At 41.2% G+C, this 72,089-nt stretch overlaps 2 protein-coding genes across 2 annotated transcripts; one reads left to right on the forward strand and one right to left on the reverse strand.

Annotated features, from left to right (window-relative positions):
• Positions 1 to 3,630: 3,630 nt before the first annotated feature.
• Positions 3,631 to 32,428, reverse strand: tti1 (TELO2 interacting protein 1). Its single transcript, XM_059979910.1, has 8 exons — positions 32,370 to 32,428; positions 23,688 to 26,042; positions 19,889 to 20,053; positions 11,207 to 11,358; positions 6,844 to 6,984; positions 6,420 to 6,624; positions 4,913 to 5,000; positions 3,631 to 4,070 (listed from the first exon to the last, which is right to left on the reverse strand). Exons 2-8 carry the CDS (start codon positions 25,993 to 25,995, stop codon positions 3,890 to 3,892), a joined length of 3,240 nt encoding a protein of 1,079 aa, XP_059835893.1. The 5' UTR covers positions 25,996 to 26,042; positions 32,370 to 32,428; the 3' UTR covers positions 3,631 to 3,889.
• Positions 32,429 to 32,517: 89 nt separating this feature from the next.
• Positions 32,518 to 57,115, forward strand: rprd1b (regulation of nuclear pre-mRNA domain containing 1B). Its single transcript, XM_059979911.1, has 7 exons — positions 32,518 to 32,880; positions 34,741 to 34,870; positions 35,693 to 35,826; positions 49,433 to 49,542; positions 52,553 to 52,679; positions 53,267 to 53,442; positions 54,302 to 57,115. The coding sequence occupies exons 1-7, from the start codon at positions 32,730 to 32,732 to the stop codon at positions 54,449 to 54,451; spliced, it is 978 nt and encodes a 325-aa protein (XP_059835894.1). The 5' UTR covers positions 32,518 to 32,729; the 3' UTR covers positions 54,452 to 57,115.
• Positions 57,116 to 72,089: the final 14,974 nt, after the last annotated feature.

Here is a 72,089-nt window from a genome sequence, read left to right on the forward strand (position 1 = left end):
AGCTTGACGCATTTTCCAGCATGTCTGAAATAAATAAAACTGGTACTTTACTGTGTCTGGTAACACTTGCCATTGGGAAGTCACCGTATAATGTTTCATCAATTAATATGACTGGAACTGTAACAAATATGTTAGCCAAGTGTTTCCTTGTCTTGACACTTCTTTTAGGGATACAAAAGATCCTGCAGTGGCGTGAAATCTTGAGCACACACACACACACACACACACACACACACACACACACACACACACACACACACAAAATGCTAGAGGAACTCAGCAGGTCAGGCAGCATCAATAAAGGGAAATAAATGTTTGGGATGAGACCCTTCAATCTGGCCTGACTTTCTCCAGCATTTTGTGTGTACTGTACTTTAAGGCACCTTTTTATGATTACAAAAAACGTACACATTACCAATTGACTAAAATTTAAAGAATGCAAATTTTACTTTCTTTAATTATAAAACATCATTTCAATATACAACCAGAATTGGGGAAGAAATATATATACAATTTTAATAATCAACTGTTTCTTAATATGCATTTATTTTTATGCTGCCAAAATATGATTCACAAACCCTATTCAGAATGTCACGTAAGAAAATTTTTTTTAAATGGATGGCAATGAGAGAAAGGTTAGATTAATCTTGGGGTAGATTATGAGGTCAGAAGATCCTGTACTGTGATGTAATGTTCTACACAATAGTTTTGAAATTAAACAAATTGCAACTTATGACTTCTTATAGGCAGGAGACGGCATTTTATTTTGTAGGGGTTACATCAAAAAGGGATCTGCTTTCAGCTTGAGTATCTCCTCAGCAGACGGATCCAGTGTGAAATCTGTACTAAGCTGTTAAACATACAGTACCTACAAATGCATTAAGCAAAATAAATAACTTGAGAAATAAACTAGTACTCATAAAGAAACAAACTGTCACTTAGAAGGCTTTAGTGATATGGAGAATTAAGTATTGAATGATCATAGCTTTAAACTAGTTCTAAAAACTTTGAGATGTGCACTTTACTATTAAAGGCAGAGTTTATTGACCAACCCTGAATGCTCCTGCATAAAAGGCATTTAAGGAACAACTACATAGAAAGGTCTAACGTCATATACAGTAGCTCCCCATGTTAGAGGGTTCTGTTCCCAAGATCTGTTAATCACCCAAAATGCTCATGAATCGGAAATGAACAACATAGCTGTAGCAGGAAAGTGAGCAGCTGCCAGCCAGCTTCACTGACTCAGTGTGGGTCTTCTCATTACTCCCAGCTCTGCTTGGCTCAATCAAGCCCCACTGTTGTGACTTAGGAGATGAGGAAAAGGGCTAAGGGATATCCAGCTGATATCTGCAGCTCGGTAGCAGTAGCAAATCCATTGCCATCCAACCTACTAGTCCACCAAATGCTTGTTTGCACATAGAAGGTTGGTCTTCATCACTGGGAAGGAGCAGTATGGCTTGACTGGGTATAATCACAAGCTTACTCTCATGTTGCAAGTTCTTTTTCTCTTAACTTAAAATCCAGTGCATTAGTCTCTGTTCATTGTTTTAAGCATGCTATAACAATATCAGTGCATGGTAATCTGTCTATAAACCCACTCCGTTATATTTCACTTGCCACCATGCAAGGGGATGAACCTACAGAGATTTATTGTGTTTTGAAAGCAAATGCAAGGGTTGAGAGGATGCAACATCACAAGGATCAGTCATTTTGAACACAGACCATCCATTTTCTCTGAGAGGCTTGCTGGCCTGTCAGAAGCTTCAACATAACTAATTATGAGATTTTTGTTAAGCATCAAAATTTATTAGAGCTTAGGGGTCTTGATGGAACATGATAGAGACGCTTTTATGGGAAAAATAATTGAGATGGTCTACTGAAGGTCAAAAAACTATTGCGATAGATAACGCTTGATCCAACCTGCTTCATGTACCCAGTCTGATGTTACTTACATTGACATACTTTTTACAGTGCCACATGGTCCAAACATCCTCCGGACTAAGCTGCTATAGTTCTGTTCCATGATGCAAGGTCAGGTGAATTGCAATGAGGGACCAGGCAACAGAACCTACACACCTTCATGGATTGTACTATTAAAACCCTGTACATGAGTTCTAAAAGCCTCAGTTAAAGGCTCAATTTTTTAAAAAAATAATTTTGTTCCAATACACACAAACTTAAGTAGTGGAACTTAAGTAAAGTTAAGAGGAAAGTATAGGGGATGTCAGATTTTTTTTTTACAGAGTGGCAAGTGTGTGGAACATGCTGCCAGGGATAGTGCTAGTAGTAGAAATAAATACACTCAGAGGCCACTTGATTAGGTACCTCCACTGAGTGTATGTTGGTGGACTTCTGGTGCTGCATCCCAAGGTTTGGAATGCATGTTCAGAGATGTTCCTCTGCACACCACTGTTGTAACATGGGATTATTTGAGCTATTGTCACCTTCCTATCAGCTTGAACCAGTCTGGCCATTTTCCTCTGACCTGTCTCATTAACAAGACACATTTTCACAGAACTGTAGCTCATGGATGTTAATTTTGTTTTTTGCACCTCTTTGTAAATTCTGGAGATTGCTGTGCATGAAAATCCCAGAAGATCAGCAGTTTCTGAGATACCCATACCAGCCTGTCAGGCACCAACAATCATTCCACAGTCAAACTCACGTTCTTTCTCATTCTGATGTTTGGTCTCTATGTCACCAGAATGCCTCAAGCTGTAATAGCATCACGCTAACCGCTCCACTACCATGGCACCCACTATGATGGAATGGTGGAGCAGACTTGATAGGTAGATCAGCCGAATTCTGCTGTTTTCTGGTCTTGAAAGAAAAACAGCTATCTCCACCTGTCACTTTTTGAAGGAAAAGAGTGGGATTGAGCTTCAAGAATGTCTTTAACTCCTATTCTTTGTTGTTCCCCTACCATAGTGCATTTAACAATTTGTACGTTCTGAAAAAAGGCGATGTATACATGATACACATGAGGAATCTATTATGTTCCTGATTCAAGCAATTCTGTAAATAACTAGAAGGACATGTAGAATCCTGAAAATATGACATTCAGACTTATTAGTGGAGCAACCTTCATTGCTTGGACTTGCAACAGGTAAGACAGAAATTTGTTGCAATAACTCATGGCAGTTTGTACTTGATTCTCAACAGCTCAAATTTCAGCGACCTATCAGTAATGTACTTCCCTTCAGATTCTCTAAGGACCCCTTGGGAACTAGTCAAGAATCGATTAATATCAAACCACCAGCCTAAATGTGAAAAAAGCACATCTATGCTTCTGCGGTTTCTCCAAGGTCAGCAATAATGATTCGTTTCTGCAATAAACACCTCATTATTATCCACAGCACTTTGGTAAGAATCCTAAAATTGGTGAAGTAGTTTTGTGACTCAACTCTATTCAAATCTTAAGTATGCTCAAGACTTTGAGCGCAAATTCAAGGAATTTGACAGGGTTAATACAGCTGTAAATTTCCACCCAACTACTCACTAATCAATTAACTTCTTTGTGACAGCCTTGAGGTTCTCTAAAGTGCATGATTTATTTGTGGAGACAAGTGGAAGACAGCGTGTTCTAGCCTACCACAGGTCCATCCTCTGCAGTAACGTCTACAAACAAGATCACTATGACTATTGTTTAATGTGTGAAATCCTTCCATGAGTCATAGATCAAGAAGTCAAGTACTTACATCTTTGGTGGTGACATAAAATAAGCCGAGGAAGCAGGTGCTAAGTCCATCAGATAAAATTATGTACTGCAGCAACTAAGTTCCTGCACTCAATGCATTTCTTAAACCAAGATCAACATTCATGCAAAGCACCAAATGAGAGGATTTTTATGTTGAGATACCTAAAATGTTTACAGGTACCACAACTTGTGTCATAAGCTCTTCAAAAGCTGAATCACATTATCGGTGAATTCGTTCCTTGGTTTTCCCATTCCAGTGAGCTGAATTGGTGGAAGGCTGGTGTGTGGTGGATTGTAAGCATCTGGGCAATAAAGTTCATTCAAAATCAGCCAAATGGCATCAGGGTCAACTTCAGCCAGATGGGAAAACACACTGGTGAAACAAAAGAAGGCATTAAACATTCATAAGCACCTTTGATATCAAGTGAAATAATTTTATATTATAAGTGATTGTCATATACTGTATTTTCCATCAAATTTCTTACATTTGCTTTGATCTCAGCCAAAGACACTTTATTATTAGTCCTCTCCTCTCCAACCCCAGGCATTGAGAACATTTGCAGAATCACTCCATCTCATGAAAATCAGACAATTTACCACAGGCTAAGATGCTCCTTGTCCAATTGGCTCAGCTATTTAGTCTTAATTATTGCACCATTATTGGGTTCTTACTTTCAATTTTGATGCATGTGAGTGGGAATGTTAAACATACCTACAAAATACTTTGTGGGGAATGAATTTACATGTAGGCCAACCATGTAACACTCAACATTGTAACTTCATTCTTGGGGAGGTGAGTTGATTAGAAAGAACAATGGAATTTACAACACCATTAACCATGTTTAACATAAGGCCCAATAAATCTAAACTGGAATGCCTGAAATATACAGTATGCATTGATACTATCCAGACACTTAAAACCTATCCAATACTTAAAAAGGATATTAAAAATTAGAATTTATTTACATATTACATCCATTCCACAACGTGAGGGAGTAAAAATTCTTGTGTTATGATTCCATCGCAATGTACAGACATGTCAATTTTTAAAAAGTCGAATGGCTTGTAAAAATAAGCTGTCCTGGCTTTAATGCTGCAGTACCATTTGCCAGACGGAAGTAGCTGAAAGTTTATGGTTGGGGTGAATGCAATAAAATTAGTTACAGGCAACACAGTTTCCTTATAATTTATTTAAATCTATGACATACAAATTACCTGCAGGCTGCTTCCTGAAGTTTTATTGGCTGCCTGCTGCTCAGATATGATAAACAACTGCTAGCCACCATATCCAAGTCAACTTCACCTGCAATAAGAAAAATTGTACTTTTATCCCACATCAAGAAGATCAAACCAACTTTATGCCACTTTTATACCTCAAACTCAGTCAAGTTTATTATCAAAGTATGAATATTTCACCATATACTACCTTGATTCATTTTCTTGCAAACATTTACAAGAAAATTGTGAAATACAATAGAATTTATGAAAAAATGTACACAAACAAAAACAACTAATGTGCAAGACAGATTGTCCAAATCGAAAAGAAAATACTGGTAATATGACTTAAAGAATGAGTCCATAGGTTGTAGAATCAGTTCTGAGCCGAAGTACTAGATATTAATGAAACTGAACATTTTTGCAGCATCTACATCAAGCCCAGTTCAGATTTTAGAGCTGGCTGAAGACTGAAACCAGCCATCCAAATTCAATATGGTAATCCGCCATTTGTTACATCTGCCACTCTGTAATCACTGAGTGAGAGAGCTAATTCAAATTATTTGAAAGCAAAAAAAAAACAGATGTTGGAAGTGTTCAAGAGATCAGAAACTATCTTTGGTTTGAAACAGAGGTTAATGTTTCAGGTGACATAAAGGTCATCAATAAAAAAAAGTTAACTCAGGAGAGCGCAGCAGACAAGTTGCTTGTCTTTCTCATTATTGCTTTTATTTATTAGTCCCTATTTCAACTACACAGCTAATTCAGCATTTAAACAACAAATAAAATCATTTTTCTGATGGACCAAGATATATATTAGATACATAGTCCTCAATTACAAAGGATAACACAGTGAGCTTTTTTTATTCTTGAGATTGTAATAAAAATGAGAACTGGCATACAATTAGTGTTGCATTTACAACTACACAATCCTATACTATCACAGCCAGAACAACAAGTAGACACCTTACCAAAATGACATGGACTAGGTATTTCTAGTTTTACAGTTAATGAAGAAAAACCCCAAACTTCTCTTACTTCTGTATACTTTAAACTGAAAAGTACAAATTAATATGATCACTGATGAATTGGATTTAAATAGGTAGATATCACGGTTTCAAGTTGACCTCATTCAATCATAAACATGTATACAGCCAAATGAAACAACATTCCTCCAAACCAAGGTGCACAGCACAATACATAAAAGTCACACAACACAAAGTAATAATACTATAAATAAATTACCTACTAAAATATATTCCAGAAGATTGACATTTAGCATAAGGTGCATTTACGACACAAGTTAAACAGTAAAATGCTACTGTACATATATGAAGAAACACACTTCATCCACCTACTAGATGAATAGTTGCACAGTTTTAACCATTAATAGATTATTTTCAGTAACATCTCCTTACAAGATGCAATTTGAAATGCATAAATTAATCAAATTATAGCAACATTAATAGCAAGAGGCCAAGCATTAACTTCAGAAGTATATACTTACTAAGTTCCAGTTTCTCACATAATTTTCCAAGTCCTTGAAGCACAGCTAACTGAAGTTTATAGGCGAGTGTGTGGCTATAGATGGGCCCAGCCTTGACACTAACAAGGGCTTGACTTACTAAAGTTTTGGTCACCTTTGGCAAAATGTCTTTGGAAACTCGGCTCCTCAGGAAATCACCGCATATATCAGCCAGTGTGCACAGCACCTAAACAAGATGGAAACAATTCAATATCCTTCCCTACTCATACATAATCAGAGAAAAAAATCACCACAAATTTCTGATATCCAAAACATTATTTTTCATTCATAGGCATGCAAATGTATGGTAATGAAGTTAGCTGAAAGCATCTTGCTCTAGTTTAATCTAAATCATATGAGCTACATAAATTCACCAATAACAGCTGGTAAGAAATATAATTTTTACCTTGAATGCCCTGAGGACAATGAGGGCTTCATCATTGGTCAATCTCTGTACAAGGGGATTCCACGCACGGTGGACCATCGGAAGTAGCTCATTCAGATTATTCTGGAGAACAATTACACACAGCTCCAAAACATCTAAGATCTGTTTGAAAACAAAATTCCATAGAATTAGATGAGGCAGTTGAAAGAGTTACAGAAAAAGCAGAGGCTTATATATATTCATTGTAACTATCTTGAAACACTTGTTATTAAGAAATTTTACTGTGCTAAGACACTTTGATTAAAAAACATTTATTGTTACAATTATCTATTAGATCTGCAGGGCTTCTGGGTTCAATTGTTTTCAAATTTAAGTACTCACATAAATTACTCCTCAGTCACATAAGCAACTGGAGGAAGAGCAGACTGCAATTGAAAATGAAGATTTTAATAGCAATATCTCTATTATTGCAACTGTTGATTGGTGTGTAGAATTGATATTTTTCCTTGTAGTTTAACTTTGCTATGTTTGTTTGTGTTTTTATATAATCAATTATATACATGTAATTGTTCAGTGAATTTTCCAGTAACTATAGTACAACAGCGCTTGTATTTTTCTAGAAACTTCTGTTTTCTGCAGCAGGTGTCACGCTGCTTGAATCCGTAGGTTAATTGCTATCACTGGAATTTTGTTATATCTAGTCTGAGTATGAGATGACCATAACAACTTTTTCCTTTTTTCACATCTTTGTTCTCTCAGCTCCTCTTTGTTGACTGCTTCTATCAACGGATGCTGCCCGACCTGCTGAGTTCATCCAGCTTTTTTGTACCTTTTTCTTGTTTGTTTCCTGCTCTTATAATACTTAATGAAACTATTGAAAGCAACAAGTTTTATACTTCATTATTGACTTCTGAAGAACAAGTAACAGGATCAAACAAAACCAACTCATCCTTGTGAACACTAAAGTTGCAAGCTTGTTGGCTGAGTTATTCCCATGTTCTGGTGTTGGAGTCCACATAAAATCCACTGCAGCAGGAAGAACTTGTTACATTATACCAGAAGATTTGCTAGCTGAACCAGGCCCAGATTAGGGTCATACAGAAACAGACCTTTTGATCCACCGTGTCCATGCCAACCAACAAGTTTCCATCCATCCATGCTGCTTCCATCTTCCAGCAGTTGATTTGTAGCTTTTCACAGCTTGGCAGTTAAACTGCTTGCTCAGGTACTTAAATGATGTTCCTGTCTCCATCACCTACTTGCGTTACTGCATTCCAAATACCAACCACATTTTTCTTCAGGTCATCTCAGAATCTTTTACACCTTATTCTATATTTATGCCCTCTAATTTTAGACATCTATTCTCTGGAGGACAAGCTTCTACTATCTATACCCCTCATAATTTCGTATACCTCCAATAGGACCCAATTCAGCCTCCTCCTCCTTTGCAAGGAAACAAACCTGTTCAGCCTCTGTAAATACAACTAAAACATTCCATTTCAGGCAGCATGTGGGCAAATCCTCTCAAATGCAATCACATTTTTTCTGTACTGGGGTGACAAGAACTGTACATAATACTCCAGCAGAGGCTTAACTACAGCTTTATAATGTGTGTACTATGACCTCCTGGCTCTTATATTCTACTCCTTTGCTAATGAAGACTTATTCCTTGTGCACATTTCATCATCTTACCATCTGTGCTGTCACCTTTAAATACCAAGGTTTTTCTGTTCTTCAATACTCCCTGGAGCCTAACTGTTCAATGTGTGCCCTACTCTTATCAGACCTCCAAAAATGCATAATCTCACACTTATTGGAATTAAATTCCAGATGCCAATGCACTGCCTAACTCCACTGTTTATAAATATCATTCTGTAATTTAAGTCTACCATCCTCACTTGCAGATTCTCCATCACTGCTTGTGTCATCTGCATTTACTCATCATACGTCTTGTAAAATATTCATTAATAAGCAAAAGGAACAGTAAGGGTCTAATCACAGATTCCTGTAACACACCACTGCATACAGTCCTCCATTTGCAAAAGAAACCCTCCACCATTAATCTGATTCCTATAAACAAGCTATCTTTGGATCCAATTTGCCAGTTTAACTTGGATTCCTTGGCACGAAACAGCCTCACAGTTAATACATAATTTTAAAATTGAGCGTAAATGCATCACAGTTAATACACAATTTTAAAATTGAACGTAAATGCATCCTTAAACAATCAAACATTAATATTTTCATTACATTTTTCTTTGAAGTTTTGCAAATTTTACTTGCTTTCAATTTTCCAAATGTGAAGACTATTCAAAGTCTTTAACATTCTTTGCCACTGGCGAAGTTAGTGGACTTGCATCAGACCTCTCAATTGAAGGCAACATTTGGCTGCAAGATGACCATATAACATATAACCATATAACAATTACAGCAAGAAAACAGGCCAGCTCAGCCCTTCTAGTCCGTACCGAACGTTTACTCTCACCTAATCCCACCAACCTACACTCAGCCCAGGTGACAACTGAAGAATCCACAAAATGTCAGTAGTATAACAGCAGCAAGTGCTCACTGCTCACTACTACATCAAATTCGGGTCACTAAACCTACATCTCACCTACTATTGCTGACTGGTCTTATTTATACTTCAGCCTACATGAATTTCTTTTTGTAAATCAGCTCATGATTTCGCATCTTTTACAGACACAAATTAAAACTATGTCACCAAAACTATTAATTTTTTAGACTTACAAAATGTGTCTTGGATTTGGTTCACAAAGCATCCCAATTTTGTAATTATGCAGCCACTCTTCAATGAGAAAAAAATAAACACTTAAAAATAGAGAATTTCTCACAGACAGAGGATTTTTGATTAACACAATGACCTCAATGCATGCTGGCGACCAATTCCACAATTCGTATCAATGCATGTATGGTTGGCTGCATATTGAGAAAGGGGTTTCAACAACACATCTGCATGACTTAAGATACCACCCTTGCTTTTCATTCTGCTGATTTTGTCTAACCCACCGCCTCTGAAACACTGAACTCAACCTCCCCTTCCTCTCCTTCTAACCACTAACACCCTCCAACCTGTCTGCTGATCCATCACAGTTCAAATACTAAAAATGTCTTACAGCCATTGAACAATTTCCAGGCTGTCTTTACAATTGTCTAAAGCAATTCTTCAGGAAAAGGAAACTGAAATCCATAGGCAACACGAGTGAATCTGCAGATGCTGGAAATAAATAAAAAACACAAAATGCTGGCAGAACTCAGCAGGCCAGACAGCATCTATGGTAGGAGGTAGTAACGACGTTTCAGGCCGAAACCCTTCATCAGGGCTGATGAACCCTCCTGATGAAGGGTTTCAGCCCGAAACGTCGTTATTACCTCCTCCCATAGATGCTGACTGGCCTGCTGAGTTCTGCCAGCATTTTGTGTTTTTTACTGAAATCCATAACCACTTTTAATATTGAAAAGGTAAATAAGGATAAATGCATCATTCTGAAATGACAGGGAAGAAAAGTTTTACATAATTTGAGGTTTCAAATAAATGCTTCAGCTAGATTTGTTCACCCTGAAGTTCGATGCATTTTATTTTAAACAGAATATCAGATGACATTCACTCTTACAGAACAGTTTTTCAAGGTGTGGCATGGTAGCACAGTGGTTTGAAAAACACAATTACAGTGCCAGCAACCCGGGTTCAATCCCTGCTGCTGCCTGGAAGGAATTTGTACGTTCACTGCACGGGTGTCCTCTGGATGCTCCGGTTTCCTCCCATATTCCAAAGGTCTCTATTCATTGGAACGTAGAAGGTTGAGGGGGGATTTGATCGAGATATTTAAAATTTTGAGAGGGATAGATAGAGTTGATGTGAATAGGCTGTTTCCATTGAGAGTAGGGGAGATTCAAACAAGAGGACATGATTTGAGAGTTAGGGGGCAGGTTTAAGGGAAACACGAGGGGGTATTTCTTTACTCAGAGAGTGATAGCTGTGTGGAATGAGCTTCCTGTAGAAGTAGTAGAGGCCAGTTCAGTTGTGTCATTTAAGGTAAAATTGGATAGGTATATGGACAGGAAAGGAGTGGAGGGTTATGGGCTGAGTGCAGGTAGGTGGGACGAGGTGAGATTAAGAGTTCGGCACGGTCTAGGAGGGCCAAGATGGCCTGTTTCCGTGCTGTGACTGTTACATGGTTATATGGCAAATGGGATAGTAGATTAATTTGTCACATGGGTAGAATTAGGCTCTGCGGGCTCATTGGGTTGCAGGGCCTGTTAACCTGCTGCATTTCTAAATAAATAAAAGATGCAACTCAAAAGATACCCAGCAAATGTTTAAAACATTTATATTCTATCTTCCAGACATAGAAGGATACAAGACCTTCAGTCGCAATTTAATGCTTTCGTCTGATAAGAGGTGAATACATCTTTCCATCACGTCCTTGGTAATTTGGATATGAGCTGGCAGTTCTTTCTTCACATCAGGATGGTCGTAGTTCACATTAGGTTCAGCTTGACTGGGAATTTCACATTCTAAAACAGAGCACATACAGACAAACCTGAAGGCTGTTAGAAATCCCAACTTTCATCAGCACACAAAGGATACTGCAGATGCTGCAAATCCAGAGTAACACTCACAAAATGCTGGAGGAACTCAGCCAGTCGGGCTGCGTCTATCCGAACCTTCAACAGGCACTGCTATACAAAGACTAGCAAATAAACAAAGCCCAGGGTTGAATAGCAGACATGATAAATCAGATGGTCATAAGTATAAGATTATTGGTTCTTTCACATAAAGCTATAGACACAAAGTTCAAAAGCAGAAAACACCAGAATTCTGATGAAGGAATAATTGATTTGAAGTACTGACTCCATGTCTCTCCACAGGAGCTGCTTGACCTGCATAGCAGCTAGCATAACGCTTCAGCGCTAGCTATCGGAAATCAACACTCACCACTATTTGGAAGGAGTTTGTATGTTCTCTCTCTCTCTCTCTGTGAGCTCCCTCTGGGAATATCAGTTTCCTCCCACATTCCAAAGACATATGGTTAAGGTTAGCAAGTCATGGCCATGCTATGTTGGCACCATAAGCCTGCCAACACTTGGTGGCTACCTCCAGCTCACCCTCAGACTGTGTTTATGTAAACAACCTATTTCACTTTATGTTGCATTGTATGTAACCATATAACCATATAACAATTACAGCATGGAAACAGGCCATCTCGGCCCTTCTAGTCTGCACCAAATGCTTACTCTCACCTAGTCCCTCCGACCTGCACTCAGCCCATAACCCTCCATTCCTTTCCTGTCCATATACCTATCCAATTTTACTATAAATGACAATATCGAACCTGCCTCTACCACTTCTACTGGAAGCTCATACCACACAGCTACCACTCTCTGAATAAAGAAGTTCCCCTTCGTGTTACCCCTAAACTTTTGCCCCCTAACTCTCAACTCAGGTCCTCTTGTTTGAATCTCCCCTGCTCTCAATGGAAAAAGCCTATCCACGTCAACTCTATCTATCCCCCTCATAATTTTAACTACCTCCATCAAGTCCCCCTCAACCTTCTACGCTCCAAAGAATAAAGACCTAACTTGTTCAATCTTTCCCTGTAACTTAGGTGCTGAAACCCAGGTAACATTCTAGTAAATCTTCTCTGTACTCTCTCTACTTTGTTGACATTTTTCCTATAATTTGGTGACCAGAACTGTACACGATACTCCAAATTCAGCCTTACCAATGCCTTGTACAATTTTAACATTATATCCCAACTCTTATACTCAATGCTCTGATTTATAAAGGTCAACATACCAAAAGCTTTCTTCACCCCCTATCCACATGAGATTCCACCTTCAAGGAATTATGCACCATTATTCCTAGATCACTCTGTTCGACTGCATTCTTCAATGCCCTACTACTTACCATGTATATCCTATTTTGATTAGTCCTACCAAAATGTAGCACCTCACACTTAACAGCATTAAACTCCATCTGCCATCTTTCAGCCCACTCTTCTAACTGGCCTAAATCTCTCTGCAAGCTTTGAAAACCTACTTCATTATCCACAATGCCACCCATCTTAGTATCATATGCATACTTACTAATCCAATTTACCACCCCATCATCCAGATCATTAATGTATATGACAAACAACATTGACCCAGTACAGATCCGAGGCACACCACTAGTCACCAGCCTCTAACCTGGCAAACAGTTATCCACCACTACTCTCTGGCATCTCCCATCCAGCCATTGTTGAATCCATTTCACTACTTCAATATTAATACCTAATGATTGAACCTTCCTAACTGACCTTCCATGTGGAACCTTGTCAAAGGCCTTACTAAAGTCCATTTAGGCAACATCCACTGCTTTACCCTCGTCAACTTTCCTAGTAACCTCTTCAAAAAATTCAATAAGATTTGACAAACTTGACCTTCCATGCATAAATCCATGTTGACTGTTCCTAATCAGACCCTGTCTATCCAGATAATTATATATACCATCTCTAAGAATACTTTCCATTAATTTACCCACCACTGATGTCAAACTTACAGGCCTATAATTGCGAGGTTTACTCTTAGAACCCTTTTTAAACAATGGAACAACATCAGCAATATGCCAATCCTCTGGCACCATCCCTGTTTCTAAAGACATTTGAAATATTTCTGTCAGAGCCCCTGCTATTTCTACGCTAACTTCCCTCAATGTCCTAGGGAATATCCTGTCAGGACCTGGAGACTTATCCACTTTTATATTCCTTAAAAGCACCAGGACTTCCTCTTCTTTAATCATCCTAGTTTCCATAACTTCCCTACTTGTTTCCCTTACCTTACATAATTCAATATCCTTCTCCTTAGTGAATACGGAAGAAAAGAAATTGTTCAAAATCTCCCTCATCTCTTTTGGCTCCACACATAGCTATCCACTCTGATTCTCTAAGGGACCAATTTTATCCCTCACTATCTTTTTGCTATTAATATAACTGTAGAAACCCTTTGGATTTATTTTCACCTTACTTGCCAAAGCAACCTCGTATCTTCTTTTAGCTTTTCTAATTTCTTTCTTAAGATTCTTTTTACATTCTTTATACTCCTCGAGCACCTCATTTACTCCATGCTGCCTATATTTATTGTAGATATCTCTCTTTTTCCTAACCAAGTTTCCAATATCCCTTGAAAACCATGGCTCTCTCAAACTTTTAACATTTCCTTTCAACCTAACAGGAACATAAAGATTTTGTACCCTCAAAATTTTACCTTTAAATGACCTCCATTTCTCTATTACATCCTTCCCATAAAACAAATTGTCCCAATCCACTCCTTCTAAATCCTTTCGCATCTCCTCAAAGTTAGCCGTTCTCCAATCAAAAATCGCAACCCTGGGTCCAGTCCTATCCTTCTCCATAATTATATTGAAACTAATGGTATTGTGATCACTGGACCCGAAGTGCTCCCCAACACATACTTCCGTCACCTGATCTATCTCATTCCCTAACAGGAGATCCAACACTGCCCCTTCTCTAGTTGATACCTTTAAGTATTACTGCAAAAAACTATCCTGCACACATTTTACAAACTCCAAACCATCCAGCCCTTTTACAGTATGGGCTTCCCAGTCTATGTGTGGAAAATTAAAATCTCCCACAATCACAACCCTGTGCTTACTACAAATATCTGCTATCTCCTTACAAATTTGCTCCTCCAATTCTTGCTCCCCATTAGGTGGTCTGTAATACACCCCTACAGGTGTTACTACACCTTTTTCATTCCTCACTTCCACCCAAGTAGCCTCCCTAGGCGAGCCCTCTAATTTATCCTGCCAGAGCACCGCTGTAATATTTTCTGACAAGCAATGCAACACCTCCCCCTCTTGTCGCTCCAATTCTATCACACCTGAAGCAACAAAATCCAGGAATATTTAGTTGCCAATAACATCCCTCCTGCAACCATGTTTCACTAATAGCTACAATATCATAATTCCAGGTATCAGTCCATGCTCTAAGCTCATCCACCTTTCTTACAATGCTCCTAGCATTAAAATAAATGCATTTAAGAAATTCTCCACCTCTTACTCTCTGTTTATCACTAACGGTGCAAACAACTTTACTATCTTCTTTTTCTTCCTTCTCCCATACATCTGTTCCTACACTCTGGTTCCCCTCCCCCCTTGTATCTAGTTTAAATCCACTGGAGCCTCTCTAGCAAACCTACCTGCAAGAATATTTGTTCCCCTCCAGTTCAGATGTAAATCGTCCCTCCAGAACAGGTCCCACCTTCCCTGGAAAACTGCCCAATTATCTATAAATCTGAAGCCTTACCTCCTGCACCATGTCTTCAGCCACGTGTTGATCTGAGCTATCTTGCTATTTCTAAACCCGCCTGCACATGGCACTGGTAGCAATCTGGAGACTGCTATCCTGGAGGTCCTGTCCTTTAACTTGGCACCTAACTTCTTAAGCTCACCTTTCAGGACTTCCTCACTCTTTCTACCCATGTCATTGGTCCCTACATGGACCACGACATCTGGCTGCTCACCCTCCCTCTTGAGAATACTGAGAACTCGATCCGAGATATTGCGGACCCTGGCTGGCACCAGGGAGGCAACAGACCATCCGGGATTCTCTATTTCTTTCACAGAACCTCTCATCTGCCTGCTAACTATCAAATCCCCTATCACTACTGCTCTCCTCTTTTCCCTCCTTCTCTTCTGAGCTGAGGGTCCAGTCTCACTGCCAGAGACGCAACCACTGCAACTTGTCCCTGGTAGGTCGCCCCCATCAACAGTATCCAAAATGATATACTTATCATTGGTGGGAATGGCCATAGGGGTGCTCTGCTGATTCTGTCAATTCTCCTTCCCTCTCCTGACAGTCACCCAGCTACCTGTCTCCTGACTCTTAGGGGTGACTATCTCCCTGTAAATCCTGTTTATTTCTGCCTCTGCCTCCCGAATGATCCGAAGTTCATCCAGCTCCAGCTCCAGCTCCAGTTCCCTAACTCGGTTTGTCAGGAGCTGCAGCTGGATTCACCTTTTGCAGGTGTAGTCATCAGGGACAATTGTGCTCGCCCTGACTTCCCACATACTGCAAATGGAGCAACTGACTGCCCTCACTGCTGCCTCCATTACCTACTCCTAAATTAATTAGAGTTATTAAAGCAGCTTTACCTTACCTGACTGGGAGCAAGCTCATCCTCAGCCTCTTCTCACCAAAGCCTCTCGAGCCAAAGCCTTCCTACTCTGTCCCCCTCTACTCCATCGCCCACTACTACGTCATTCGCTCCGTTAATCTGCTCGTTTTTTAAATTCTCCCGCTGCCTCACGCGCTTGCACAGTCATGCCCCGTTCAAACTGCCGAAGAAATGATCGCCCCTTCTCAATCTGCTCGCTTTTTAAATTCTCCCGCTGCTTCATGGGCTGACTTTCACGCGCTTGCATAGTCGTGCCCCATTCAAACTGCTGAAGAAATGACCATAAAGCTAATTCTAAATCTTTGATAGTTTATAAACTCAATAGATTTTGTATATGCTGGAAACGTACACAAAATGTTGGTGGAACCTAGCAGCATCTGTGGAAACAAATAAAGAGCTGACATTTCAGTCTGAGACCCTTCATTGGGACTGTAAAAAAGAGGAAAGAAGCCAGAATAAGAAGGTTGAGGTTGGGAAAGTGTACAAGCTGGTAGGTTCAAAGTAAGTTTCTTATCAAACTATAAGTATGTTACCATATACAGCACCAAGATTCATTTTCTTGCGGACCTACTCAATAACCATCCAGTAACTATAATCGAGCTGGTGGCATAGTGGCATCAGTGCTGGGCTTCGGGGCGACAGATCCCGAGTTCAAATCCAGCCGGCTCCTTTGCACACTCTCCATCTGTGCCTGGGTTGAGTGTTGAGCTAGCAACTCGACCTCGTTAAAAAAAAACTCCTGGAGAGGAATGGGCTCTGCCAGGTTTCAGATGCCCAAGACATGCTGTACGATGAGCAATCACAAAAATAAAATCGGTGCAAAAAGCTTGTCATGACGGCGTCCTGACGAAGCCACCAGGAGTTAAGAGCATGCACGCACACCCACACCACACCAACAGGGCAGACAACCAGTGTGCAAAAGATAACAAACTGTGCAAATACAGAAAAAATAATAATGATTATAAATAAATAAACAATAAATAGAGAATATGAGATGAAGAGTCCTTGAAAGTGAGTCCAAAGGTTGTGGGAATAGTTCAGTGTTGGAAGTTATCCCCTCTGGTTCAAGAACCTGATGATTGAGGGTTGATAACTGTTCCTGAACTTGGAGGTGCAAGTCCTGAAGCTCCTGTACCTTCTTTCTGATGGCAGCAGTGAGAAGAAAGCATGACCTGAGTGGTGGGGTCCCTGATGATGGATGCTGCTTTCCTGTGACACCACTCAGTATGGATGTGCTCAATAGTGGGGAGGGCTTTACTCGTGATCAACAGGGCATATTCATTACTTTTTGTAGGATTTTCCGTTCAAGGATATTGGTGTTTCCATACCAGGCTGTGATACAGCCAGTCAATGTACTCTCCATCACACATCTATAGATGTTTGACAAAGTTTCGTAAATCATTCTGAGTTTTCGCAAACTTCTAAGGAAGAAGAGGCACTACCATGCTTTCTTCGTAATTGCACCTGCATGTTGGGTCCACAACAGATCCTCTGAAATTATAACACAGGAATTTAAAGCTGCTGACCCTCCCCATCTCTGGTCCCTCAATGAGGACTGGCTCAAAGACCTCCAGTTTCCTCCTCCTGAGTTAATAATCAGTTCCTTGGTCTTGCTGACATTGAAGAGGAGGTTGTTGGTCAGCCAGATTTTCAATCTTCCTCCTGTATGCTCACCTTTGTGAGGCGAGGGGGAAGGGAGAATAAAGTGAGAAATATGGAGATGGAAGGTGGAAAAGGTAAAGATTTGAAGGCTTTGTCTGACCTAGAGTCAATCTAGGTTAGTGAAAAATAAATGGGATATGGGACAAGTGAAAGCTAGGGCAGAGTCTTAAATGAGCTCAGGTTTATGAAGGTGGGATCTGGCCAAGAAACATAAAACCTATAGTAAACAAAGAATATACATGAAGTATATATAAGTTGAGACAACAGCGGAGAAGTAATTGGCTACAGGGGTGGAAAATGGTGGATTAGTGACAGATAAAATAGAAGCTAGAAGCTCAGTCCACAGTCAAAACAGCTTTGCTTTGGCATCTGGGAGAAGTATTGAAAATAGAACAAATTTCTGACAGGTTTCAAAGCCAACACAACACCTGATACTCACAATTTTAAAAAAAAAATTTTTAAACTTTTTTTATGCATGGGCTAGTACCATTAAAGAAGGGGCCCATTGGGAACCCCTGATTTAGAGAAACAGCATAATAACAGGTTCTTCTAGCCCGATGAGCCCAATTATACCTGTGTGACCAATTAACCTTCTAATCTGTATGTCTTGGGAATGTGGGAGGAAGCTGGAGGAAACTCACATGGTTATAGGGAGAATGTACAAACTCTTTACAGCTGGTGATGGAATTGAACCTGGATCTCTAATGCTATAACAGCATTATGCTAATCACTATGCTGTCATGTCACCTTTAACTGCTGCAAAAAATTTCAACAAATGAAACTGCTTTCTATTTTGTTAGTTGGCTTTGCAGCTATAACTGTCCTCCATAAAGGTTAAACAAACACCAATTCAGCACAACTGTTTCAAAGCTACAAAGTCAAAGGAGTATGTAATTATACAGAACTTACTATTCAGCATATAAAAGGACTATATAAACTTAGTACTCATTTTATTACGTATACTTGCTCGTTAATATAAATATCTAATCAGACAATCATGTGGCAGCAACTCAATGCATAAAAGCATGCAGTCATGGTCAAGGAGTTTGGTTGTTGTTCAGACCAAGCATCAGAATAGGGAAGAAATGTGATCTAAGTGACTATGACTGTGGAATGATTGTTGGTGCCAGACAGGGTGGTCAGAGTATTTCAGAAACTGACCTCCCAGGATGTCATGCACAACAAAATCCTGAGTTTACAGAGAATGGTGTGAAAAACAAAAACACAGCCAGTGAGCTGCTGTTCTGTAGGGGGATAAAACACATTGTTGATGACAGAGGTCAGAAGAGAAAGGCCAAACTAGTTCAAACCGACAGTAACTCAAATAACCACGCATTACAACAGTGGTGTACAGAAGAACATCTCTGAATGCACAACACTTGGAATCTTGAAGTGGATGGGCTACAGCAGCAGAACACCAAGAACATACACTCAGTGGCCATTTTATCAGGGACAGGAGGTAGCTAATAAAGTCACCACTGAGTGTACATGTTACTCAGGATGATTCTATTACAGAGTTTTGTATTCTTTCTCAGCAATCTACATGGACCTAATGGAAAATTACTTGTCTGAAATTAGACTGAACATGAAGGTTGGCTGATCTGGGAAAAGAAGAACAAAGTAAGCTGATTAGAAGACTGTCCCATTCTGATATGGAGAATTCTCACATATCACCTTCAACAAATCATATGACATTCAAGAATTAATGAATAAAAGGAGCTTAAACAAATGTGAAAGATAGAAACAAAAAAAAAAGGAAAAGGCAGATTATGAGGAGGCACATTGAAGCAAATGATGATTATAGAAATGCCGCAGAGCAGATGAGAAAGGCTCAAATAATTCACTCAAAGTTGGGGCTATTCAGTCATTGCATTCAATAACCAATAGGTTAAATCGCAGGAAAAGCTGACACATTTCAAAAGAGCTGCCTGTTCAAGCAACATGATTGAATTTTCAAGTACTTCCAAAATACATAAAATGGAAGTTAAAAACATTCAATTCAGTGAAATATAATAGTGTCAAGCTAAAGCTTGTACAACGCAATCTTTAGAGCATTAGTCTGCTACACAAACATGAATGGATCACAGGCTCCTAAGTGATAGCTGATGTTTTTCTACTGTATATGCCTTGAGGATTATGTTTCCTATTGTAACTAGGATAAAATAATTTCACTATGTGGGAGAGAAATCTTTATCCAGAACAGTACCTGTTTGGTCCAGATCGATCCCTTCAATATCTCCTTCTGCTAAACGTTTTAGGTTCTGATATTCCTGGAAAAAGCACTGGATCTCTTTTGCCGTGGTACCAGACCTGCAGGCTTCATGAAATTGCCCCACTTTCTGAACGGAATCCGTGAGTGGAAACCAGCAAGCTGTTGGGTGATTAACAATTAATAGGTTATTTTAATCTGTCTTTCAGTAATATCTGACAAATTGATTTTGTGATTTCTCAATTTACGTAAGTCTTCAGGAGCCAAAGAGTTAAACAGAGAAAAATATCAGGGGAACATTCATCTTTGTCTCTATTAAATTTGGCAGTGATCATTTGTGATGGCAGAAGAATTTAATTATAAATCAAATAGGTCATTGTTCTATTTTAAATGAACATTGGCAATTATCAATGCTAGAAATACCTGTTTAGTTATCCCTAACATCAACATTTATAAAGGAACTAAATCACATTTACTGCAATGTGAAGCAGATATTCAGGTTAGATCTGTCAGATAAGTGCAACAGCTGAAAAAATAAAACTCATGCTGGGTGTTGGAATCAGCAAAACACACAGGTACAGTTGAAAGAAAAAAAAGAATATCAGGCAGCAGCAAGCGGTATAAATGATGAGGAAACCTCACCCACAATCTAAAACAAAAAAACAAGCCTATAGATAGTGATATTCATGTAGGAATCCCAAAGGAAGTCAGAACACAATTAATACTGGATATAATGCCTGGCTATTATGCTGCAGCTGATGAGGATAAAGAACAAAGTGGTAATGAACTGAATTCTGAGTTTCAGTCTAACAGAATTTAAAAACTAACCAGACTTTAAATGATGATTGATATAGATCACTGAGAAACTCTAAAGACCAGGATATATCTAGCTATGCAACACACACAAAATGCTGGTGGAACGCAGCAGGCCAGGCAGCATCTATAGGGAGAAACACTGTCGACGTCTCAGCCCGAAACGTCGATATTCCTCGTGTATATCTAGCTATGTTTAATTGTCTAATTTTTTCACTAAGTTTAATAATCTTTGTGAAAGATGGTCTTTCTGGCTGTTTCGTAAATGTAGCTTCAAGATCACACACCTCACTGTAACAGATGATAGTATCACCTAATTTCACACAGGTTTATCATTCTCTTCCATGATGCAAAATTTGTTGTTTTGTGTTAGTGTTACAGCACACAATATAAAATTACTATAAATTGCAAACAAATAAACAGAGCAAAGAGGTTGTGTCTATGGTCGAGTATACAACCCTCCTCAGCATCTTGCAATCCTTTGCACCATGTCAACCAGAGAGAAGGCTCTCCACCATACATCTACTGCAAAGCTAACTGAATGGTCAGGGAATTAGGAACAGCAGTGTACCACAGGGTACACTGCAAACAATGGGACTAGAAAAACCAGGAAGTCGCACTGTGAAACCTTATAGAAGGACTGGCAACTCTAACTCCATCCTATCCTTTGGAGCTAACAAGCAGCACATGATATCTTTTCACAGCTGTCTGAACAAAGAGAAAATCATTCTGGATACATGATAGTCCCTTCATCAAATAATGCCTTGTATATGAGGGAACAGACAGGCTTTTAGTTTAATGTCTCATCTGAAAGATAGGGGAAGGTTTGGAAATTCATTTGGACAAATTAAGGAATCCTTTGTTTGAAAAAAGAGAGATAACCCAGAGTAGAATAAATATGTGCATACTTCCAATGTTTTACACTGAAATTGCCCTCATATTTATGTCCTTATGAGAATCAATGACCTCCTGACTGGAAGACCTGGCTGTAAACAGAGTCTCTATAGCACCTACATATAAAGAATACGCTTCCTATGGACACAGCATTTTACCAATAAGACCAGCCCCTCCCCCTGCCCCTCATCAGGTCACTGGGAGCATGTTCCATCAATCTCCCATTATTGTAGTATCCATTTATTTAGCAGTAAAACTCCCTTTTGGTTGTAAGTGTTGTTTGTATGTGGTATACACCTTTAAAAGCTGATCAAAATTATCTCTCACTATGCTGTTTGCTGAGAACAGTGAAGAAAGCTATGTTGAAAATTGCAGCTTGGCATTACGTAGGGAAACCTGACCTCAACTACAGTTCTCGTTCTTTCAATGGCTTTTATAGACAGAGTCTGGGGGCTTAAGCTTAATAATTTCTTGGCCTCACTTCCAACATTAATCTAAGGGGCTTCAGGGTGAGGCATAAGACCACAAGGCATAGGAGCAGAATTAGGCCATTCAGCCCATTGAGTCAGCTCCACCATTCTATCATCAACCCCAGTTTCTTGCCTTCTCCTGTTACCTTTTATATGAATGGTACAGTGTCTAAGATCCAGATAAACTTGATAGCTATGGAAGGAAAACATAATATAATAACCAAGCAACATACTTGGAGGACCAAAATGCCAGAATGCCCATAGAGAATCTGTCGTAATGGATAAAATATGACTTTTAACTGTTGCTTAAGTAGACTTGCATTACGTGAGTGGGCCATCTTATTCAGGAAGGCTCTGATGTGTAAGTTAATTTAGCACAAATGACATCAAACCACATATGTCGTTAATATATGCTGAGAAACATTGTGCTATTTCAAGCATAAACGATCTGCAATAATTATTCACAATAAATCTAACTGCATCATCAAACGAGTTTCCATTAAACTCCTTCACATTGTGCAGTTAAACACTGCATCACACAAAAGCATTTCAAGCCCATTTATTTTAAACTGTAAAATTTAAAAGAGAGCCTAAGAAACCAAACCTTTATTAGATTAACATAGAGTATCATCACCCTCTAGTGGTGAAACCACATATTACTATCTACATGAAATTTTATAGGTTATATTTGATTTAATGGAAATGCCTACTTGGTGACCTCTAAAGGTCTTATTTTCCTGAAACCATAATTGGACCAGTAAAATCTTCTCTAGAGCAGCATGCAATAGGTACAGGAGTCAGTCCCCAGAACTTTGAACCAACTTCACCATTCATTAAGATCCTACTGAGGTTTTATAATGCATTGGTCAGACTGCACTTAGAATATAGTGAGCAATTTTGGGTCCTTTATCTAAAAAAGGATATGATGGCATTGCAAAGGGTCCAATGGAGGTTCATGAGAATGAATCCAGGAATACAAGAGTTGATGTATGAGGAGCATTTGATGGCTCTGGGCCTGTATTAGCAAGAATGAGGAGGGGGATCTCATTGGACCCTACTGAATATTGAAAGGCCTAGAGTGGATGTTTCCAATAAGTGGGAAGTCTAGGACCCAGACTCAGAATACAAGGCATTCCTTTAGAAAAGAGATGAGGAGGAATTTCTTCAGCCAGAGTGATAAATCTGTGAAATTCATTGCCATGGACAATGGTGGAGGCCAAGTCATTGGGTATAATTAAAGCGAAGGTTGGTAGGTTAGTAATTAGTAAGGGTGTCAAAGGTTACAGGGAAAAGGCAGGAGAATGGGGTGGAGAGGGATAATAAATCAATCATGGTGGAATGCTAGAGCCAGCTGAATGACTTAATTCTGCTCCTATGTGTTATGCTCTATCTTCTATCTTAGCTCCATTTTCTAGCATCACCCCAAAGCCCTTGATTTCATCAATATCCATGCCATGTCCTAGGTTTTACCCTTGAAACAGTGATGTTATTTATAAAACGAGAGACCTAGTTAAATTTTGAATCTTTTTGCTATGGCACATTATTTGATATACATCAAAATTCACACACAAATTAGCTACATTCTGGTAGTATATTTTTCCTTGATGCAAACCACATACCAATGGCTGTTAACAGGGAGTGGAGGATAGTAAAAATTAGCTGAGCATTTTCATTATGGTAATGATCAAGAGAGAGGAGCACATCCTGAACCACGTCATCGACTAGAGGCAGAAAGGTTGCATCCGAATAGCTAAACATAACGTTGATAACACGGGTTGTGTGAGGGTGCTGAGCTAATCTTCTTAAATTCAGTGAAATGGTGTTCACTAAATAGTCCGAATTTTGATTTATCAATTCTTGAAATGAATTATAGCCACATGATTGGCATATGTCTACCAATGTACTTCTTGCCATTTGACTAACAAGCACAGTTTCAGCTCCAAATTTTTCTAACACCGGGTAAAGAGTAGTCATCAAAAGCAAACGGAACTCCTTCTTTAACACACGAGCAAAATACCCAATCCCTTCGAGCTGGATGCAAATTTGCCAGATGTTACTGTTCATAGAGTGAACTGTTAAAGTTGAGTATTGGAAACTGCTTTGGATTCCTTCAGTGAAAACCTGACGCTTTGCATGGTTTTTCTGGAGGCCAACTTCATATTCTGACTCCAGACTTGTTACCAAGTGCCAGTTGTCCATGCTTGTATATTCTTCAACAACAGATGTGATGGTTGCCTTCAAATCATTGGTGCTAATTGGAGTTCCTCTTTCATGCAGAACACATACATCTAATCCAGCACCTCCCAGCAATAGTTCATTAATCACCAGTGCAGCCTGTTTCCTGTACATTACAGACTCATGGTACAGTTCCATAAAGTGATCCACTAGTAGATAGAGGTTACCATAATAACCTAAAAGCCTGCAAACTTGTAGAAGCAATGTCAATATATGTCCTTCATTAAAATATTTGAAGTATTTTCTCTGTGTAGCAGGCTTGTCCCATGCTTGTAAATAATCTATGCTGGATGAGCAGTGTGTTGACTCCTGCAGATTTGTAGCTTCAGAAGTCAATTGTCTTTCTTCTACAATCCTCACATCTGTAACATCCAATTCTAGGATTTGCATCAGTGCTTTTGACAGACGCCTAAGATGAACAGTTGAATTTAGAACGATGTTGACTTTACTACCTAACAATCTTAAGTAACCAAGCAACAAATTTAATGACGCCACTTTATTCTGATCATCATGAGTCCTCATGAGTCTTGGGAGGGCTGTTGCAAATGCATGCAGGTTCTCTGAGAGTACATCCATGAAATCTTTGTTGTCACACAACACACACTGCACCGAGACATGCTTCAAAACTTCAGTGCATCTTGTCTGCACCTCTGGTCTTTCGTCTCCTACAAGCCTTATAAGAACTTCCAGAAGATGGCTGATGGATTCTTTGAGTGATTTGTTGCACTGTGACAGCAAATGGAGAAGCAGTTCAACCAATTCCAGTCGTACTTTCCAATGTGGATTACCAGCAGCACAACTACATAGCGTCTGCAGGAGCACATCCAGTTTGCTTGCTGTGCTTTTTACCCATTCAGGTTTTCTGCAGATCACAAGTTCAGCATGCTTACTTTCCTTTGTACAAGTTAATTTTTTGCCAAGCTCGACATTGGACAGTTGTTCATTGGCCATGACAATACACACCACCTTGTACCAAACCCTGATGGCATAAGTCGTTATTAAGTAACCCTGCTTGACGTCTCCAGAAATTATGCGTGTCATTCCTAAAGTGACCCCAGGCAAAAACGAGGCAAATGTGTCTCCAACACGAATCAGGTCACTGTTGTCAAAAGAACAGTGCGTATCTGAGCAATCACATTGCAAACTCAAGGTCAACAAACATTTCAGAGCATGAATTTGGAGCTGTCTTGATTTCTCATGTTCAGCAATGTTTAAGAGCATGGAAATAACATAACCAAGGACAGGAAGCATGTCTGGTTCATATAAACTTAGAACAATGTCACCATATGCTGAATGCAGTAGGGCATCAAGTCCTTGGACAGCAGACATTTTAAGCTCTTCAGAAGTCTTGGCTAGCTTTCCATGGTTGCCCGGAGAGGACAGGGAAAGGGAAAGTTCAGAGAAGAGTTCATGGAGAAGTTGCTGACTCCGTACACATGTTCGAGAAATAATAAAATTTATGCACTCCACAATGCTTTGGAGAAACCTGTCTTGCTTTGGACCGGGTGTCTTCAGTGAAAATCTGAGTGGAAACAGTACATATTCCTGCAGATCTTGTAATGCCACATCTCCAACTTTCTGCAGTTCTGACTGAAGGCACTGTATGTTAGTAATGGTCTGCTCCTTCGTTATCTTAACACAAATTGGACGCAGAACATTAAAAGCCTCCTTTGGCGTGTCAAGGATGGCCATATTGCAATCCTTTGTGCTTCCAACACTTCATCTGCTGCTCTACTATCCTGTAAAAAAAATAAAGAATGTCAGGTTCACTTCGCACTACAGAATCAGAAAGGTTACAAGAATAAATTTATTATTAAGCAGTTACATTGAATAGAGGACATTATTTAGAATGGTGCACAGAAATGAAAACCAAATAAGCAATAACCACAGTGAAACAAATTCACATATCAGTGAATGAGGATTTATGTACAGTCTGACAGGATGGTGTAGACATTACAGTTAGTTACTGATCAAAGCAGAGTCGAGTCTGTTCTCAAAATGCAGAAAAATAACATAACTGCAATTCACAGAGATCGTAACAGATCTGAAAACACCTATTAGCCTTATTTATCATGACCTCAAAAACCTCCAATGTCAATTCAGGATTATATTTCTTTTTTTCGCTCCCTCAACTTGAACTAATGTATTAATGTTTGTTTTAATTTATTTTGTTGTGCACGTTATATTCAATTAAGTTTATAAGACCATAGGACACAGGAGCAGAACTAAGCCATTCACCCCATTAAGTCTGTTTCCATCACCGCTGATTTATTATCCCTCTCAGCCTCATTCTCTAGCCATAACACATGAGCAAAACTTCCAATTCTAGGTAAGGCTATGCAAGTAGCAGTATCATATCATGGAAGTAACCATTCAGCCAATTTGTCCACATTGACTAGTGGGTACCCTTACCATACTAATCACCTCTTACAGCAGTTGGTCATTGCCTTCTGTGCACCAGTGATTTTAAGTGCTTATCCAGACACTCCTTAAATGTTGTCATTTATTTTTGACATATTTGTAATGTAATGTGCTGTTGCTACAAAAAGCTAATTTTCATGGCATTTTCACCCTGAGTATATACACCCATGACAATAAACTTGATCTTGAGATCTTCGTGACATTGCATTCCTGGTGTTGCATTAAAAGCATGGAAGTTTAACTGCAACCATGCAGCATCTATCATGGAGCATTCTCCACTGGAATTTACCAGAGAATGGTGCTCCACATTAAATATATACAGCCTCAAGCTTTGTAAACAAGTTGAATACCCCTTATCTGAAATGCTCGGGGCCAGAAGTATCTCAGATTTTTGAATATATAATGAGATAACTTGGGATTGGCATAATTTCTGAAAACCAATCAGCATTCTAGACTTTGTAAACACAAAGTACACTGCAGATGCTGGGGTCAAAGCAACATGTACAACACGCTGGAGGAACTCAGCTGGTCGGGCAGCATCCGTGGAAACGAGCAGTCAACGTTTTGGGCCCAGAGATGATGGGGGGGGGGGGGGTGGAGGGTGGGAAGGAGAAGGCTGGTAGGTGCCAGGTGAAAAGGAATGTGAAGCCGAGTTGAAGTGGGTGGCAACCGGGAGATTCCGTCTGTTGTGGCGGACGGAGTGGAGGTGCTCGATGAAGCAGTCCCCCAATCTGTGTTGGGTCTCACCAATGTAGAGGAGGCCACACCGGGAGCAGCGGATGCAACAGTTGACCCCAACAGACTCACAAGTGAAATGTTGCCTCACCTGGAAGGACCGTTTGGGGCCGGTTTGGGTGGTGAGAGAGGAGGTGTAGCACTTATGCTTGCAGGGATAAGTGCCAAGTGGGAGATTCCTGGGGAGGGATGTGTGGACCAGGGAGTCGCAGAGGGAACAATCCCTGCAGAAAGCGGACAGGGGTAGAGAGGGAAAGATGTGCTTAGTGGTGGGGTCGTGTTGAAGGTAGCGGAAGTTGCGGAGGATAATATACTGGATCCGGAGGCTGGTGGGATGGTAGGTGAGGACAAGGGGAACTCGGTCCCTGTTGACATGTTCTGATGTTTTTGATGATTTTCATCTGCAAAGATCTTTGCAAACTTATCAATGGAATTCTCTGCTGCTTTCCGATCAGAGGCTTCATCTTCAAAGTGTTTAAAATCTTAAACTTTTGGAAAAAGCCTGCTGAATATTCAATTTTCAGTTTGTTATGATAGATCTCTGTTTCATGACCAGCATACTGTTAAATGCATGTAGCATTCAGAATAAGGTGGACAAACTCGTGGCGCAATGAGAGATTGGTCTGTATGAAGTTGTGGGCATCGCTGAGTTGTGGCTCAAAGAAGTTGGGGATTTAAAATCAAAGGATATACTTTGTATCAAAAGGACAGGCAGTAAGGCATAGGTGGAAGGCTCTGTTCATAAGAGATGGAATTACATCTTTAGAAAGAGGTGATGTAGAGTTAGAGAATGTTGAATCTTTGTGGGTGGAGTTAAGGTTTGGGCTGAGATGTCGACTGTACTCTTTGCTTAGATGCTTGCCTGACTTACTGAGTTCCTCCAGCATTTTGTGTGTGTGTGGCAAGGGCAGCAGAATGGCTGACAGGCAGGAGGCAGTAAGTTGGAATAAAAGGGGCCTTTTCTAGTTGGCTGTTGATGACTAATGGTGTTCCTCAGGGGTCAGTATTGGGACTGCTACTTTCCACATTGTTTGTCAATTATTTGGATATTGGAATTGATGGCTTTGTGGCAAAATTTGCGGATGATACAGAGATAGGTGGAGGGGTAGATAGTGCTGAGGAAGCAATGCATTTGGAGCAGGAGTGATTGGAAAAGTGGGCAAGAAAATGGCAGATGGAATACAATGTTGGGAAGTGTATGGTAATGCATTTTGGTAAAAGGAACAGTGATGTGGACTAGATCTAAATGGGGAGAAGGTTCAAACATCAGAGGTTCAGAAGGACTTGGGAGTCCTTGGGCAGGACTCCCAGGAGGTTTACAGGTTGAGTCTATAGTAAAGAAGGCAATTGTTGGCATTTATTTCAAGGGAATAGATTATAAAAGCAAGGAGATAATGCTGAGCTTTTATAAGACACTAGTAAGGTGACTTTTGGAGTATTGTCAACAGTTTTGGGCCCCATATAATAGAAAGGATGTGTTGTCACTGGAGCTAGTGCAGAGGAGGTTCACGAGTGTGATTCTGGGAATGAAGGGGTTAACATATGAGGAACGTTCTGCTGTTTTGGACCTGCACTCACTGGAATTTAGAAGAATGTAAGTGGAATCTCATTGAAACCTACTGAATGTTGAATGGACAGGATAGGGTGGATGTGGAGAGAATGTTTTCTATGGTGGGAGCATCCAAAACTAGAGGGCACAGCCTCAAAATTGAGTGGCGACCCTTTTGAACAGAGGTAAGGAGGAAATCTTTTAGTGAGAGTGTACAGCAGGAGATAGGAAAGACGTGTCAGAAAGGCAATGTCATGGTGGTCATTGGGGATTTTAATATGAAACAATATTGAGAAAACCAGGCCAGCACTGGACCTCAAGAGAGAATTTGTGGGATGTCTAAGGGATGGCCTTTTAGAACAGCTTGTTGTTGAGCCCACTTGGGGATCGACTGTGCTGGATTGGGTGTTGTGCAATGATCCGGAGATGATAAGGTTAAGGAATCCTTAGGGAACAGTAATCACAATATGATCGAGTGCACTTTGAAATTTGAGAAGGAGTAACTAAATTCCAATGTGTCAGTATTTCAGTGGAATAAATGTTCAGTACAATAACATGAGAAGGGAACTCGCCAAGGTTGACTGGAAAGGAACAGTAGCAGGAAGTAGAGCACAGCAGCAATGGCTGGAGTTTCTGTGAAAAATGAGGGAAGTGCAAGGCAGATATATTCCAAATAAGAATAAATTTTTGAATGGAAGAGGACACAACCATGGCTGACAAGTGAAGACAGAGCCAAAATAAAAGCAAAAGAGAGGCATGCAAGGAAGCCAAAGCTAGTGGGAAGATAGAGGATTGGGAAGCTTTTAAAAACTTGTTGAAGGAAACTAAGAAGGTCATTAGGAAGGAAAAAATGAGTTATGAAAGGAAGCTGGTGGTGAATATCAAATAAGATACTAAAAGTTCTTTTTAAGTAAAGGGTAAAAGAGAGTTGAGGGTAGATATAAGACAATAGAAAATGACACTGGAAATATTGTAATGAGAGACGCGAGATGGCAGAGGAACTGAATGCGTATTTTGCATCAGTCCTTACAGTGGAAGACATCTGTAGTATACCGGACATTCAAGAGCGTCAGGGAAGTGAAGTACGTGCAGTGAAAATTACAACTGAGAAGGTGCTCAGGAAGGAAGCTTAATGGTCTGAAGGTGGATAAATCTTCTGGACCTGATGGAATGCACCCTCAGGTTCTGAAGGAAGTAGCTGGAGAGATTATGGAGGCATTAACAATGATCAGGCATTGTACTGGATGACTGGAAAATTGCAAATGTTACTCTGCTATTTCGGAAGGGTGGGAGGCAGCAGAAAGGAAACTATAGACCTGTTAGCCTGACATCAGTGGTTGGGAACTTGTTGGAATCGATTGTTAGGGATGAGATTACGGAATACCTAGAAGCACATGACAAGATAGGCCAAAGCCAGCATGGTTTCCTGAAAGGAAAATCCTGCCAGACTAACCTACTGCAATATTTTGAGGAAATTACAAACAAGGTAGGAAAGGAGGTGCAGTAATGTGCTGTATTTGGATTTTCAGAAGACCTTTGACAAGGTGCCATGCATGAGGCTGCTTAGCAAGATAAGAGCCCATGGAATTACAGGGGAGTTACTAGCATGTGTGGAGCATTGGCTGATCAGCAGAAAACAGGGTGTGGAAATAAAGGGATCCTATTCTGACTGGCTGCCGTTACCAGTGGAGTTCCACAGGGGTCGGTGTTGGGACTGCTGCTTTTTAAGATGTATGTCAATGATTTGGACTATGTGATTAATGGATTTGTGGCTAAATTTGCCGATGATACAAAGATACAAAGGAGTGGGTGGTGTTGATGAAACAGAGAGCCTGCAGAGAGACTTAGATAGTTTAGGGCAGGGGACGGCAACGTTTACCACTGAAAGAGCCAATATGGACCCATTTCCCACAGAAAAGAAAACACTGGGAGCCACAAAACCCGTTTGACATTTAAAATGAAATAACACTGCATACAATGGTTTCTTTTTTTGCCTTTATGCTATGTATAAACAAACTATAATGTGTTGCATTTATGAAATTGATGAACTCCTGCAGAGAAAACGAAATTACATTTCTGCATGCAACAAAAACATTTTGAACTCCGAAAAAAAGACGTTGGGTTGAAGGTTACTCCATAGTTAGCCTACCTTGAATCGAAGAATTAAAAGAAAGCGCGCACTGGAGGGTGTCAGGCATTGGCAGTGGTGATGTATATTAATAGCGATAAAAAACACATTGTAGCGGTGTGCTACACACAGCGCTAAAATAAAGACACTGCAGTCAAAGGTAACTTTATTCGAACTAAACAGCCTTGCTTTAAAGCCTCCCTCAACCCGTCCCCGTGGGCGTGGATGCTCCAAAAGACACGTACTCACAAACCCCCGTAGGCTATCTCCCTTAGCCGGAACGGTGGCTAATTGTGAGCCGGTTTGGATGTGCTAGGAAATGGGGTCTCCACAATGTTTTTAGATTGTACAAGATCACCATAATCTTCAAATTTCGAATTACATTTCAAAAACTAACAAACCACGGGGAGCCGCAGCACAGAGATCAAAGAGCCGTGGGTTGCCGACCCCTGGTTTAGGGGAATGGGCAAAGAAGTGGCAAATGAAATACAATGTTGGAAAGTGTATGGTCATGCACTTTGGTGGAAGAAATAAACAGGCAGACTGTTATTTAGAGGGGGAGAGAATTCAAAATGCAGAGATGCAAAGGGACTTGTGAGTCCTTGTGCAGGGTACCCTAAAAGTTAACCTCCAGGTTGAGTCAGTTGTGAAGAAGGTAAATGCAATGTTGGCAGTCATTTCTAGAGATATAGAATATAGGAGCAGGGATGTAATGTTGATGCTCTATAAGGCACTCGTGAGACCACCCTTGGAGTATTGTATGCAGTTTTGGTCACCTTATTTTAGAAAGAGTATACTGACATTTAGAGAAGATTCACAAGAATGATTCCAAGAATGAAAGGGTTACTGTATGAGGTACGTCTGGCAGCTCTTGGGCTGTAATCCCTGGAGTTCAGGAGAATGAGGGGGGATCTCATAGAAACATTCCAAGTGTTAAAAAACCCACAAGAAAATTAATCCCAGATAATATATGGTGATGTACATGTACTTTCGTAATAAATTTACTTTGAACTTTGCTTTCTCTTGCACTACACTAATGTATTGTGCATGAATTGATTTGTACAGCGACATGCAGACAAGTTTTTCACTGTATCTCAATACAGGTGACAATAATAAACCAATTTACCCTTCAGCCCTAAGTACCTCAAAGTTTATCATCACCACGTATATCCCTCTGCCCCAGTCATGTAAGCTGCACCCCACCCCTTAAGCTCAATCGATACCCCAACCCACCTTAGTCCAAGCGCGTCCCGGCCGCTAACCTCCACCGCGCACGCGTCAACCCAACCTCACTCTTTGCGCCTGCGCATTAACATCGACACTTTCCCCTCACTTTGGCGCTGATTTCGCCCCTATCCCCGTCCCTCAGATGAATAACACACACGCGCGTGAAGTTTTCCAAGCATCGCCGAGCGCGCGAGGTCGTTTGTTAATGCCAGAAGCCCCGGACACCCACTGTCACGTGATCTGATCCTGGCGGCGGCACCCTCTGACCTCCCGGTGTGGGGTGAGAGGTCACGCCGCCATTTCACCAGGCGGGGAGTTAAGTGCGAGGAGTCAGTATCCCTGCTCCTCTCTATCCGCTGCAAGGAGATGTCCTCCTTCTCGGAAAGCGCGTTGGAGAAGAAACTCGCCGAGTTGAGCAACTCGCAGCAGAGCGTGCAAACCCTGTCGCTCTGGCTGATCCACCATCGGAAGCACGCCGGTATTATCGTGCACGTCTGGCACCGAGAACTGAAAATAGGTGAGCGGGTCTCCGGTCACAGTAACCCCGCCTCTCCGCCCTCCTTCCTCGCTATCAGTGCAGCTAGTAAAGTTGGTGTACGGATCTGACAAAGTAAGCTCCCACAGCTAGAACAACATTACCTGTTTCTGTGGGAATTGAGAGAGAAGCAAACTTTTATGAATGCTGGACATCTGTAAAGTGAGCAAGTAGGTGCCTTACAACGGTCAGGCAGCATCAGAGAGGGAGAACGCAATTAATGTTTTAGTTGAGTGATCAGAAGGGGTTGTAGGGAGAAATTGAGGTGTTCAGGTCATTCGAGTGACTTTATTTCTGCTTTTACATATTGCAAAGGCATGTTTTACCTACTGCTTACATGAAATAATGTGATACACACCACCTGTGATGTTCTCTCAGTAATATCGTGGATTGTCAGTTACGATTTCGTAGTAAATCGCTGTAGAAAAAACTTGACTCCATAATTTTCTGGCTTCTTGAAAAAGTAGATTGATGTGTATTAAAGTGCTGATATTTGTATTTGATAGTAAAACATTTATTCCTGGATTTGTAGTCAAGCTACAATAGGAGTCAATTTCAGAAATGTTTGTATGGTTGTCTAATGTACTCTTATAGTCCAATTATTATTTTAATGCTGCCAGTGTTAGTCCAGTGTTATTCTACAACATTTATGTGAAGTTGAGTATTTTTCAAACTGTTGGAAATGTAATATTTTAATAACCAAACTGCAAGAATATCAATACATTGTATTACTTGTGATAGTTTGCTTTATCTTATAGTTTTTTTTCTGCTTGTGATTGATTTTTCAATTTGACTTTTTACTTTTATTGTTTGGTAGTCAATTTATTTTGGTCTTTTTCTATTCAAATGTATGAAATTGATCTTTTGCATTCAAAAGATAAGGAGATAGAAAGTGATATTTGTGGAGGATGGGAGTAGGCTAGAGAGCAAATTATGCAGAATAACATCTTGGATTTCTATCTATTCTATTTGACTATGATCAGCTGGTCTTTGTAACTTATTGCTCTGTGCTAAAACTAAGCACTATTCTGATTTTGAATTACAATGTCTATTTAAAATAGATTTAGTTCCTGCATTTCTATTAATGGACTGGCACAATTGTTTTAAATTTGCTGGCAGTTGTTAAAACAGATTTAAGGACACAAACTACTTAAGATCGAATTGTATCTCAGCACATATACTGTGTGATCAAAACTTTTTAATATCTGCAAAGTTTATTTTCAGGCATGCTTTCTCAGTCAAATATTATAGGCTTCTGACAAAATATCACCATATTAAAGAATAATAAACATGAGGCTGTTACCTACATAATCAACTGACAAAGGATACCATCAATTGTGGATTCAGATACTATCAATAATAGATGCTGCCTTAAGTGGGTTGACTACAATTTGGAACAAATCTAAATTTTTAAATGATTGAAACTGAAGTAAGTTGACAAGATGAATGTGAAGTTGATGTTTCCTCTCATGGAATAATTTAGAACTTGGGTGTCATTGTTTTAAATTAATGAGTAGACGAGAGAATTTTTTTTATTCTCCGAGACTCATGTTTAGAACCCTCCCTCTTCCTAAAGGTGCCTTGACTGAATAGTGTTTGAGTGTTTTTAAGGCATGTTATCTTTGACCAGCAAGGTTACCATAGGTAAACAGGAATTGGGTTACAATCAGATCTGCTAAGATTTTATTAAACGGTGGGGCAGGCTTTAAGAACACGGTCATCTTGTATTCTAAATTTGTATATATATATATGTGTAAAACAAAATAAGTTACTAGAAGTACAGTTATGCTACCTTCAATGATTGTGTTATCACTGATGGTGATTTTGTTAAACCACATCTAGCTAAACCGAGCAGGAAACTGACGTTCATTTATCTGGCTAATGATGTCATTCAGAACAGTAAGAGAAAAGGTCCTGAATTCACCAAGGCCTTTGAAGGAGTTCTTGTGGATGCATTTTCACATGTTGCCAGGTATGTTTTTTTTAACCTAAACCTAAAAGAATTGATGTTATTGGGTCATTGAGTGTATTCCTTGCTACTGATCAAAGTTAGAAAGGTGCATCTGGAGTACAAGCCCATCCAATGACATACAGCATATCAACTTCCACAGACTAGACTTTGTTAGGATTGGATCTACTTCCTCGGGCAGGGCTTTGTATGGGTCTGCTGTAAATAACCAAGGCAGTAAGGACTTTTCAGTGCTTCTTTCAGAAAAAAGTAGTGTGGCATTTTGGGTGCAGTTCATGATCAAAAGCACTGATGTCTGATATATTTATTTTGCATTAAAGTGGTATGAAGTTCAACTGTACCTTGTTGTGTTACTGTTTCAACACGAGATTCTACAGATGCTTGAAATCCTGAGTAACACAAAATGCTGGAGGAACGCAGCACCTATGGAAAGGAATAGGCAGTTTCTGGTGGAAGTCCTTCATTCCTCCTGATGAATGAGAGGAATAAGCTGGACTGTATTCCTCTCCATAGATACTGCCTGACCTGCTAAGTTCCTCCAGCATTTTTTCTGTTATTGTTTTGTATTATGTCTAACGTGGTGTAGGGCAGACAGTCTTATTTAATTTTTTGTATTTTCATCAGAAGAATAGTTTTCTGAAGGGATAAACATACTAAACCTATCTTTGCAAAAATAGTTATTATGGTCTTTATTATATCCTGCTAATTTCTCTACTCTAAGTATCTTTTAATGCTGAACTACTTTATCAAGTACCACAATATTGTCACATTCTTCAAAATGATGTTGTTACTGGTGTTTTTGTTGATCGATCTTTCTTCTCCCAGAGAATCTGAACAGAGCTGTAAGAAGCAAATGGAACGAGTCCTGAACATATGGCAAGAAAGAATTGTGTACGATGTTGATTTTATTCAGCAGCTTAAGTTGACCGTGGATGAGTCCAGCAGTCCAGTTTCAGTAGGTATGCACATAATAAACTGAAATCCAACCTTGTAGTAACTTTTCATGCTATAATCTCAATCATATCTTTGCATCACAGGTACTTGGTTGCAATAAACTATTTAAAAAAAGTTCACTGGCATTGCTTTGAGCTGACACCTTGAGGCCCTCCATTGGTTGTGCCCTATCTGTTTACAAGTAATGCAAGCCAGGGCAGAATGATAAGGAGCACAAGCTCTTGCCCGTGCAGCAGGCACCCCCTCTCTTTGCAGCTAATGAATTCAAAGAGATGGCAGGGACCCATACAGTTTAGTACCAGCAGTGTCACAGGAGTTACCAGTGGGTGTTCAACTCAACGTAGGACTGCCTTAGCGGCTCCAGCTCCAGATTTTCCCTCAGGGTATATTCCCAGAGCTTCCCCACGAATGGGTATAGCCACAAGGCCGCATAGGTTTGAGATCAGAGTTTTCCTTTTCCTTCTAGATGAGCCGCAAAACGCAGGTGATTAGCCCCATCTGCTCAAAGCAACTGATTTTAAGGCGTCAGTTACCTGCCTTTGCCCATTCTCCTGTCAGTAGAAATGGCTCTGCCATGGTTAGAAGCTAATCATGTGTGAAGGCCAGGAGCTGGATTTAGTTGTCAGAGAAAATTTAAGACGCATGATGTTGGGGCATTTAATCAGTAGCAGGTATCAAATTCAGTGTATTCATTATTGCAAAGTTTGAGACTACTGGAGGGTCAGCTATTCCAGTAGTTTCAAACTTTGCCTCCACGTATGTGGCTTTGTGGTTAGCAAGTAACGGTCTGAATGTGTTTTCACTTTTAGAAGGATGTGTATCCTTTTAAAAGGAAAATGTGGAGTCGAATCATAAGAGGTATCTTAAGTGGTAGAGTCACAATGGAATTGGAAAATTTCTAGAACATAGCTCATAACTCTGTGCTGTAGAAGGAATGGCACAGTTTATACCCTGCATACAGAAAAGTTGTCTGCACTGATTTCATTAAAGATGATTGAGCCAAGATGAAATGTTTACCAAAGTAAGGAAAATACCTTATGCAGTATTGTGGTAACGAAGAATGAATAGGGATGGATCCTCTTGCACAGCACACGAATTTAATCATGTAAATTGAATTCAGATCAAATTGGACATTAGTTACTGGTTTGTCTCTTGGTTTACACACAAGTGGATTTGAACAATTGTAAGGAAGGGAGAATAGTAATGGATTCTTTTGACAGTTGGTTTTGAACAGTAAATAGGTCGATGTCAGCAACATTTGCACCTTTGTGTAAGTTAGGCAATTACCGAAACAGTGTGATACAGTAGTTACAATTGCTTTACTGCACCAATGATCACTGCTTGCAGTTAGATTCCCATTTATACATTCTCCCCTACTGCATGGGTTTCGACCAAGTACTCTGGTTTCCTCCCACTTTCCAAATATGTACAGTTGTGCGCATGTTATATTGGTTCTGTAAGTAGGCATAAATACACTGTGTTTTAATGTACATTTGACAAATGAAGTTAATTGTTATTTTTTTTTAATCTTTGTTATGAGCCACAGGAAATGATGGTGAAGCTGTAAGAAATTTTGGGTGAATATTACAAAGCTCTCCAACATTGATTTTGGGAACTAAAAGCACAATCAAACAGCTCTTGCTTTAGAAATATTAGTTTTGGAGATGTATCATTAAAGTATGGTGAAAACATATTTTAAACATCAGTTTATTCTGCCCTTCTCTGGTTGTCACAAATCTTAATTAAGTTATACTTGAAGTTAAGACTGCGTAGAGCCAATAAAATTGCATACTGCTTGTCAAGTTATTCATTGTATCCTTTGAAAATCACAGATACAGGTAGTTACCAGGTAAGGCTGGAAAAAAAACACTGAATTAATCACTGATGTATTGTAAATAAGCATTTGAAAGAATTTGTAGGTGAATTTTTATCCTAGTGGTTCATAGTAACATTAAGCTATAAAGAGAAAGGTAAAGTTCCTGCTACAAGGGAGGAGAAATGTTCTTGTTAAAGCATTTGGCTTTAATTGTTTCACAAATGTTTAGTTTCTTTCTTGAATCCCTTTTGAAAACTATTAAAGCTTAAAAAATATTTACAGCTAATGAGATTTGAGACTATTTATTATAGGGAAAAGAATCAAGAAAATAGTGTTCAGCAAAAGTGAACTAGAATTTGACAATAAAATTTAATCATAGTTTTGATGTGTTTAGAATTATTTTGATATAACAAAGGTGTTAATCTTCAGCAGTAAGATATTTTTCATAGAAATGTTATAGGATTTTGTACTAAAGGTGAATAACAAATATTACATGTGACACTTGCACTTTTAGGGAAGTATCTTGGCCATGTAATATCACTGCCCTGTTAGATTTCTTTTTGGAGGAATTAAAATACATCATAATAATTGCAAACGTAGCTGAGCTAGGTAGTGTTATTTGCTTTCTCTGCCTGCCTCCCATATCAGATGATTATTTCACTGAATTCATCACTTTAACATTATTGGTTAATATTAAAATATGCATGTAGCCAATTGTCACTTTTTGCAGACATTCAATAGTGGCCTTTTTTTGTGACAGGAAAAGTAAGTGTGTGTGTATAATTTGTCAGTCAGATCTATGATAACTCAAAGCAAAATATATAGGAGGATCTCTAAGCATCTAATTTAGATATTCAGTTTGTTGTTTTTAGTTTCCTCTTGACAAATTCAGCAGATTATCAGGAGAATTACAGCAAGGAGTTTGGGAAAACCTGTGAAGAGACAATACAGAAATTAGTAAATTGTAACAGTAGTGCTTGCTATAATTTAAACACCACCAGTACTTTTAAAAATATGGAAAATCTTCCACAGATTTTCCATGTGCCAAAATGTTCCATGTCATTCAGTATCAGATAAATGTAGTCTTGAGTTTATCATGTGGTCCATTCCTGAAAACTGTTCATAACCTGAATTATTTGTAAGTTGACAAATAGGTTTGTGAAGAGTGGAAATGTCATTTGGCATCACTGACTCAGTGAGTCTGTTCATCGTTCAAAGAGTGGGAATAAAGGGAGCCTTTTCTGGTTGACTGCCAGTGACTAATGATGCACAGGGGTCTGTGTTGAGTCTGATTCTTTTCTGTTCTATGTCAATGATTTGGATGATGTTGGTGATTTGGTGGCTGTGTTGCAAAGTATGCAGATGATATGAAGATTGGTGAAGGAGCAGGTTATTTTTGAGGAAATGGAGAAGCTACAGAAGGACGGGTTAGAAGAATGGGCAAAGAAATGGCAGATGGAATACAGTGTCAGGAAGTGTATGGTCATGCACTTTGGTAGAGGAAATGAAATGAAAGGGTTAACTTTTCTAAATGGAGAGAAAATCCAAAATAAATTGAAGCACAAAGGGACTCAGGAGTCCTTCTGCAGGATTCCCTGAGTCTGGTGAGGAAGGCAAATGCCATGTTAGGGTTAATTTCAAGAGGACTATAAAAACAAGGATGTAATATTGAGACTTTATAAAGCACTGATGAGGTCTCACTTGGAGTATTGTGAGATATTTTGGGCTCCTTATTTTAGGATGTGATGAAACTGGAGAGGGTTCAAAGGAGGTTCATGAAAATGATTGCAGGATTGAATGGCTTGTCACATGAAGAGCATTTAATGGCTCTGGGCCTGTATTCGCTGGAATTCAGAAGAATGAGCCCTTTTAAATGGTGAAAGGCCTTGGTAGAATGGATGTTTCCTATGATGGGAGTCGAAGGTCAGAGGACAGAGCCTCAGTATAGAGAGCTGTCCTTTCAGAACAGCTGAGGCAGTATTTCTTTGTCCAGAATGTGGTGAATCTGTGGAATTCTTTGCCGCAGGCAGGTGTGAAGACCAAGTCTTTATGTGTGTATATACATAAGGCAGATGGGTTCTTGATTGATCTGGGCAAGAAGGGATCTGGAAAAAAGGCAGAACACTAGAGCTGAGAGGAAAATTGGATCAGCCATGATGAAATGGTGTTGCAGATTTTATGAGCCAAATGACCTAATGTCTTGTGTACTGGTGCATATATTTGAAAACAAGATTAAAGTGAATCATGTATAAAGTGAATCATGTAAAACAAATAGTTTTGAAGTACATTCGACTTCAAATATTTTTGCTATAATAAAAATTTGTACATAAATTTTCTGGCCAGGAGATGTAATTTATAAGCAGTAATTATAGTTTTGTACACTAAATGTTCCTACAACATTCAATAATGTATAACTGGCCTTTTATGATGAATTTATTAATGATTAAACTTCAACTTGGAGCACTACTTTCTGAAAATTGAGCTGGAGAACACTGCAGAACTCTGGAAGAAAAAGTCACTGACAATAACAATTATTATGCTCAGTTCAGACATTCAGTTTTGCTGTCAACACAATTTTACAGTTCAGGTCACTTAGTATAAACTCCAGATAAATTGCCCAAGCTGTAATTAGAGTTCCAATTTATTTTGAAAACAAAGGAATTGGAGCTAGGATTCACTTAGGATGTTAACCATTAATGCAAAAAAAAATCACAATTTTAGCAATAGGGAATATTAGGGAATAGTATTTTAGCAATAGGGAATTGTATATGGTACAATTGTATAACCAGAAAGAATGACTCATCCTAAGTTGTGTTCTGCACTGATTCTTTTCTTCTGCTTTGGATGTTGTGGAATGCAAATTTTGTTTTCTCTGTCTTAGAAGGTGGGAAATCCTCAGACCTTTGTCTGTGATTTAGGGTTAATGATTTATGTCAAAATTGTGGGATCTAACATTTAAAACCATATTTTTAATCTGTAACAATAATCAGTGGAATTGGGGAAAATTTTTGGAGAGGGAACAGAGAGAAAGACTATTATAGCCTTTGTTAAGGCTATAATCAAAAATGATCAGTTTTACTTTTCCATTCTTCCCACTATACAGAAGCATTTCTACCATTTGATCTTTTTAGTACTTGTTCAGAGCTTTGCAGTTTGAAACTATTGACTAGGCTAAATGTAATGAAATTTAGTCATATTTCTCAATAAATATACACTGCCATATTGAGCCATAAATTGTACTTGTGTTGATGTGAAATTTATCAAATACTTCACAGCTGGTGGTAATTTAAAATTCTTTTATAGTCTGCTTTCAGCAGTTTTGACTGGGAATCTGGCAATTAATTCTAAACGGAATTGGCCAACATACATTGCTTATGTCAAAGTATTCTGGTTGTATGGAATACTTAAATTCCCGGTATCAAAATATTACTTAATGACAACTGCTATGAATGCTGAATACCATTACATCTCTTTTTTTTTTCCCCTATATTTCTTAAACCAATAGATTTTGGCCTTTATTTGCGTCTGCTGTGAGAGCTGTTCATTGGGTAAAATGCCCAAGAGCATTTTAACTCCACAATCATTAATCGGCTTCACATAAGTAGTAATGCCTTGTGGCTGTTATCTGTCTTCTGCAAGTCTGAATCAGAATCAGCTTTATTGTCACTAACATATGTCATGAAGTTTGTAATTTTGTGGCAGCTGTACAGTGCAAGAAATAATATACAGTGCAAAAGCAAAATAGTAGTGTTTTTGGGCCTGTGGACAGCTCAGAAATCTGGCAGAGGGGATGAGCTGTTCATAAAACTTTGAGTGTGGATCTTCAGACTCCTGTAACTCGTGATGGTAATAATCAGAAAAGGACATGTTCAAGATGGTAATAGTCCTTCATGACAAATGCTGCCTTATTGAGGCACCACCTTTTAAAGATTTCTTGGATCTTGGGGAGGATTATGCCTGTAATGAGAGTTGGCTGAATCTGCACCCCTCTGCATTCTCTTTTGATCTTGTGTATTGGAGCCTCCGGAGTAGGTGGTTTTGTAACTAGTCAGAGTGCTCTCTAGGATATATCAGTAGAAATTTGCTTGTCTTTGGTGACGTGCCAAATCTCCTCAAACTCCTATAAAGTATAGGCACTCTCTTCATGACTGCATTGACGTGTCAGCCCAGGAACTTGAGCTGCTCACTCTTTCCATGGCTGATCCCTCAATGAAGACTTGAGTGTTTTCCACAGTCCTAAAGTCTGAGTGTTCCTGAAGCCAACAGTCAAGTCTTTAGTCTTGCTGATGTTGAGTTCAAGGTTGCTGTTGTGACACTAATCAGCTATCTCGCATCTGTGTGCCTCATTGCCATCTGAGATTTTGCCAACAGTAGTAAGATCATTGGTGAAGTTATGGCATTTGAGCTGTGTTTAGTGACATCATGAATGTAAGTAGTGGAACAGTGGCACTGACTGCTCTCTTGATGACCGTATCAATGATGCAGTAGCAGAGGGCAGTACCGAGCTCGGAGTTTGAAATTTGTTGATTAGTACTGAGGGGATGATGGTATGTTTTATGTAAAGTTGATTATGACCATGTGGAAACTAATAGGTGTGGCTCAGGAGATTAGAACTTGGTTCACAAGATCACAAGACAAAGGGGCAGAAGTAGGCCTTTCGGCCCATCGAGTCTGCTCTGCCACCCCATCATGAGCTAAACTATTCTCCCGTGTAGTTCCAATTCCAGCTTTTTTCCCATATTCCTTGATACCCTGACTAATTAGATACCTGTCAATCGCCTCCTTAAAAACCCTCAATGATTGGGCCTCCACAGCTGTATGTGGCAATGAATTCCATAAATCCACGACCCTCTGGCTAAAAAAATTTCTCCTCATCTCTTTTTTAAATGGGTACCCTCTAATTTTAAGACTGTGACCTCTTGTCCTGGACTCGCCCACCAAGGGAAACAGCCTTTTCACATCTACTCTGTCCAACCCTTTCAACATTCGAAATGTTTCTATGAGATCCTCTCTCATTCTTCTGTACTCTAGTGAATACAATCCAAGAGCTGACAAACACTCCTCATATGTTAGTCCCTGCATTCCAGGAATCATCCTCATGGTTGGTGGTTAGGCTTAAGAAAGGTACATTTCACTTCATGTATTTTTGTAATTAAGCTTCATTACAATTTGTTAGCTGTGGTGAGAATCCGTAGAAATGCAAGAACCTAGATGTTATTGCAGGGGCTGTAAGAAGAAAATAGTTGCATTCATATGGCACCTTTCAAACTTATAGTCATGTAAAGGCCCTTCTGTTTATCAATTACTTTATAGTTAATATGAAGCTAACTAAAACAATGAAATTAGTTCAAGAAGGTATTGCAATGGCATTGAAATCAAGGGACATAAATACATTTGGGGTGACGCAAGTTCCTTCAGAGAAGGAAAATGCAGTAGTACCTCAGTTAATCTAGATGTACACAGTGGCCACTTTATTATGTACCTCCTGTACCTTATAAAGTGGCCACAGAGTATACGTTCGTGTTCTTCTGCTACTGTAGTCCATCACTGAAGATTTGGCATGCTATGCTTTCCGAGACGCTCTTCTGCACACCACTTGTAGCACTTGGTTATTTGAGTTACTGTTACCTTCCTGTAAGTTTGAAGCATCTGGCCATTCTCCTCTGATCTCCCTCATTAACAAGAAGTCTTCACCCACAGAGCCACTGTTTACTGGATGTTTGTTTATTTTGTTTTTCACAGCATTCTCTGTAAACACTAGAGACTTGTGCGTGAAAATCCCAGTAGATCAGCAGTTTCTGCGTTACTCGAAACATTTCGCCTTGCACCAACCATCATTCTATGGTCAAAGTCACTTAGATAGATTTCTTCCCCATTCGTATGTTTGGGTCTGAACATCAATTGAACCTCTGGACATTGTCTGCATGCTTTTATGCATTGAGTTGCTGCCACATGATTGGCTGATTAGATAATTACATTAATTTGCATTATTCACATATCAAAAGTGAGCTGACCAATACAGTGGTCAATTACAAAAACATGACAAATTTGAGGAAAATATTGCCAATACTGGAAAAGGAAAGAATATTGTAAGTGTAATGGAGAGGTAGTGTCTTGAGCTAAAATTATAAGCACCCTGTTCAGGGTAGGTGGGCTGGGGTTAAACATAATGAAAAGACTGCACCAGTCTATCATGACCTCAACCATTATGGCGTTTTTACCAAGCATCTTCATATCATTCTTTCATGTATTTATTAGAATTGTCAATATGTCACATACAGTGCTTTTCACTGGGCATTTGTGAGCTTCATTTCAGTTTGACAGTTGCATGAACTCCTATGGATTGTGAAGCACAGCACTGAAAAGAAATTGGAGCATAAGATATAGGAACAGAATTAGGCCATTTGGTCTATTGAGTCTGCTCTGCCATTTGATCATGGCTGATCCATTTCCCTCTTAAGCCCATTCTTCTGCCTTCTCCCCGTAACTCTTCACGCACTGACAAATCAAGAACCTGACCTGTCAACCTTTGTCTTGCATATACCAAATGACCTGGCCTCGAAGCTGCATATGGCAACAAATTCTACAGATTCACCACCTGGCTAAAGAAATTTCTCCTAACTCTGTTCTAAGTGGAAGTCCCTCTATTCTGAGTCTAAGCCCTCTGGTCCTAGGTTCCCCCACTATATTCACTGTCTAGGCCTTTTTCAAATTTTGATATGTTTCAATGAGATCCCCCCTCATTCTTCTAACTTCTAGTGAGTAAAAGCCCAGAGCCATCAACCACTCCTCATATAATAAGCCATTCATTCCTCGAGTCATTCTTGTGAACCTCTGAACCTTCTCCAATGTCAACAAATCCTTTCTTGAATAAGGAGCGAAAACGGCTCTCAACACTCTGTGATGCCTCACTGGGCCTTGTAAAGCCTCAGCATTACTTCCTGGCTTTTACACTTGGCCTCTTAAAATGATGGCATTTGCTTTACTCACCACAGACTCAACCTGCAGAAGGACTCCCAAGTTCCTTTGCACCTTAAATTTTTGAATATTCTCCCAATTTTGAAAATAGTTTATGCTTTTATTTCTCCTCCCATGCATACCTACACTTCCCAACACTATTCTATTTGCCACTTCTTTGCCCAGTCTCCTATTCTGTCAAAGTCCTTCTACAGCCTCCCTGCTTCTTCAACACTACCTGCACCTCTACCTGTTTTCATATTGTCCACAAACTAGGCCATAAAACCATCAATTCCATCATCTAAATGATTCACATATAATGTAAAAAGAAGTGTTCCAACACTGGCTCCTGCAGAACACTGCTAGACACCAGCAGCCAATCAGAAAAGGCTTCCTTTGTTCTCACTATTTGCCTCTTGCCAATCAGCCAATGCTCTATCCATGCTAGTCTTTTCCCTATAATACCATGGGCTCTTGTTAGGCTGTCTCATGTACAGCACCTTTTCAGAGGCCTTCAGAAAATCCAAATACACAACATGCACTGATTCTCCTTTGTCTGTCCTGCTTGTTCTTTTGTCGAAGAATTCTAACAGATTTGTCAGGCAAATTTTTTCCCTTGAGGAAGCTACGCTGACTTTGGTCTATTTTATCTTGTGCCTCCAAGTATCCCAAAACAACATCCTTAATAATCGACTCCCAACATTTTCTCAACCACTGATGTCGGGCTAACTGGCCTTTGATTTCTTTTCTCCAGCCATCTTCCCTTGAAGAGCGGAGTGACAATTAGGAGCTATCAGGTCACCAGGAGGGTTCCTTTCCTGGAACTCCTTGCAGGCCAGAAGAAATGGGGTGCTCCCTTGGATGTTTTCACTTTTTCTTTTGCCCCATTTCACTCGTGTTCTTTCCGCACTCACTCTTACTTTGATCATAGAATTCCCTAGAATAGCTCTTCTTGTGATTGCTGCTCATCTGTCATTTCCATACTTCAACCTTTTCCCAAATGCCTCAGCTGCTGTCTTGTATAGTTGTTTGTCAGCTGGTCTGGTTGTCATTCTGTCAAGATGAGAAACAAGAAACTAAAGTAAGAAGTGATTGACCATCTTAAATGGCCTTGCTGGGTTCCTCTGCTGTTTTCTGTCATCTCATAAATGGTACACATAACAGTTTGCAGATTATTTGTTTTGCCACTGCTGTTTGTGCAACAGGTGTTCACCAGTATCCAACTAATCAAATTGTGCCATGGGAATTTTTTTCCATACTACTGTAATGTATTATCCAAACCACTGCACCTCTGACAAAATATAATTATTACTACATTGACTTGTCACCCAATATATTGCAAAAGCTAAAAGAAATATTCTACACTCCCTTTTTTGTATGCTGCTTGGATTTGCAGCATCTGCAGATTTTCTCTTGTTTTCTCACTTCCAAATCTAGCTGGGCCTTAACAGTAAGTTATTAACTAACATTTCCAGAAATAATTGCTTTCCCAAAATTTCTGTAATTACAAATCACACAATTTTAGTTGAACTATAAGTGGGGAATAGTTTGTTACATTCCAATTTTTTTGACAAAACACTTTATTACTGTTATACCACCATCAAGAATGCTTACCATGCTTTGGGAAATCCAATCATCTAGCTGTACTTGAACTCTGGAATTGTAGGCGGAGACTAAAGACTCCAGTAGCAGTGGTGAGGACCAAGAAAAGGAGGCGGAGGAGTACTTATAGCACTGCTTTAAGTCAGTGGATTGGACAGTCTTCAAGGAGTCCTCTTCAAATCTGCATGAATATGCTACAATTTGTCACTGACTTCAAGACCTGTGTGGCTGAGTATTGCCTTTTGACATATGCAAACCAAAAGCCATGGTTGAATCATGAGACTTGAGGACTAGGTCTATGGCATTCAAGACCAGTGATTCAGAACCAAACAGGAAGTCCGGGTACAACCTACAGAATGCTGCTTTAAGAGCCAAAAAAAAACAATTTTAATTGATGTTAGAGTTGGAATCAGATGTGTATCAGCTCTGGCAGGGTTTGCATACCATTACTTCCTACAATCTAACATTATGAATGCCTGTGATGCTTCACTCCCTGCTAGGGTCAATCCCTTTCAAAGTGTACATAAAAGGCAGAGTAAAACTACACCTGTGCAAATTCTTGCAGCATCCAGTGACCTTGTGATCTCTGTCTCGGAGGGCAACATCAGAACATCTCAAGGAGTCGGGCCCTGACATTGTACCTGGTAGGGCTCTGAAAACCTGTGCCAACCAACTAACAGGAGTGTTCAATGACATCTTGAATCTCACTGCTGTTGTCGGTGATTTCCACCTGCTTCAAAAGGGCAAGAATCATGCCAGCACCCAAGAGCAGGGTGCACTGTCTCAACAACTATCACCCAGTTACACTCACAATTACTGTGATTAAGTGCTTTGAGAGGTTGTTTATGGTTTAAAATCTGTTGCTGTCAAAGCAAGGACCTGGACCCACTGCAATTTGCTTGTCATCACAACAGGTCTATATAGCTGGTGCAATTTCTCTGGTTCTTCACTTGGCCTTGCATCATCAGGACAATTGCAATATCTATGTCAGGCTGTTGTTTATTGATTACAACTCAGCATTCAACACAATCATACCCTCAATTGTAATCAACAAACTCTAAAACCTGGGCCTTTGTACCTCCCTCTGCAACTGGATTCTTGACTTCTGCACTGGACATCATTGTGTGCATCAGAAATGTCATCTCCTCCTTGCTGGCAGTCAACACTGGCGCATCTCAAGGATGCCTGCTTAGCCCACTGCTTTACTCTCTACAGCCATGACATCTGTAACTTTGAGAGGGATGGGTCAGCTGGTGGTATCGTGATAACAGCCTTGCACTCGATGTCAGTAAGGCCAAGGAATTGACTGCGGACTTCAGGAAGGGGAAGTTGAGGGAGCACACACCAGACCTTATCGAAGAATCAGCAGTGAAAAGGGTGAGCAATTTCAAGTTCCTGCTTGTCAACATCTCTGAAGGTCTTTCCTGGGCCCAACATACTGATGAAATTACAAAGAAGGTATGAAAGTGGCTAAAGTTCATTAGGACTTTGAGGAGACTTGGTATGTCATCAAATACACTCAAAAATTTCTTTAGATGTACTGTGGAGAGCATTCTAATTGGTTGCAACACCATCTGATATGGAGGAGCCACTGCACAGGATTGGAAAATGTTGTAAGCTCAGCCAGCTCCATCATGGGGACTGGCCTCCCCAGCATAGAGAGCATCTTCAACTAACATGGTTATGAACAATATTACTAACATGGTTAGAGCATTGGGTGATTGATGGGAGGCAGTGAGTGAGAATGAAAGGATACTTGTCTGGTTGGCTGCCAATGACTAGTGGTGTTCCACAGGGGTCAGTGTTGGTCCCTTTTTATGCTGTATATCTATTATTTAGATGATGGAATAGATGGCTTTGTTGCCAAGTTTGCAGATGATATAAACATTGATGGAAGGACAGGTACTGAGGAAATTGGTAGGCTGCAGAAGGACTTGGACAGGAGAATGGGCAAGAAAGTGAAAAATAAAATTGTGCTGGAAAATGTATAGTCATTCATTTTGTTAAGAAGTAAATGTGAGGACTATTTTGTAAACAGAGCAAATCCAAAACTCTGCGATGCAAAGGAACTTGAGGGTCCTAGTACAGAACACCCTAAAGGTTAACTTCTAGGATGGTGGTGGTGAGGAAGGCAAATGCAATGTTACCATTCATTTCTAGAATACAAGAGCAGGGATGTGATGCTGAAGCTTTATAAGGCACTGGTGAGGCCACATCTTGAGTATTGTGAACAGTTTTGGGCTCCTCATCTAAGAAGAGATGTGCAGGCATTGGAGAGGGTTCAAAGTCAGTTCACAGGGATGATTCGGGGAATGAAAGGGTTATCATATGGGGAGTGTTTGATGCCTCACTGAACTCACTGGAATTTGGAATGATGAGGGGCATCTCATTGAAACCTTTCAAATGTTAAAATGCCTAGACAGAGTAGATGTGGAAAGGATGTTTCCCATGGTATGGGAGTCTAGGAGAAGAGGGCATTGCTTCAGGATAGAGGAGCGTCCATTTAAAACGGCTATGGGGAAATTTCTTTAGCCAGAGGATGGTGACTGTGGAATTTGTTACCACAGGCAGCTGTGGAGGCCAGATTGTTGGGGGTATTTAAGGCAGAGATTGATAGGTTCTGGATTGGGCATGGCATCAAAGGTTACAGGCAGAAGGCTGGGGAAATGGGGTTGAGGAGGGGATAAAAGGATTAGACGTGATTGAATGGCAGAGCAGACTTGATGGGTCAAATGGCCCTTCTATATTGTATAGTTTCAAAAGGCAATGCCTCAGAAAGGTGGCATCCATCATTAGAGACTCCCATCACCAGTACATGCCATCTTCTCATTGCCATGCGCTCAACATTTCAGGAGTGCACTTACCCCTCTGCCATCAAATTTACGAATGGACAATGAACCCATGTACACTACCTCACTATTTTTCTCTTTTTTGCTCATTTTGCACAATTTAATTTTTAAAATATATTTACTATAATTTATCATTGTTATTTTATACAATAATAAAAAATTGCCAGTGATACTAATTTTGATTTTTTTTTAACTTTTAGATGCTATCAAAACTTAATGGTCTGCATAATTTCACCTATTTTTTGTTACTTATATGCTGTAATATTGTTTTATTCCAGAAAACATCTACAAATAGCTCCACTTTAGCCAGATTTAAGCAAGTTACTATACTACTTTGGTTTAACTGTGTCTGTAGAACTATAACATAAAAGGCTCTTGTTTTCAAAGGTGAAGAGAAAAGAGCACTGAAACGCAGTTATCCAGTTGTTGAAGATGACGAAGATGACGATTATAGAGTCAACTATTCCCCAATTGATACTGGTGCAGGTCCAATGTTGGTATGTTTTTGAAGCCAAAGAGTCATCACATGTGATGCTAAAAAGTCCTGAAGACTTCAGTGTGTTTATTGTCTTTGCTACACAAGTGTAATTTAATTGTCAATGGATATCAGTAGCCAGTAAAGTTGGGTATTACTATTGAGGACAAAAAGGTTATGTTGTAAGCTTTCATTATAGATACGATGTCAGCCCTTCCCATGCTTGAAATATTAAGTTTACCTCGTTTATCTGTCTAACTTGTGCTAGATAAACACAACAGTATATGTTCAGCATCTGCTTACAATACTCTTCTATTAATTGTGAAACTTAGAATTACTAGAATAGAAGTTCAATGTACTTATTGGCTAAATATCTAGTATCCAGACTTGTATTTCAATATTTTCAAATTGCCCATACTGATGTGTGTAATTGCAATATTTCATCTGTATTTAAAGAAAACTTGAATCATTCATCCAGTTCAAATAGCTTCCTATGGGCTATCTATTTTTATAATGTCAAATTAATTTATATAATTATTTCAATAATGTCACATTTAATTTTTCCTTAATTATACCTTCTGCATGTATAGTTGTGAACCCTTTGCAACTACCTGGTTTTCTGCATTAATTACTAATAAAATATGGTGTGATCTTCAAAGTTACAATAAAAGACAAACACAATCTGCCTAAACTAATAACACAAACAATTGTACTTTTTATGTCTTTATTGAACACATTGTTTAACCATTCATAGTTCAGGCTGGAAAAAGTATGTGAGCCCTTGTACTTAATAACTGGTGGAACCTCCTTTAACAACAATAACCTCCATCAAATGTTAGCTGTAGTTGCTGATCAGACTTGCACAACAGTGAGGGATTTTGAACCATTCCTCCAACTGTTTCAGTTCATCAATATTTCTGGGATACCTTGCATGAATGGCCCTCTTCAGGTCTTGTCACAGCATTTCAATTGGCCTAAGGCCCAGACTCTGACTTGCCATTCCAAAACATGAATTTTCTTCTTCTTAAACCATTCTGGTGATTTACTCTTGTCTTTCAAATCATTGTCATGTTGCATCATCCATCTTCAATTAAGCTTCAGGTGATGGACTGCTACCCTGACATTCTCCTGTAAAATGCCTTGATACAGTTTTTAATTCATTGCTCCCTCAGTGATTGCAAATTGTCCAGGCCCTGAGTCAGCAAAGCAGTCCCAAACCATGATGCTGCTCCACCATGCTTCACAGTTGGGATGAAGTTTTGGCACTGGTGTGCAATGCCCTTTTTCCTCCAAGCATTTTTGCATTTCTGCCGGAAAGTTCAACTTTTGTCTCATCTGTCCACAGAATATCATCCTAGAAGTGTTGTCGAACATCCAGGTGGTCTTTTGCAAACTTGAGACATGCAGCAATGTTTTGTTTTGGAGAGCAGTGGTGTCCTTCCATGAACAGCATTCTTGTTCATTAGGAGTTTGAAGAGATTTGGTATGTTAACAAAAAGACTCAAAAACTTCTATAGATGTACTGTGGAGAGTATTCTGACAGACTGCATCACTGTCTGGTATGGGGGAGGGGGCTACTGCACAGGACCAAGAAGCTGCAGAGGGTCGTAAATTTAGTCAGCTCCATCCTGTGTTGGGTACTGGCCTGCAGAGTACCCAGGACATCTTCAAGGAGTGGTATCTCTGAAAGGCAGCTTCCATTTATTAAGGACTTTCACCACCCAGGGCATGTCCTTGTCTCACTGTTAACGTCAGGTAGGAGGTACAGAGGCCTGAAGGCACACACTCAGCGATTCAGAAACAGCTTCTTCCCCTCTGCCATCCTATTCCTAAATGGACATTGAACCCGTGAGCACTACATCACTTTTTAAATGTATATTTATGTTTTGCCCAATTTTTAACCTATTAAATATACATATACTGTAATTGATTTTTCTTCTATATTATGCATTGCATTGAACTGCTGCTGTGAAGTTAACAAATTTCACAACACATGCAGGTGATAATAAATCTGATTCTGATTCTTGTTCAGTGTTTTTCTTGTAGTGGACACATGAACAGAGACTTCAAATTCTGGAGATTTCTGCATTCCTTTTGCTGTTGGCCTTGGGTTCTTTTTCACCTCCTCAGTATTGCACATTGTGCTGTTAGTGTGATATTTGCAAGAAACCCATGCCTAGTGAGAACAGTAGCAGTGCTGAATTTTCTGCTATTGTAAAACAATTTCTCTTACAGATGAATACTTAGGTCTCACTGAAATGTTTCTGCAGCATTTTCCATCTACAATTCTTCTAAGGTCCTCTGGAAGTAGTTCTGATTAAGGCATGGTGCATCAACAGATCTTTCTTGAAGAGCGGTCTCTGTCAGTAACCTGACTTTGTGTGTCTATTTATTTATTCGTTCATACACTTATTTGTTGAGACACAGCGTGGAGTAGGTCCTTTGGCCCCTTCAAGCCACACCACCCAGCAATCCCACAAATTTAATCCTAGCCTTACCACAGGACAATTTACAATGACCTATTAACCTACCAATCAGCCCATCTGTTGGACTGAGGGAGGAAACCCATGCGTTCATGGAGGAACGTACAAACTCCTTACGGGAACTCCAGGTGGGAAATGAAACTGGGTCACCCGTACTGTAGTGTTGTGCTAACCATTATGCCACCGTGCTTCTCTGCAACCCATACTCCAATCTCATCTCACTGATTGAACACCTGACTCCAGGTAGCTTTTTGTAGGAGGCATTATCCCAGAGGATCACTAACATTTTTTAAAAAATGGTGTACTCAGTACTGACAGGAAGAAGTATAATTGTTTGTGTTATTAATTTAGGCAGATTGTGTATATCTATCATGACAGATGAAGATCAGACCACAGTTTATGAGTAATTAATGCAGAAACCAGGTAATTGCAAAGGGTTCACAAAGTTTTTCTTGTAACTGTAAATATTATTGTACATTCCATTAACTGTTCTTGTTTACACCAGCAAGTATATTCTTAATGTACTTTTTTTTGTTTTTAAAAAAAAAGACTGAAAATCTGATTAAAGCTTTGCAAGACTTGGAAAATGCAGCATCCGGTGATGCAACTGTTCGTCAGAAGATTGCATCATTACCTCAAGAAGTGCAAGATGTTTCACTCTTGGAGAACATTGCAGGTAATTAGTTTGCAATATAATTCATAGCTTGGTTTGGATGGTATGTCTTTAATAACCATTACTGTTAATTTATATCATTCATAAAATGAGCAACTTAGCCATTATGTCAGTGAGTAACATTGTTAGAAGTGTAAATTAAAATCAAACTGGAAATTCACATCTGTCATTGTCTGTCAGGTACAATTGGTAGGAGGAACCAGAATGTTAGCCTTAGTTTCTTTATGATTGCTTTTTATTGTCTAAATTTTACAATAACCATTACAGTATATAGATTAATAGTTCACTGGATCTTATTTAGTTCCCATTTTTAGGTTGAATATAGGCGTATGAACTTTATCCTTATTTTTGACATGATAATTACGTGACTTAGCCTAGATTAACCACATTGGTCCTTTGCACACAATTTGAGAATATTGTGTTCTACTTAAACTGTTAATGTGGTTTCACACATTGTGTTGTCCACAATTCCAAGTAGTTTTATTTCTTTCAGCAGCTGAAAACATTTGGCAGCAAAAAAATTGTTTTTTTTTCCTTTCTCTAAATCTGAAATTTGCTGCAGTGTTAATTTTGCCTGTCTCTTACACTAGATAAAGCAGCTGCTGAAAGACTATCAAAAACAGTTGATGAAGCTTGTTTGCTGTTAGCTGAATACAATGGACGACTTGCAGCAGAACTGGATGACCGAAGGCAGCTGGCAAGAATGCTGACTGAATACATCAGTAGTCAGAAGGAGATCCTGGGAGAGAAAGAGAAAAAGCTAGCAGTGGGTACCTCCTTCTCTACAATCTCAATCTTTGAACAATATCTCCTCACCTGCTTATCACCTCCACCTTGTGCTGCTCTTCCTTCCCTTTTCCTATGGTCCACTCTCCTCTCTTAGAAGATTCCTTCATCAGCTTTTATTTTTTCCACCTCTACCTTCCCCTTCACCTATCATATTTTAGCTTCCCCTACCCTCTTATTCTGGCTTCATCCCCCTTCTTTCTAGTCCTGCTGAAGGTCTCAGCCTGAAATATTGACTGTTTATTAATTTCCATAGGTATTGCCTGACCTGCTGAGTCCTCCAGTATTTTGTATGTATTAGATCTGCAGAATCTGTTGTTTTCAAATATCAACCTGTTATATTAAAATCCAAAGGGTTAATCTGAGCTTTAAATAACCTGCTGCTCTTGTTCAAAACTGGAGATTTTTATGAACTACTGTTCAGCAATGTTACCTCTTAAACAGGTAGCGTTTTTGTACTTGCCTGCAAATGTAATAGATCAATTCTTTTTTAGCCTTCATCCAAAAGCTTGAAATGCTGATTCATTTCAATTGATAATATTTAACAGTCTAAACAGAATGTTTTTTACCTTTGGGTACAGGAGGTACCTAATGTCATGGCCACTGAGTGAATTTCTGCAGGTTCATGATCTTATGCTGTTGAACTTCAAGGTTCAACATGTACATTCAGAGATGCTTTTTTGTTGGAACACATAATTATTTGACTTAATGTTGCCTTCCTGTCAGCTTGAACTCACTTGCTCATTCTGACCTCTGGCTGTTTAGATATTTGCATTAATGAGCAGGTGTACCTAGTAAAGTGGCCACTGAGTAACTTTGGTTTGTTTGTTTCCTTGCAGGAATACAAGCAGAAACTGGCCCAAGTAACACAAGTTCGGAAAGAGCTGAAATCTCATATCCAGAATTTGCCGGACCTATCGTTGCTTCCCAACGTTACTGGTGGTTTAGCACCATTGCCTTCTGCTGGTGACCTTTTCTCCAGCGACTGAACCTCTACCCATTTCTCAGGCGTCAAACCACAATACCTCCACTGTGTGACTTCTTGATGGTGTGGACTTAGAATAAATGATGGAAGTGAATCAGCAAGGCCAAACTTAGGCACAGCATCTGTGTGCAAACTTCATTAGAGCTGTAGTAACCCTAACATAATGGCTTACAACAGATTGAAGCATACAGAGGAAAATAAACACTATTCACCTGCAGGTTCCAAACACACTTCAGTCCTAGACCAGGGATGATGGGAGCTCTGTAACCAGGATGGCAAGTGACACCTAATATGAATCAAATGAACAATGTTAGCTGTGCTCGTGAGTCCATTGTACAGAACATGCTGTTTTTCTCAGGCTGTAATATTCAGGAAGCAGGCAAATTGTTGGCAATGAAGGTAGTGCGCTATTGCTGGCTGCTTTTATGCATTTCCTGTTTGACAGATTAATTGCAACTGAATTTGACATGATAAATATGCATTTCTCCAGGTTAACCAATCAACTTGCCCTTTTAAGCCAAATCTTTTTAAAATTTTTACATGTCTCTCCAAGAATAAGAAAACTTTAAACATGACTGTTACATATACTGGAATAAACAATTAGTAGTGTAGCTGGTCCTGGTGCCTTTTTGGCTTGTGGTGAAAAAATGTCTTAATAAAAGCTGTTCCTTCCAGTTTGTAGTAAGAGCACAAACCCTTTCCCAATTTAATCAAACAATGAAAGGAAATCCGAAAGAAAATGACCTTTTAATGTTGGAATTGTCTCTTCCAGAATGGAACAAGAATTACTTTGGGACTTCCAATCTGTCTGACAATACTGCTTTATCTTTGGTGCACTGTGACAGTGTTTGGACGTGAAGCAATTTGTCCAGCTGTGTGACTGCTATGTTTGGTTTTGTACTGTGGGCTCATAATTCAGCTTTTTTCTCTCTAAGAGCTATGTGGCCTATGGTAAAGTCTACTCTTTTTAGAGCTCTCTATTGCATAACCATGTGTTAATGTTCCAGGTAGTTGATGGTATGGAGCCAAGTCAATATTGCCTGAATAGCTTTTCCTTTAAATCTAGCATTATTTTAAACTATCCAACTGAATGAAATTATTTTAGTCATGCAAGCAAAAGACTACTTATTTCAAGTTTAAACATTTTTGAAGCTGCAGTTTAGAAGTATTGTGACTGAAGTTCAGCCTTTTACAGTGTAAAGGTACGAGGTGATTCGCCATTTTTACTTTCATTAACAATTCAATTATAAACATACTTTAGAAAAAAATCAGCTGAGAAGCAAATTAATTGAAACATTATTATCTCACAATGAATGTGCAAGCTTTTGAATGAATTCAGTGGTTAGAAACTTGTGTATTTCAAGACCACCCCCCCCCCCCCCCCACCATTCCTGCCATGGATTTCGAGAAAAGATTTTAAGTTTTTTTTTTAAGAAAATGTTTCAGGAGCCATTGTAGTAAATTTTCTTTGGCATGTCCACTTCACATTGGTTTCTGTTGATGGTAGAGGTATTAAGAAGGAAAATATGGTATTCGCTCTTTAGATGAGATTTGAAAAGCAGTTGTTTCTCAGTAGGTGAAGTATTAAAATGCTAATCTTTTGAGTTCCCCATGGAAAATTGACGCATTATCATTGGGTTTACATGGTTTGGAAAGATTGATTTAACTGAATGGGGCCCCCCATTCTTCTCCCCCCCCCCCCCCCCCACAAGTATTCAGTCATAACTAATAGCCCTCTGACCACATGGAATTGGAATCATTGGTATCACAGGGATTTCTAACCAGCCATAGTGGGAAGTGCAGGTCATAGAGTAATCTGAATTAATTTGAGAAAGGAACAAAAGTTTTCTAATTTTATATTTACACTTTGCCATACAATTGGAACTGGCGTATCACAGTGTCACAGAGTAATTCATTTATTTTAAAAAGACTGACTCAAGATTTGACTATCTAGTGTCAGTTGTTGGTTTTCTTTATGATTGATACCTTTCTGTTAGCTCTCTGCAATCTGTACAAGGGTCACCATTGCCTTTTCAAAGTGTATTCTTCAAAAATTACTAATTTTTATAACTAAAAATATTATTAGCATTTGAAATATGTTTCAAGAATTTATATACAAATTTGTCTGCATCACACACGCATCCCATTATTTGGCACACGTGTACTTGAAAATTTTTCTTGGCAATGTTGAGGATACGTTCTTTGCAAGATATTTTTTTTCTTTAGGAAGATCTGACAAAAGTATTTCCACAGTTTATTCTGGGCAGGCCTGTACTCCTGCTTTCATATTTGGGGGAAAAAGTTTGAGCATCTTGGTGTTTGATCTCCATGTAAATATGCAATATTCTCAGGGGAATCAGATATTTTTCCTCCAGAAGCAAGTGTACTTTGTTGGGATCAACATCTTTTTGAACGGCTATTAGTGATTTCTGTTTCAAATAATGAGTCATAATGTAGATACAATGGACTACAACACAAAATGTAATGTTACCTTTAACACCCTTCAGAATATGCCTTGTCAAAGCCATGCATAGTTTTCCAAAATGGAGCGTTCTGGAATAAAAGATTATTTCTTTATTTTGTGGGAAATTTCTCCACTTTGAAAATGTCCAGAAACCTTTGAATGTATTTTAAGAAACCTTAATAAAACTAGTAATTTTGAATAGAACTCAAATTGCCAGCAAATGTATAATGGGATAATTTTGAATATATAAAAAACATTTGGATAAATCATCATATTTTGAGGCATCTATTCTTAGACTGATTGGGAAAAACATATCCAGCCAGAATTAGTAAAGGTTGGAAGGTATTACTCTAGGTATAGTGAAATGTAGATACAATTCATAATGAGTTGTACACATTGGTTGTAAACAACAACCAATTTGTTTAAATGAAAGTTCTAGCAAGAAAACACAACTTGAATCAAAAATTTTTGTATACTGTGCAGCCATGATTTTTTTTTAAAGTTTATTATGATTATTTTGCATAACCTGAGCATCTGAAAGCATAAAAGGACTTAATTTGACCAAAACTGAAATGCAACTTTTCTTGCAGATCCCATCTTTCCTACAACACCATATTAAGTAGAAGTTGTGGATCAGCCCTTGCAATTGAACCTTTTGCTTGATTAACTGATCTGCCTGGGCTTCCATATTAAAGGAAAAAGAGATGGAATACTCCAATATGGTCAGCTACAAATTTAAACTGCACCCTAAAATGTAACCTAGGCGATTAAAAGCTTAATATTGAAATCTTGCGTGACCCAGGAACTGCCTCGCTATATGACCACAAAGTGGGGAGTGTCGGGGCAGGGCAGGGACAGGTAGGAAAGGTGCACGGACAGGCTAGGTTTCTGCTTTGACATTTGGGGTCACTCTCATTGCCAGCTGTCAGCTGACAAGTTGCATAATTTGCTGGATGGGCAGGAAGGAGGAGCAGTAGAGGGGAGTTGGGATTGTGGTAAATTGATGGAGCTGAGCAAGGAAGGGACAGGAGGGTTGGGGTGTTGGGAACATGAGGGATAGTTCAAAGGGAGAACGGGGTATCAAGATAGGTGCAGGTGGAATGGAGTGAGAGGAGAAATGGAATACACAAGGGGGGAATGTGGTGAGAAGAGAAGCAGTATGGAGATTAACAAAAATGGGAAGGCTGGGGGGGGGGCTTTGGGTAACAGATAATGGACAATAGGGAAGTTGTCCATCTTGTGTTTGTTGATCTTGTTACTTCAGATTATTTTCCAGCAGTCCAATATCGAATTGCTTCTAGAAACATAGAAAATCTACAACACAATACAGGGCCTTCGGCCCAGAAATCTTTGCCGAACATGTCCCTACCTTAGAAATTACTAGGCTTAACTATAGCCCTCTATTTTACTAAGCTCTGTGTACCTATCTAAAAACCTCTTAAAAGATCCTATCTTATCCGCCTCTACCAATGTTGCCAGCAGCCCAATCCATGCACTCACCACTCTGAATAAAACATCTTACCCCTGATATCTCCTCTGTACCTACTCCCCAGTACTTTAAACCTGTGTCCTTTTGTAGCAACCATTTCAGCCCTGGGGAAAAACCTCTGACTATACATACGATCAATGTCTCTCATCACCTTGTACACTTCTATCAGGTCACTTCTCATCCTCCTTCACTCCAAGGAGAAAAGACCGAGTTCACTTAACCTAATCTCATAAGGCATACTCCCCAATCCAGACAACATCCTTGTAAATCTCCTCTGCACCCTTTCTATGGTTTCCACATCCTTCCCGTAGTGAGGTGACCAGAACTGAGCAGTACTCCAAGTGGGGTCTGGCCAGGGTCCTATATAGCTGCAACATTACCTCTCAGCTCCTAAATTTAATTCCACGATTGAATTGAATACACCATATGCCTTAATCACAGAGTCAACCTGCGCAGCTGCTTTGAATATCCTATAGACTCGGACCCCAAGATCCCTCTGATCCTCCACACTGCCAAGAGTCTTGCCATTAATACTATATTCTGCCATCATATTTGACCTACCAAAATGAATCACTTCACACTTATCTGGGTTGAACTCCATCTGCCACTTCTCAGCCCAGTTTTGCATCCTATCAATGCCCCACTGTAACCTCTGACAGCCCTCCACACTATCCACAACTCCTCCAACCTTTGTGTCATCAGCAAACTTACTAACCCATCCCTCCACTTCCTCATCCAGGTCATTTATTAAAATCACAAAGAGTAAGGGCCACAGAACAGATCCATGAGGCACTCCACTGGTGACCCATCTACAGCCACTCTTTGCCTTCCATGGGCAAGCCAGTTCTGGATCCACAAAGCAATGTCCCCTTCGGTCCCATGCCTCCTTATTTTCTCAATAAGCCTTGCATAGGGTACCTCATCAAACGCCTTGCTGAAATCCATATACACTTCCTTCATCACTTCCTTGCTCTTCCTTCATCAATGTGTTTAGTCACATCTGCAAAAAATTCAATCAGGCTCATAAAGCACGACCTGCCCTTGACAAAGCCATGCTGACTACTAATAATATTATACCTCTCCAAATGTTCACAAATCCTGCCTCTCAGGATCTTCTCCATCAACTTACCAACCACTGAGGTAAGATTCACTGGTCTATAATTTCCTGGGCTACCTCTACTCCCTTTCTTGAATAAAGGAACAATATCTGCAACCTCTCCTGTTCCCATTGATGATGCAAAGATCATTGCCAGAGGTTCAGCAATCTCCTTCCTCGCCTCCCACAGTAGCCTGGGGTACAGTTCGTCTGGTCCTGGCGACTTATCCAACTTGTTGCTTTCCAAAAGCTCCAGCACATCCTCTTTCTTAATACCTACATGCTCAAGCTTTTCAGTCTGCTGCAAGTCATCACTACAATCACTAAGATCTTTTTCCAAAGTGAATACTGAAGTAAAGTATTCATTAAGTACCTCTGCTATTTCCAATGGTTCCATACACATTTTCCCACCGTCACATTTGATGGATCCTATTCTTATCCTCTTGCTCTTCCATACTTGTAGAATGCTTTGGGGTTTTCCTTAATTCTGCCCACCAAGGCCTTCTCATGGCCCCTTCTGGCTCTCTTAATTCCTTCTTAAGCTCCTTCCTAGTAGCCTTATAATTTTCTAGATCCCTAACATTACCTTGCTCTCTGAACCTTTTGTAAGCTTTTCTTCTAGACTTATTACAGCCTTTGTACACCATGGTTCTTGTACCCTACCATAACTTCCCTGTCTCACCGGAATGTACCTATACAGAGCTCTACACAAATATCCCCTGAATATTTGCCACATTTTTTCTGTACTTTTCCCTGAGAATATCCGTTTCCAACTTAAGCCTCATAATTTCCCTTACTCCAATTAAACGCTTTCCTAACTTGTCTATTCCTATCTCTCTCCAATGCTGTTGTAAAGGAGATAGAATTATGATCTCCATCTCCAAAATGCTCTCCCACTGAGAGATCTGACACCTGACCAGGTTCATTTCCCAATACCAAATCAAGCCTCCTTTTGTAGGCTTATCTACATACTGTGTCAAGAAACTTTCCTGAACACACCTAACAAACTCCACCCCATCTAAACCACTCGCTCCAGGAAGATGCCAATTGATATAGGGGAAATAAAAATCTCCTTTCATGACAACTCTGTTATTATTACACCTTTACAGGATCTGTTTCTCTATCTGCTCCTTGATACCCCTGTTACTAGTAGGCGGCCTATAGAAAACACCCAGGAAAGTTATTGACCCCTTCCTGTTCCTAACCTCCACCCATAGAGACTCAGACAATCCCTCCATGGCATCCACCTTTTCTGCAGCCGTGACACTATCTCTGATCAACAGTGCCATGCCCCCACCTCTTTTGCCTCTCTCCCTGACTTTTCTGAAACATCTAAAACCTGGCACTTGTAGTAACCATTCGTGTTCCTGAGCCATCCAAGTCTCTGTAATGGCCATCACATTATATCTCCAAGTACTGATACACGCTCCAAGCTCATCCGCTTTACTTACAACACTCCTTGCATTAAAATAGACACATCTCATGCCTTCGGTCTGAACGCATCCTTTCTCTATCACATGCCTATCCTCCCTCTCGCACTGTCTACAAGCTTTCTCTATTTGTAAGCTAACCGCCTCTTCCCCAGACTCTTCAGTTCAGTTCCCACCCCCCAACAATTCTAGTTGAAACTCTCCCCAGTAGCCTTAGCAAGTCTGCCCGCCAGGATATTGGTCCTCCTGGGATTCAAATGCAACCCGTCCTTTTTGTACAGGTCACACCTGCTCCAAAAGAGATCAGAATGATCCAGAAATCTAAATCCCTGCCCCCCTGCTCCAATCCCTCAGCCATGCGTTTATCCTCCATCTCATCCTATTTCTATTCTCACTGTCGAGTGGCTTCTCTTTTAATCTTTATATTGCTGAAAAACCTTTTGCTATCCTCGTTGATATTAGCCGCTAGATTACTTTGGTTCATCTTTTCTCCCCTTATGGCTTGTTTAGACGCCTTCTGTTGGTTTTTAAAAGTTTCCCAATCCTCTAACTTCCCACTAACTTTTGCTCTATTATTTCTTGTCAGCCACCGTTGCATCATCCTACCTTCAGAATATTTCTTCTTCTTTGGGGTATATCTATCCTGCATCTTCTGATTTGGCTCCAAAACTTAAGCCACTGGTGCTCTGCTGACATCCCTTCTAGTGTCCCCTTCCAATCAACTTTGGCTAACTGCTCTCTCATGCCTCTGTAAATCCCTTTACTCCACTGTAATACTGATGCATCTAACTTTAGCTTCTCCATCTCAAATAGCAGAGTTCTATCATCATATCATAATCACTGCCTAAAGGTAAGCTCCCTAATTAATCTGATTCATTACCCAAAATTTAGAAGGATGAAAGGGTATCTCATTGAAACCTCAAATGTTGAAAGACATGGTAGATGTGGAAAGGATGTTTCCCACAGAGGGAGAGTCTAGGACAAGAGGGCACAGCCCTCTTTAGAGGCATCCATTTAAAACAGAGTTGCGGAGAAATTTCTTTAGCCAGAGGGTGGTGAACTTGTGGAATTTGTTACCAGAGGCAGCTGTGGAGGCCAGGTCATTGGGTATATTTAAGACAGAGCTTGATAGGTTCTTGTTTGAACACAGCATCAAAAGTTAAGGGGAGAAGGCCGGGGAGTGGAGCTGAGGAGGGAAGAAAAAGGTTCCGCTGTGGCGACCACTTCCCAGCGCACTCGAACCGGTTCACAAAGCGGCGCGCGCCGGCATTGAGGCCGGTCCAAGTCTGCTTCACCATCAAGGGGAAAAGCCCGCGCGCGGGACGGGACTATGAATACCGTATTCCCGCTCGGGGAATGCGGGATCAGGAAGGCTTTAAAGCAGTGGTTCCCAACCTTTTTTTGGCCATGCCCCACCTAATCACCTCTAAAATCCCGATGCCCCCTGTGGGTGATATATAATTCTTATTATTCAGAAAGTGAACTTCTATTCACCTGGAAGAAGCCTAAAAAACCATTAACTTGGTTTAAACAAGCTTCCAAAGAACATGGCATTCATGAAAGAGAAAAATAAAAGAACCAAAGGACTGTTAAAGTACTGAGGAAGAAATTAATAAGAAATTGTAAAAAAAACATTAAGTGATATTAAAATAATAATAATAAATAAATAAAACAATGCCGATTCGTTTCTACAGCATACAAAGACAGATACATCATTTAAAAGAGATGATGCAATGTACACACTTTCACACCACCAGGAACCGAAAGCTACTGCAAAAAGCAGCATTGGCGCAACCTCGTACGAGTTTCTTACACGTTTGGACTTGTTCATTCGTTCCTTCCTACATCAGTCAATTCATTAATTTAATTATGAAAGCCATTTGATGGTTGTAATGATGGTGATACACTATATATACAGTACATACGCAATTACACATGTGCATACACACGTATTTTTATGTATGCATACGGTATATACACATATGTGTTAACTCGCATACACACATACTCACACAGACTTACTAGAAAAAATTCACTGTTAATACCTCATTCTCGAATTGCCCCCCTTCAAAATCAAATTACCCCCCTGTGGGGCGTACGCCCCACGTTGGGAATCACTGCTTTAAAGCGAGGCCGCGAAGTTTGAATAAACCTCTTTTGCAACTGCAACTCACCGACTACGAGTCGTTTACTGCAGCGCTGCGTGTAGCACACCGCTACAATTGGTGACCCCGACGGCCCAAACGATATTTGAGCCGAAGATGAACGACGCCGCATCTGTTCATGCAGTTTCGTTAAAACTGCCAAGCTTCTGGACGCTGCGACCTCATCTATGGTTCCAGCAAGCCCAATTCCACATTCGGCAGATAACCTCAGAGGACACACGTTACTACTACGTGGTGAGCTCCCTCGACCAGGAGACAGCCGCCCAGGTTGAGTTCATACAGTCGCCCCCGGAGGACGGCAAATACACAGAATTCAAAGCCCTGCTCATAAGGACTTTCGGACTCTCACGGCGCGAGTGAGCTGCCCGCTTACTGCACCTGGATGGTTTGGGAGACAGGCTGCCGTTGGCTTTGATGAACGAGATGCTGTCCCTGGCCGGAGGATACAATCCCTGTCTCATGTTTGAGCAGGCATTCCTGGAGCAGCTGCCCGAGGACATAGGCCTGCTGCTGTCCGACGCGGATTTAAGCGACCCCCGGAAGGTGGCGGCCCGGGCGGACTTGCTGTGGAAAGCCAAGAAGTAGAGTGGGGCGTCCGTCGCACAGATCACCAGGCCACACTCCCAGCAGCAGAGCCCACTAACCCCAGAGGCAGGGGTGAGGAGACCAACGAACAATGGTGCTTCTACCACCAGCGGTGGGGCGCAGAAGCCCGCCGCTGTCGCCCGCCCTGCAAGTTCCCGGGAAACGCCAGGGCCAGCCGCCGCTGATGGCTACAGTGGCTGGCCATCAGGATAGCCTCCTGTATGTGTGGGACAAGCAGTCGGGACGCCGCATTTTGGTCGACACCAGAGCCGAGATCAGCATCTTACCTCCGACGAGTTACAACACCCGCAACAGGGCACCGGGTCTCCCCGAGGGCCGCGAACGGCAGCACAGTAAGGACCTACGGCACCCGTACGGTGCGGTTCTACAGTTCTGCTCCAGCCGGTTCACGTGGGACTTCACACTGGCCGCCATAGCCCAACTGCTCTTGGGCGCGGATTTTTTGCGGGCTCACAACCTACTGGTCGACCTGCAAGGGAAGAGACTGGTCCACACCGAGAACTTTCAAACGTTCTCCCTGGGTGAAGCCCAGTTGCCAGCCCCACACCTGGACTCCATCACCCTGTCCGACAACGACTTCACCAGAGTCCTGGCGGATTTCCCATCGGTTCTGCACCGCAGTTCACGGCAGCCATGCCTAGACACGGCGTACAGCACCACATCCCGACATAGGGACCAGGGGTGGTGACCAGGGATCAGGGACCACGACCATCCCGACATAGGGACCAGGGACCACGCCTGTGCTCGAAGGCTTCCCCCGGACAAGCTCCGGCTGGCGAAGGAGGAGTTCAAGAGAATGGAGGAATTGGGGATCATACGGCGGTCCGACAGCCCAAAGCAACAGGGGGCTAGTGACCATGCGGCGACTACCGCAGGCTGAACGAGGCTACAACACCGGACCGCTACCCTGTGCCGCACATTCAGGACTTTGCAGCAAACCTGCACGGCGCACGGATCTTCTCCAAGGTAGACCTCGTCCGGGGATACCATCAAATCCCGATGCATCCTGACGACGTCCCCAAAACGGCTCTCATCACCCCGTTCGGCCTTTTCGAGTTCCTCCGCATGCCATTCAGCCTAAAGAATGCCGCACAGACGTTTCAGTGGTTAATGGACGCGGTGGGACGCGACCTGGACTTCGCTTTCATCTATTTAGACGACATCCTCATAGCCAGCAGCAGTCGTCAGGAGCATCTGTCCCACCTCCGTCAACTCTACGCCCGACTGAGTGAGTACGGTCTAACAATCAACCCGGCCAAATGCCAGTTCGGGCTCGATACCATTGACTTCCTGGGCCACAGGATTACTAAAGATGGGCCAACCCCTCTGCCCGCTAAGGTAGACGCAGTCCGCCATTTCCCCCGACCCAACACAATCAAAGGCCTTCAGGAATTCGTGGGTATGGTGAATTTCTACCACCGCTTCCTCCCTTCAGCTGCCAGAATCATGCGCCCCCTGTTCGCCCTGATGTCGGGTAAGGGCAAGGACATTACCTGGGACGAGGAGTCCGCCGCCGCTTTCATTAAAACCAAAGAAGCCTTAGCAAATGGACGTCCCTACCGCCCTCACAGTGGACGCATCTAACGCGGCAGTCGGTGGGGTGCTGGAACAACTCATCGAGGGTCGCTAGCAACCCCTGGCGTTTTTCAGCAAACACCTGCGACCACCCGAGCTCAAATACAGTGCTTTCGACTGGAAACTGTTGGCGCTATACCTGGCAATCCGGCATTTCAGGTACTTCTTGGAAGGTAGGCCCTTCACCGCGTTCACGGACCACAAACCGCTTACCTTTGCGTTCACGAAGGTGTCTGATCCCTGGTCGTCCTGCCAGCAGCGACATCCGTCCTACATCTCCGAATACACGACGGATGTCCGGCATGTCTCGGGAAAGGACAATATCGTGGCGGACACCCTCTCCCACCCTAACATCCAAGCCCTGTCCCAGGGGGTAGACTATGAAACGCTGGTGGAGGCGCAGCAGGCAGATGAGGAGATCCCTAGTTACAGAACTGCAGTCTCCGGTTTGCAGCTCCAGGACCTCCCCGTAGGCCCAGGTGAGAGGACCCTACTCTGTGACGTCACCACCGGCCAACCTCGCCCCGTTGACCCAGCAGCCTGGCGGCGGCGCATTTTCAACTCCATTCACAACTTAGCGCACCCCTCCATCAGGACAACCGTCCGGATGGTCTCCAACAGGTTCGTTTGGCACGGACTCCGCAAGCAGGTCAGTGAATGGGCCAAAACGTGCATGCACTGCCAAACTGCCAAGGTGCAGAGGCACACCAAAGCTCTGCCGCAGCAGTTCCACCCCACCTACTGGCGTTTCGACCACATTCATTTGGATATCGTGGGACCCCTGCCAGTGTTGCGAGGAGCGCGGCACCTCCTGACTATCGTGGACCGGTTCACAAGATGGCCAGAGGCGGTCCCGCTCACCGACACCACCTCCGAATCTTGCGCCCGGGCACTGATTGCCACCTGGGTATCTCGCTTTGGTGTACCAGCCCACATTACCTCCGACAGAGGCGCCCAGTTCACCTCCAGCCTGTGGTCAGCTATGGCCAGCCTTTTGGGGGCACAGCTGCACCACGCAACTGCTTACCATCCACAGTCGAACGTGTTTCCACCGTCACCTGAAATCGGCTCTCATGGCCCGCCTGAGAGGACCTAACTGTGTGGACGAGCTTTCCTGGGTCCTGCTCGGAATCCGCATGGTGCCCAAAGAAAATCTGCACACCTCGTCAGCTGAGTTGGTGTACAGCGCATACCAGCCCCAAGGGGGCAAGAGAAAGAACCCGCAGCTGTCCTGGGCAGACTACGCGAGAGGCTCGGTAACCTGGCCCCCATACCCACTTCGCAGCATGGGCAGAACCCGACCTGCGTACCCAAAGACCTGCAGAACTGTAAGTTCGTTTTTGTACGACGGGGCGGACATCGGGCACCGCTACAGCGGCCCTACGAGGGGCCGTTTACGGTGATCAGAAACAACGGGTCCACACTCGTACTGGACATTGGGGGGAGAGAGGAGGTTTTCACGGTGGACCGACTCAAACCGGCCCACGTGGACTTGGCGCAGCTGGTCAAGATTCCGGCACTGCGGCGCAGAGGCAGACCTCCCAAACAGGGACCGACCCAGACTGAGGACATTGGGGGGTGTATCGCTGGTTCTGAGGGAGGGGGATTATGTGGAGACCCACTTCCCAGCGCACTCGAACCGGCTCACAAAGCAGCGCGCGCGGCGCCAAGCCTGCTTCCCCGGCAAGGTGAAAAGCCCACACACGGGACGGGACTGTGAATATGCGCCCCCTATAGCATTCCCGCCCGGGGAGGACGGGATCAGGAAGGCTTTAAAGCGAGGCCGCGAAGTTCAAATAAATCTCTTCTGCAACTGCAGCTCATCGACTACGTGTCGTTTATTGCAGCGCTGCGTGTAGCACACCGCTACACCGCCATGATTAAATGGCGGAGCAGACTCATCAGGCCAAATGGCCTAATTCTGCTCTGATGGCCTTATGATCAATCCAAGATAGCTGATTCTTTAGTAGGCACAACCACAAGCTGCTCTAAAAAGCCATCTTGTAGGCATTCTACAAATTCTCTTTTGGGTTCCAGCATCAACTTGATTTTCCCAATCTACTTGCATATTGAAATCCTCTGTAACTATCGTAATATTGTCCTTGTGACATGCATTTTCCATCTCCTGTTGTATCTGTAGTTCACATCCTGGCTACTGTTTGGAGGCCTGTATAGAACTCCCATCAGGGTCTTTTTACCCTTGCAGTTTCTTAACTCTTCCCACAAGGATTCCACATTTTCCAATCCTATGTCAGCTCTTTCTAAGGATTTGATTTCTATTTTTACCATCAGAGCCACGCCACACCTCTGCCTACCCACTTGTCTTTGGATGTTAAGTTCCCAACTATAATCTTCTTTTAGCCACAAGTCAGTGATGCCCACAATGTCATAACTGCCAATCTCTAACTGTTCTACAAGGTCATCTACCTTATTCCATATTCTACTTGAATTCAGATAAAACACTTTCAGTCCTGTATCTGTTGCCCTTATCAGTTTTGTTCCCCTTTTATACTGCAATTCATCCCACTGACTGCAATTTTGCCTTATCACCTGCCTGTCCTTCCGGACAGTCACTGCTGCAGCTTGCAAATTGACAGCCCGATCCTTAGCATGATCTCTCAACTTCCCATCCCCCTACCAAATTAGTTTAAACCCTATCCAAACCTGCCTGCAAGGATATTGGTTCCCCTCAGGTCAGGTGTAACTTGTCATTTTTGTACAGTTCATACCTTCCTCAGAAGAGATCTCAATGATCCATAAATCTGAAACTTTGCACCCTGCACAAGTTTCTCAGCCACATATCTATCTGCCAAATCAGCCTATTCTTACCCTCACTGGTACATTGTACAGGCAGCAATCCATCAATTTCTATCCTGGAGGTCCTGCTTATCTGCTTTCTACCGAGCTCCCTAAAGGTTCTCTTCAGGGTCTCCTCGCTTTTCCTACCTATGTCATTGGTGCCAATACATATCAACATTTCTGGTTGCTCACTTTCCCCCTTCAGAATGCTGTGGACCCGATCTGAGATGTCCCTGACCCTGGCTTCTGGGAGGCAACATACTATCTGGGAATCACTTTCACATCCCCAGAATCTCCTGTCTGCTCCCTTCACGATTCAATCTGCTATCACCACAGCACTGCTTTTCTCCCTAACCTTCCATTCTGAGCTACTGTCAGACATTGCCAGAAACCTGATTGCTGCAGTTTTCCCCTGGGCAACAGTGTCCCAAAGTGTATATACCTGTAAGTTTTCAAAAATGAAATGGCGTGAGGCATTTTATGTTTAAGAAAAACAGTAACAACTCATTTATTCTACTCCAAACACTGAACACAAAAGTGTGGTAGCAGTACTTCACAAAATTATGTCATCACGTCAGATCAGCCTCTAAAAAGTGAACCCCAACTCAATAACGGTGGTTATGCATCATGTACATTCCCATAATTAGATTAGCCTACACCCCCCCCCCCCCCCAGAATTCACTGAAACCAGCATTATGAGCTGTCTGGCTTGAGTCCTGTGTTCCATGGGTGGAGGATCAGCAACTGCACCTGGCTCATCAGGAGGTGCGTTCACACACTTATGGTCAAGTGGTGACGGCAGGTGCAAGGCAGCAGAATCTTCCAAAACTTGGTCAGAGATCGACCAGACAGCCTTCAGATTTACTCAATTATCTATGATAAAAGTCTTTTCTCTCTGCTCCAAAATGTGGAACAGGCCATCGTTAGGGGGCCTAAGGGGATGTTGGTGTGCATCATGGTGGACAAAAACAAACGAGGCAGAAGGTAAGTCAACAGGAACCCAAGAGTGCTGTACTCTTGGTAGTGCAGGAACATGGGAGCAAGGAATTGAATTCACTGAGGGGGGTGGAATGCTGTTGAGAGGCCAATTAGATGGTCAGGGATAAAATCACCTGCCACTTGTATCAACTGCTGTATACCAGCTGAGCCTTGGTGGTCCTTTTTTGGAGCTGTTCTGAGCCATGGGAGACAAATATGCCATTGCCAGGGAAACCCTCACAGCAGCCTTTACGGAGTGATGAAACTGCTATACTGTGTGATGTAGCCTAATGCAGAGGTTCTGGGCCGTCATAGCCCAGAGGTCTGATATGAATTGGGGACAGCTCATAGGAAATATCAGATGGGGTACCAAACCGAGCAATTCAGTTGCTGATGAATGCCCAAGTCAGGTCTGCGGCTGTAATCAATGTCAGAGGGACGACCTCTGACCACCTGGTGGTACTGTTCACCATGTATGAAACTGCAGGAGGGGGCAAGCCATGCTCAGGGACCTTAAACGGCCCCAATAGTGGCACATGTACATGACGGCTAATCTTGACACTCCTTAACAGCTGCACTCCAATCCTGCGCATTCTTTCTAAGGCAATACCACACAAACTTTAGTGCAAGCAAGTTTTGTGAACTCCTTCCGGCCCAGAGGTGAGAGGTCATGTATGGGGTTAAATACAGTCCACCTCTTTTGTGGGCTCTATGGCGCGAAGGCGACCGTTTGAGACTTTGAACAGGACAGAAACCCCAGTTTCCCCGAACTGAGAGGCAATCAGCCACGGCATTAGTTTCCCCTCGATTTGTTGTATATCAGCTGTGAATTCGGATATGTAGACCAGTTGCCGTTGCTGCCGTGCAGACTAAGGTGCCTGTGGTAGACAAACAATGTGAATTGGCGACGCTCTAGAAGAAAATGAATATGACGGACAGCCAGAGACCGAGAAGCACAGGGCCAACCATGCTGTACTTCCTTTCGGTGAGACGGACCTGCTGGCTGAAGAACGCGTGCCTCACGCCTCGACCAACTGTTCCTGCACAGCACAGTCTGAAGCGTCAGAAGTGGTGGCTATAGGTGCGTTAGGGAGCGGGTGAGTCAGTAGGGAAGCTTTGGAAAGAGCTCATTTGTTATCATGAAATACCAGTCAAGCACGTGATTAGGGGTATTGCCTTGAAGCGCACTACACAGGGGAAGTTTAATTTAAGCGGCTCACAGAATGAAGCGGTGATATAAATCCACCGTACCAAAAAAACCCTTGTAGTTTTTTTAATAGTGCGGGAGGTGGGAACTCTATATGAGCGACTAACTCTGATGGGAGAGGTTTCGCACCTTCTTCAGAGATGCATTGGCCAAAAAAACTCAATGGTTGACCATCCAACTGGCGTGCAGAAGTGTTAATAATCAACCTGCTTAGGCACTTGAGAAGTGAGCTGAGATGAGATTATGTGTTCGGTTAGGATGCACTGTCGACAAATATATCATCCAGGTAAACAAAAAAGAAAATCTGAATCTTTCATCTGCCATTGGAAAGTCTGTGCTGCATTTTCAGCCCAGATGGCATGCAAAAAGCGAGGCAGAACGGGGTTATCGAGCGTCGTTGCGGGCAGTGGAGTGAGCCGGGAGTAGAGTGGAGACCTAAGGGCTTTGGCTCAACGGGCTTCGGCAGAACTGGGTGAGGCGAGGAAGACCGGAGCTGCAGAGCTCTCACAGCTAGTTGTAAGTAGTCCTGCTTCCTTTTACACTTATAACTTTAAAAGTATTGTTAAATAGTGTGATAGTTAGCTGTACTGGGGCAAAGGGTTCTTGCGTAACTAATACTAGTACATTAAATTAACTATATAGCATGGAGCAGGTGATGTGTTACTGCTGAAGGATGTGGGAACCAGTAGACCCCATTGAGGGACACGGTGACTACATTTGCAGCAAGTGTTTGTTGCTCGAGGAACTCTAGCTTCATATTGATGAGCTGCAGTCCGAGCTTCAGACACTGCGACACATCAGGGAGGGGCAGAGTTACCTGGACTCTGTGTACCAGGAGATAGCCACACCTAATAGATTAACTAATGTAGATTGCAGTCAAGCACAGGATGGTGTGGCTATGAGTGAGGAAAGTAGGGGAATCCAGGAGGTAGGGCCAGAGGAGATGCAGGCCTTGCTCTTGTCCAACAGATTCGAGGCTTTAACTCCCTGTGAGGGCAGGAGCGGGGACTGTGGGGAGGATGAGCAACGTGCCCATAGCACCATGGGGTGGGGGGCCATTCCAGAGGGGGGAGTCAATAGAAATGTTGTAGTAACAGGGGACAGTATCATCAGGGGGATAGATAGGGTTCTCTGCAACCGAGAGCGAGAGTCCCGAAGGCTATGTTGCCTGCCTGGTGCCAGGGTTAAGGACATCTCTTCTGGGCTGGAGAGAAACTTGCAGTGGGAGGGCGAGGATCCAGTTGTCTTAGTACACGTCGGTACTAATGACATAGATAGGACAAGGAAGAAGGTTCTGTTACAGGAATATGAGCAGCTAGGGGTCAAATTAAAAAACAGAACCTCAAGTGTAATAATCTCTGGATTATTACCTGAGCCACGAGCAAATTTGGCTAGGTTGAATAAAACTAGGGAGTTAAACGCGTGGCTCAAAGACTGGTGTGGGAGAAGTGGGTTTTGCTTCTTGGGACACTGGCACCAGTACTGGGACAGGAGAGAGCTGTTCTGGAGGGACGGGGTTCACCTGAACCGGGCTGGGGTTAGTGTCCTGGCGAATCATATAACTAGGGCTGCAGAGAGGTCTTTAAACTAACTAGTGGGGGGGGGGGAGGATTCTGGAGAGCAAATAATTAAAAAGACAATGGAGAAGGTAATGGATGTAGGTAAAAGTGGAGGAATAAAAAGACAGAGTGTGTCAGGAGGGGAAAGAATGTACGGAGATAAGTGTAAAGTTGTACAAAAGGAAAAGGTAGGAAATAAGTGTCAAACATATTTGAAAGTCCTTTATTTGAATGCACGTAGTATTAGGAATAAAATTGATGAGTTGACGATACA

Source organism: Hypanus sabinus, chromosome 9 (assembly GCF_030144855.1).
Source record: "Hypanus sabinus isolate sHypSab1 chromosome 9, sHypSab1.hap1, whole genome shotgun sequence".
NCBI lineage: Eukaryota > Metazoa > Chordata > Chondrichthyes > Myliobatiformes > Dasyatidae > Hypanus > Hypanus sabinus.

Excerpts from the sequence above, each read along its gene's own strand:
- tti1 (XM_059979910.1), bottom strand. The coding sequence starts at position 25,995 with ATGGCCATCCTTGACACGCCAAAGGAGGCTTTTAATGTTCTGCGTCCA. Across the intron at positions 6,625-6,843 it reads TTGTCCTCAGGGCATTCAAG|GTGCTGTGCACACTGGCTGA; the intron begins GTAAAAATTATA and ends CATCTTGTTTAG. Across the intron at positions 4,071-4,912 it reads CTTCAGGAAGCAGCCTGCAG|TGTGTTTTCCCATCTGGCTG; the intron begins GTAATTTGTATG and ends TTGTTTCACCAG.
- rprd1b (XM_059979911.1), top strand. The coding sequence starts at position 32,730 with ATGTCCTCCTTCTCGGAAAGCGCGTTGGAGAAGAAACTCGCCGAGTTG. Across the intron at positions 35,827-49,432 it reads CAGCAGTCCAGTTTCAGTAG|GTGAAGAGAAAAGAGCACTG; the intron begins GTATGCACATAA and ends TTGTTTTCAAAG. Across the intron at positions 52,680-53,266 it reads ACTCTTGGAGAACATTGCAG|ATAAAGCAGCTGCTGAAAGA; the intron begins GTAATTAGTTTG and ends CTCTTACACTAG.